This window comes from Lissotriton helveticus, chromosome 7 (assembly GCF_964261635.1).
Source record: "Lissotriton helveticus chromosome 7, aLisHel1.1, whole genome shotgun sequence".
NCBI classification, from domain to species: domain Eukaryota; kingdom Metazoa; phylum Chordata; class Amphibia; order Caudata; family Salamandridae; genus Lissotriton; species Lissotriton helveticus.
Window position 1 is genome coordinate 1,921,847,325 of NC_136068.1, and position 72,089 is coordinate 1,921,919,413.

General features: G+C 46.7%; 1 protein-coding gene across 1 annotated transcript; it reads right to left on the reverse strand.

The window, feature by feature from the left end:
- Nucleotides 1–8,677: 8,677 nt before the first annotated feature.
- Nucleotides 8,678–55,207, reverse strand: LOC144770896 (uncharacterized). Its single transcript, XM_078655688.1, has 4 exons — nt 54,949–55,207; nt 39,775–40,005; nt 10,950–11,059; nt 8,678–8,818 (listed from the first exon to the last, which is right to left on the reverse strand). The coding sequence occupies exons 1-4, from the start codon at nt 55,031–55,033 to the stop codon at nt 8,798–8,800; spliced, it is 447 nt and encodes a 148-aa protein (XP_078511814.1). The 5' UTR covers nt 55,034–55,207; the 3' UTR covers nt 8,678–8,797.
- Between the last annotated feature and the right edge of the window lie 16,882 nt (nt 55,208–72,089).

Here is a 72,089-nt window from a genome sequence, read left to right on the forward strand (position 1 = left end):
CTTGGGATCTTCCTCGGGCGCAAACACAGAACTTACCATCCTAAACAAGTGAGGCGCCCAGCTCTTGTGCACCTGGTGAGCGCTTCATCCCGGATGACGCCTCTCGGCTGATGTGGTTTTCCATTTCTCTTGGTGATTCTTTGTGGGGACAGTGGGCAGCAGTCTTGTCCTTTTTAGCAGCGTGTGACTTCTTGGCACTTGATTGCAACAGACCTCGGTGCCTGGAAACCCCCAGGGTTGATTAGCTGCGCTCTATAAATACTGATTGATTGATTGATTGATTGATTGATTGATTGATTGATGCCCTGCATCCTCAGGGGGACACAGTTCTGCTCACCCTTCAGGACCACGTTGGGATCACTGGACCTCACCCCTGCTCGTCTTCCCCAGATGTGGCAGTCGGAGTCATTGGTGCGTCTACTGCGACTTCTTCGTGTCCATCCACTGTTGGGCGCCATCTTCCATGAACGAGAACTCCTGCAAGGCCCCACCTGAGTGTTTGTAAACGCTCTTCCCCGGAGCAGGGTCTAAGTAGTCCTTCCTCGCAGTCTTGTTGAAACTTTGCAGTTTCTGGTTCTGAACCTGGCAACGGGAGTTGCCTCTGGATACCCCAGCCCTGGAGTAGAAGGAGGCTTATAGTTGCTACTGGCATGGATACCTCTGATTCTGGTGGCGATGTTCCGACACCCTGGCTGGACATTTCCATCCCATCTTCACATTTGAAGTTGCAGACAGTTGTGTATTATAACATCCAGCTCCGACAATGGTTCTAGATCGGTATTCACTTTGGCCTATGTCATGTCTACTCAGTTGGCTTAGTGGACTAATGCATCCACTGTAGGAGCCTGGGTTTGTCCTCATGGTCACAGGTGCTGATCCACTCAGCTTTTCATCTTTCGTAGGTTGATAAAATGAGTACCATTGAGTTGGGTAACAATAAACATCTGTTATTCACCAGCAAGATACCCTGGGGTGAACGTGTGCTCTACAAATACACGTTATGTTAGTCCAAGCAGACTTGTCCTGTCAAGGTCTTAGAAACAAAGTGCAAACAAGAAGGTGTGGCAGTCTCCAGGCAGGAGAAACTCAAAACAAGGGTATAAAATCATGTAGCTACCAGTTAACTTGTGAGGTGTGTAACCCTCTCAGAGAACCATGGTCTAGATTCAGTACGTTTGAGAAATGTTCTGTTAATTTCGATTTATATAGCACCAAATCACCGACAGGTCTCTTAGCGCTTGCTTTGGGAACCCGTCCTGGCTTTCCCTGCAAGATAACCCCTACTGGGCATCCCCAAGGTGAAGACCAGGCATCCCATCGCAGTGGGGCCGTAGTGGAGATTAAGCAAGCTATTGCCCAGAGTTGCAGAGTGTGAACCCACGATTCGAGTAGGCACAGAGACAAGAATTATTGAGTCCGTGGACATTTTGAGCTCAAGACCCTGCCGCGTCGGGAATTGAACCCTGGTCTCGGGTCTGAGCTCTGCATCAGGGTCTGCCTCCTCTAACCAGTGAGCCATACTTCTCCACTATGGTCGTGGTAGTTCCTTACTACTATAAGTTATACACATAAAAACAGACAATTCACCGCACTCGATTCTGATTTGATTCAAAGAGGAGGAAATTTAATTGCCATGAGTGACACATTCATTAAATGCAATTGTGACTCAAAGCATTCATGTTTCTGCATGTATCAGCTTGAATACATTCGTAGTGCATGTCGTATTTACAGTGCTCACCGTGTGATAGGAAGAGAAAGGGGGTATTGGGTAATGGGGGTGAATTGGTGAGTGAGGGACAGGGTAAAGGTATAGTGACATAAGCACAATAACTACTATTATATATAATAAAACCTTTCCAGCCTAATGTAGGTCTACAGTTCCCACATGTACATAACTCATGGGCATATATTCATTAGCTTGTTCTGATTCTATGAGTTTGTTGGTATGCAGTAGATGGTCTACGTTTCGACCCCTGGTGGAAGGCGGGTGAATTGTTCCTCACTGTGAGGTCTTCATCAGGACAGGGTTGTGTAAAGAGCACTTTTTGAAAAGAAAGACGGTCAATGTCGGGCACTCAAAGGCTCCTTGAAATTCAGCTGAAAAGCTTGCACACTGGGTAGTGAATCTCCCGGTGCAGGGTTGAATCAATCATGAACAAGGTCTCTCTTCTGTTCAGTGACTTCTGGAAGTAGATTCAGAGCAGCTCTCCATCTCTCCCCTTGTCCACATAAAAGTCTGATCCACTGAAACTGATTCCTAAAAAGTCCAGTAAGAGACCCCTAATTCACATCTACTGTCTGAGCTCTCATCAAGCCTCCCTCTCTGGTACTACTTGGATGTAGCAAATACCAAATAGATTCCTGTCGCTACGGCCATGTCTGCCACTCACACTCCGTACACGCATCACGTATAGACCATGGGGTTCACACATATCACATCCAGGACCAACAAGGATGTATGTGGAAGACCAATTTACAAAAGTTGGAGAGGCCAGTGAGTGGACCCCCAGGCATAGGAGAGTAAAAAGGCCTGTCTTACCAGTACAAACAGTATGGCTGCGACCCCCCTTCATCCTTCTACAGCCCACCTTTTGAAGATATTCCCGCTCGGTTCAAGGAGAGGGTACATGGTGTGCCCGCCAGACCACAGATGCCTGCTCTTTGTCTCTTGGCAGTCCGGGCTGGGCTGTTCTCATGAGGCACAGGGTCAGAGTGATTTGCATATGGCCATGTCTGAACTGGGGTGGCAGAGTGGGCTAAAGAACGGTGATGGATTAAACCCAGATCTTTTGACTGGGTGTGAGTGTTTGATTGATTCAGATACTCCGTCCATCACCACCCCCTTTTGTACCGCTTTTGGCCGCCATAAGTGTGGCAGGGTATGCTCAGACGTGAGTCCCTTGCTCACTTTGTCACTGGATTCAAGCAAGCCGGGCTGAAGACGGCTGTAATGCCAGAAACCGGTCCTCGGAAGCGTGTTTCCGGTCCAGGGAAGGCATGGCTTGGCAGTTCGGGCTGGACTGTTCCCATGAGGCACAGGGTCAGACTGATTTGCATATAGCCATGTCTGAACTGGGGTGGCAGAGTGGGCTAAAGAACGGTGATGGATTAAACCCAGATCTTTTGACTGGGTGTGAGTGTTTGATTGATTCAGATGCTCAGTCCATCACCACCCCCTTTTGTACCGCTTTTGGCCGCCATAAGTGTGGCAGGGCATGCTCAGACGTGAGTCCCTTGCTCACTTTGCCACTGGATCCAAGCAAGCCGGGCTGAAGACGGCTGGAATGCCAGAAACCGGTCCTCAGAAGCTTGTTTCCGGTCCAGGGAAGACATGGCTTGGCAGTTCGGGCTGGACTGTTCCCATGAGGCACAGGGTCAGACTGATTTGCATATGGCCATGTCTGAACTGGGGTGGCAGAGTGGGCTAAAGAACGGTGATGGATTAAACCCAGATCTTTTGACTGGGTGTGAGTGTTTGATTGATTCAGATGCTCCGTCCATCACCACCTCCTTTTGTACCGCTTTTGGCCGCCATAAGTGTGGCAGGGTATGCTCAGACGTAAGTCCCTTGCTCACTTTGTCACTGGATTCAAGCAAGCCGGGCTGAAGACGGCTGTAATGCCTGAAACCGGTCCTCGGAAGCGTGTTTCCGGTCCAGGGAAGGCATGGCTTGGCAGTTCGGGCTGGACTGTTCCCATGAGGCACAGGGTCAGACTGATTTGCATATGGCCATGTCTGAACTAGGGTGGCAGAGTGGGCTAAAGAACGGTGATGGATTAAACCCAGATCAGTTGACTGGGTGTGAGTGTTTGATTGATTCAGATGCTCCGTCCATCACCACCCCCTTTTGTACTGCTCTTTTTCTCTGTCAGGATCAGAAAAATACCTCCAGTGCTCAGGCACGATCACATCTTGGCCCTGACATCACGTTTCCCTGATGTTAATTGACAGAACTTACTTGAAAAAGCCCACGGCTGTCTAGCCACCGGGCGAAACACGTGTCGGCTGTTTGTTTTCTTTGTCGTTTTCTTTAGCACCAGCAATTTACGGGCACATGTCAATGAAGAGATTATTTATTGTCCCACGAACACATCGTATGAACTTTTACTTCCATGTAAATCTGCGTATGATTAAGAAGGGAACGAACCTCCAACAACTACCTCCAATACTCAAATAGGCGATGAAGTCCCTAACCCTTTTACATCTACAGCACTTTCTATCCTGTTCAGAATATGTTCTGAGACATTTACACACCTAGCGCATAGAAGGGCAAGAATAGCGCTAATGTCACCAAAGCTACCTATTCCATGTGATATGGCAGGAAGCAAGGAGAAGGCTTGAAATAAAGGTCTGCCTGCACTTTGGGGCCCAGAGGAGACTAAAGCCCTCATTGCGAGCTGCCCAATAACTTGTGATATATACAGTAACTTGTGATATGTAATAACTGGGGGGCATATTATCAAAGGGGTTTATCTCCGCTTTTTTGGCTTTAGAAGCCAAGAAAGCGGAGATAAAATTATCTCCCTATTACCTAGCTGTCGCTAACACCAGTTAGCGACAGCTAGTAGGAGATAGCGACCATCTAGGGCCCCACTTTGCATGTCAGTGATATTTATCACTAATGACATGCAAAGTGGGCGTGCCAAGATGTTAGCGACTGGAAACAGTCGCTAACATCGCTATCTCCTATTACCAACTTTTGGAGATATTCGCGCTAAGCGCGAATATCTCCAAAAACTAACACCTGCCCTGAGCAGTTCTTAGCCATGTTATCCAATGGGAGGTGGATAACATGGCTAAGAGCATTAGCTCGCTAATGCATGAATATCGCTGACTTTTCTGCGATATTCATGCATTGCGGCCGTTTTTTATCGCATTTGCGATAAACCTTGATAATAGCAAGGTTTATCTGCGATAATTTCTCACGATGCTTAGCGTTAAAAAATTCGTTGCTAAGCATCGTTAGCGATAAATATCGCTTAACGTTGGTAACATGCCCCTGGGTGCATTAAATATCTTGCCCTTCGCTAAATTTGGGCAGATCAAACCAGTCAGAAGTCAGCAGGAAAAAGTGTACAGTGTTTACCGTACCATGCTGATTTTGGTGCTGAAAGCTTGTTATTCCTCAAAATCTGGTGATAGGTGTTATTTATCAATAAATAACAAATCCCGATGTGTCGTCTATGATGACGTGCGGTAAATAGCACTTCGATTCCCATGAACTAGGAATCAGGACCTGAGAGCGATGAAATCCACATCTCACAGACGAATTTTGACAAGTCAAACCTGCTGTACAGACTGGTGTTGGTTCATATTGTTTTTGATAATTATTCTACATGAAGCCAACCACTCGTAATGCGAGTCGTAGGGGGCATGCTTGTTTCTGGAAGAGGCATTCTGTGGCCAATCAGATGTGATGCAAAGAGGACACAGAGCCATCAGGGTTGAACTGACCTATAGGGCAATCTGGCAGTGTCCAAAGGGCTGGTCTGACAGGTCAGCGTGTGACTGAATTTTAGGTCTTGCACAGACAGTGCATAAGATGTCTCTTCAAGACATGTTGTTTATAGTATAGTGGGCTACAGCATGCCCATAGTTCTTCATCAGCGGGGCTCTCATTTGCTACTTTTTGATTGTCTGGGCATGTGTGTGTCATGTGTCTCTTGACCAATTACTTGTGTCCTCCCACTGCTCCCTTTTTAGTGCTATTTTGTTTCTTTCTGTTCAAGCGCTCCGTATGAGTGATTGTGTTTTCAGGCTGTCTCCCATCTCCCTGTCAATGTTGTTTCTTTTCCCTCACAACCCACTTCCCCCGTCCGTTACTTCACCACCCTCACCCCAACCATGTTTCATTCCCCTGACCTGCACCCATGCCTGTTTTATTTCCCACCACCCATCCTCTTGTCCCCGTTTAGTCTTGCCTCTCACACACCGCACCAAACCCTACTGAAACCACCAATGTACACCCTTTAACTAGCAAATGTACCCAGCAGTTCCTACAGTGTTTTCCCTCACACTCGCAGCACGCTGTAAACCATGCGACACTAACTGAGCACTGAAACTATTAGCAGGTGGTAATGTCTAATCTGGTTGATTTAAACATAAAACATAGCACCGACATAGGAGGAAGACCAGCAGAGCCAGCATTTAACAGGCACGAGCCGTCTTGGAATAGCAATGATCCTTAACAGCGGAATGTAGATATGCAAAATCACAAAACACGCAAATACTTTTGGAGCGCATTAACCAGTGTATTCTAAATTGGCTACCACTTTATCGTAAGAAAGAGATGTTTTCTGCGTCTGAACCCTCTATTTCACAGCGTTGTCTTGAAACTCACATGTATCTAGCCGTTGGGCTGTCGTAGCCAGCAGACACCCAAACCCAGATTTATCCACGTGTTGCGTTGCTCTTGTGTCACGCATGGCGTCGCAAGGGCAACGCAATCCTTAAGTCAGATTCACTAAGCGACACGAGGCCCCCTTTGTGTCCTGCGGTGCTTGGTAAATCTGTAGTCATGCAAGGCAGTGCAGGCTCTGTGTTACTCTGTGTTACTCTGCCCCAGGGATGTTCCATGAGTGGAGGGGGGGAGCTCCCGTGCATGCACCCATGGGTTTTGGAACATTCCTAGATATACCAAGACAAGTAAACGTGGGACTGCGTCAAAATGCTGCACCTTCCCGAAAGAGGCGCAATGAGGAGGAATATCTTTATTTCTCTTCATGGTTTCCTCTTTCTCTGTTCTGCAGCACACTTAGCAGGAGGAAAAAGCCTCAGAGGATTGCTTTTGTGCAGGAAGATGGCCCTTTCTGCATGAAAACAATCCTGCGTACAACGCGGGCACCCTTCCAACATGGCGCATGGAGTCTGCATTGGCGCTTGGGAACCACTAGTGCGCTAGTGCAGGAAGAGAGCAGGAATGCGCTATATGTTGGTGAATATATAGCGCTTTCCTGCCCTCTCCATTCGATGCAATGATGAGCAGCGGGTTTCCTTGCTTCATTGCGATGCGTCAAATAACGATAGATATGCGCCCCAGTGGGGTCAAGGGAGGCCTCCTTAGCGGCTCTCGAACACAAACGTTACGGCCCACTGTGACTGTGTCGAGAAGTGCCTGCTAGCTGTGGTGCTGTTATTACTGAAAGCCTCACACATAGAGGTTCAACATGAACAGCAATTGTATATATAGAGGGAGAATAAAGTCTCAGTTTCTCAGGATCTGTGTTGTCCACGACAGGCGCATTTGCCTCTCTGCATAGTTTTCTTTAACTCTTCGATTTTAATGTCTCTCAAAATGTACCATTTTTACAGTGCCTGCTTCACTTTGTTGTAGGGGCAGGGGGTGTGATGGGGCGGTGAAAGGGTCATGGGAAAAACGTTTGATTTTAAATCCCCTCCAAGGCCATTGAAGTATTCCAGAGGTCTAAATTGTACATTCAAATCATGTCCAAAAAATTGCGTCAAACAATGATTTTGATGAATGCCATATTGATTTTTGATTTTTGAATCATTTAACTATTTTGTTAGGCAATGAGATTAATATCAGAGCACTAGTGTTATTTATTAGAATAATATGGAAACCTCAGCACTTATGTACAGTTTATCAGGATGTTGAACAAATAGTGGAAACCCTTAACTAATCTATCAGGCGGCCAGGACAATGTAAAATATATAGTTTATTTCATTCGACAGAGGAGGGGTATCCATAATGATTTGCCAACTTAAAACAAGCACTGAAAAAGCCAATAGGTCTTACATTTGTGAGGGCTTTTAGTGTTGCCAAAGTCTTTTTAGCCATATTGTAGGCCAGCATGGCTAATAGTTACAACGAAAAAAAGTTATACCCACTTTTTTTCACCTTCCCACATCTTTGCAGCTTATTTAAAATGTTTTATAGTGTTTTTCACTAATTTTTAGACACATTGCTCTAAAACATGGCTAAAAGACATTGGCAAAAGCCAATGCTTCTCTCATAGGCGAGACCTATTGGCTTGACCAATGCTTGATTGACTGTTTGTAGGCTTGTTTTGTGGTCTGCTGGACTGGTTTCTACTGTTGATTTTCCCTGATATTAAAACAGAACCTTGCCTACAGCAAATCCATGCAATCTTTTATACGTTGCAAAAGACTTACTCTGTCCCAATTTGCAAACTTGGGACACTTTTTTAGTTTCCAAATGCACTGATGGGGGTTATTTCTATTTTGTTGTTGTAGCCTTTTTTCTGTCCCAATACAACCGTGGATGCAATAAAGAGGGGTGGAGGAGGATGAAAATTCCAGATCCGAAGACACTGATTCAAAGAACAAAAGCCCACACCATAAAATGGCACTGCTGAAATTCTGCATTTATTTGTTTATTTTTAGCAATAGTGACTAGTACTATTCCATACATTCTTAGACACACCAGGCAGTGCTGTTTCTTGAGTGTTGCTGGGCCCTTGCTTCAGAACTCACGGATGTTGTGCTTCGTACACACCAGAAGGTGGATGTTGTCGGCCCACAGCTTCCGTCTCATATGTAGGGGTGACTTGGGATCACGTCGCTCAGCCTTGGGTCTCTGCATCACATGGTGAACCGTAGACCCTCTTTGGGGCCAGATATCCCATCCACTGAAATATAAATCACATTTTATCCTATGGGATCTATTTTTTGACGGACGGGAGATCCATCCCCCTTGTGACGGAGTAACCCCTCCACCAAGAACTAAATTAGGTCCAGAGTTTGTTTGTTTTCTTCCGGTGGTGATGGTGTTATCAGCTCTTGCTTTGCCTTCCAGTGTCTCTCATAGCGCGTGGTTTTAGTGATGTCCCTCCTTTTCCTGGACAAACAGAAAACAAAGATACAAGCATTGCATGAGATGGCGGCACCGGAAGTTACAATCTCCCTCCTACCCCATCGCACAGTTGTCCACTCGTGTGGTCCTCCACTGTCTTTATGACTCGACCCGCAATCTATCCCGGACACACCACAGAACTAAGACACACTGTATCATATATCACACCGATGCGTGGAAACCTCAGTTGCATTGTAGGGGCGCATCGTGATCATGTGTAGAGCACACCCACATATAATCTTGAAACTCTATTAACTTGAAGTGTTAGAATTGTGAAATGTATTAACATGAATATGTTATGTATTTCAGGCCGCTGACAAGTGATGTGGAGAATTAACCTAGAAAATGAATGTAACTAGCAGAAAACGTTGACATGTTGTGAAACAGACAATTATTCATGCATTAAATGTGTTTATTAGTTATGACATTTCGGCGTAGGTAAATGTTTTAGTTGAAATTGCATTATTGTTTATGTGAATTCATAAAGCTTACATGGTGCTTTCTTATGTTAGCTGAAACTCGTAGGCCTGAAAGTCCCTGAAAACTCTTGCTTTAGAATTAACAGTTTGAATTTAATGTGTGCTGTGGAATCTGTTCTTTCTCACGTTTTTGTATTGCTGGTGAAGAAACGCTCTTTTAGGCAGAATAATGTCTTTATTTTACTAGATATTCTAGGAGGGAAGTAGTTATAATTGTGTTTATTAGGTGGATAAAGGAAGGACGTTGTGATTCACACAGGAGAAGGTTTCGGAACCAAGGACAAATTGTTGCCAGAAAGGTACACGGTCGACGTCTTGTAAAGTACATTCAGGACTGTGCCCCGAGTGGCTGGTATGATGCGAGATGCATGATGGGAACACTACCTGTGGATAATTGTTTGTTGGAACTATGGGAAAGAGCCCCACTTATCTCTTGCCTCCAGAGAGAGAACACCCCAGAACGAGCTCTTTGCTTTGCCATTGATGGTGGAGAGACTTCTAAGGTAGACTCACACACTGACACCTTCTTCCTTCCAATTGTAAATGCTTGTGAAGAGATGTCTTCTTAGCATTAGAGTAGGGATAGATTCAATGCTTTTCACTCACCAACCCTCGATGCAGGGACACTTGGACTCAAGCTTCCTGATTTTCTGTATCTACTTCTTGAATTAATAGTCTTGTTCATGCTGCACCGTCTAAATTGGATGCGTAGATTTGGCTTCATGCTAATTCCTTTGTATTTCTATACCCTCATGTTGAGGTGTCTCTATGTCCAGGTATTTGTGGTTTTGTAATAAACTAACTAACCTTAAGTAGTTGTCTGTCAGTTTTTATGTATCAAAAAGAGTTGTTGGCTAATTAACAGTTTAATAACGACTTTTCTCCCCCTTACACTTTCATGCTGAGAAAAAGAACCATTGGGGTGTGTTTTTAGACCAGGTCTAGAACAAATGGGCCCGGCCATTTCAATACAATACCATAAGCCATACATCAGAGGATACTGCATATCATCTATGTATACCACACCAAGCTCTACCACATCATATCACACCAGGCCATACCACATATCATCCTACAATCTATTGAAAGGCCACTCCCACATCACACACACCAAACCACATACCATACATCTCTGCAGGAAGTGACATCACTACATCTCCCAAGGTCAATATCAACCGAAAGAGGCGTTCATGGTTTCCCACCAAAACCATCTCTAAATGGTGAAGCCACACAACTCGATCCCTTTCCCCAGCATTCATCTTTACAGGAAGTGACATCACTGCATTTTCCACCTCCCATCATTACAGGAAGCACATCACTGGAGTTTCCACCATCCATCTCTACAGAAAGTGCTATCACTGCATTTGCCACCATCGATCTCTACAGGAAGAATATCACTGCATTTTCCACCACCCATGTCTACAGGAAGTGACATCACTGCATTTTCCACCATCCATCTCTACAGGAAGCACATCACTGCATTTTCCACCACCCATCTCTACAGGAAGCACATCACTCCCTTTTCCACCTCTCATGTCTACAGGAAGTGACATCACTTAATTTCCAGGATTCATCCCTACAGGAAGCACATCACGCATGTACGTCAATGGAGACGTACCTGCCTCCTCTCTGCTTACCTTCTTCTTGTCCGGATACCCCTTTTCACTGCTGTCTGAGCTACAAGTCCTCTCCTTGCAGAATTTCTTGGTCTCTCCTGCACAGTCAGCGTCGCTCGTGCAGGCTTTGTCTGGGGAAGAAACACAAAGGTGGTGTCAAGTCCTCTGACTTACTCCCGGAAGGATCACTCCTCGCTGGGCACAGACATGCGCAGTGAGGTTGCTACAGAGGCCCCGTTGAAAGAAAGACGTCTACCCCTGTCCTTGGGTCCACGCTAAAGCGACAGATACTAAAGGGGCAAAGTTAAGGCTGCTGACTGTTTGGCCTTTTTTCTTCTGGGTCCACCATTGGGTTCGCTTCTTTGCAGTGCCCGCGGCACTCGTTACACAGCTGAGGTAAGACGAACTTAGGGGTTTATTAATGAGAGCCCTGCGTCACTTGTGCACCACGTAAGGTGGTACATGCATGACACAGGGATCTCATTTAGATTTATGAAGTCACGCGAAGCCACGCTGCGTAGCTTTGAGGGGCCCCACAATTCATCAGTAAGGTGTCGTGCGGCGCACATCGCTGCTTCGCCTTACTCGTGCCCGGGCGGCGTTCCATGGGCGTTGTGGTGGGTTTTCCCACACAACACCCACGGAATTTGACACTGCCCCAGATTTACAAAGTGGTGTAAACCTGGGGACGCGCCAAATCCGTTTGCTTCCTGGGGTGAGGCGTAATGAGGGGAAATATGTTTATTTCTCCTCCCTGTTTCCTCTTTCCATGTGCGCTGAGTTCTGCAGCACACATAGAAAGAGGAAAACACCTCTTAGGTTTGTTTTTGTGCAGGAAGGTGTCCCTTCCTGCACAAACACAATCCTGCATGCAACAGAGGCACAATTGCAGCATGGTGCAAGGTTGCCTCCGTTGGCGCTAGGCTGCCGAAACGGCGCTAGAGCAGGGAGGAAGGACAGGAATGCTCCGTATTGCTTAACTACGGTGCATTCCTACCCTCTCACTTTGGCGTAGGGAGACACAGCAAGGTGCCTTGACAAAATCCCATAAATGAGCCCTGTGGATTGTTGTGTTTAGCATTATTAATTTTCACTGGTAAATATCCTTATAGTACTCGTGATCCGACGTTTGTGCACATTCCTGTACAAGTTGTGAAGTAAATTCAGAGGGCTTCATTACAAGGCAGCGCCAAAACGTCTTCTCGCTGCGCTGCCCTGAGCCAATGTGAGAGCGCAGGAACACCTTCCTGCACAAAAACAATCCAGAGAGGCGTTATCATCGATCTCTGTGTGCTGCAGAATGCAGTGAAGATGGAAACAGGAAAAACGAGGAGAAATTAAATAATGTGTTCCTTGTTATGCCTGCTCTGGGAAGGCACTGCCCCAGGGATACGTGATTTTGTAAATCTTGGGCATCGTCATGATTCATGGGTGTTGCGTGGGAACGCCCACGGCAACGCCCACGGAATGCCTCCGTGACCCAGAGTGAGGCAACACTGCACGTCGCACTGCCTTGCCTTACTCCATATCTATGAGGCCATGCAGGGTGGCTTTGCGTTGCCTAATCATTCTGATTGAGAGGCCTGAGCCACCGGAGTGTCAAAAAAAGTGATGCTCCAGCAGTGCAGGCCACTTGTAAAAAAGCCACAACGTGCGATATAGCCGAAGTGAAATACAGAATATTAAATAAATATAGCACTACTTGTCAAATAGATGAATCAAACTGAAAACTTTTCAATAACCAATTAAATGATGACAATGACACTTCTTATATTATTTGAGAAGTTTGAATAATATCTGTAGGACAAACTATTATAAAAGTTACTCTGAATACAAAGGAGAAAAGCATTGGCGAATACCAATAAGTCTGTTTTTGCATATCTGAAAGTGCATCTTTGTTCATTGGCTAGTTTGTGTGTGAGGTTGTATGAATGCAAATGGGACAGATGAGTGAATGGATGGATGAATCACTGACTGACACTCAGAGTGTGTGGATGGGTGAATGGGTGATTGTGCATAAAAATAAGTGAGTGCATGGAAGGGAGGGAGTACTTGGTCACTGAATACTTATACGACTGAGGGCTGACTATGAAAGAATATTTAATGCAGTGATGTGTCTGTCTGAAATGTGGGGTGGCAGCAGATAGAGAAGAGAGCTGCCTCCTTTCACTATCACAACCATGGCAGTCTAACCTCATTGATATATGAACTTGCTTATCCTAGCTATTCATTCATACATGCACTCACGACGCACTCCCATTCATCCATACCTGCACACACTCACACATTCCTCCACCGAAGCACTCATCCCTGTATTCACTCACCCATCTCTTCAACTGTGCACTCAGGTAACCATGCATGCACTCACATGACCAATTATTCATTCATACATATGGTCATCCATGCACTCGATCACTCACACATTCTTACATGTACTTCCTCATTTGCCAAATTCATTCATTTATGCATTCACTCACCCATCCATTCAATCATACAGTCACACAACAATCCACTTACTCACTTGTCGAAGGGTTGTTCATTCACACATATAGTCATCCATGCGCCTAATCACTATCCTATTAATTTATTCATTAGCTCAGACACTTACCCATTCATACATGCACTTACTCATTTAGCTATTCCTTCATTCATGCGCTCACCAATCCAGTTAACCATGCAATTATGCATCAACACATGGGCTCACTTGTTGATGGAATCATTCACACATAAAGTCCTTCATGCACCTAATCACAAACCCTTCTATTGATTCATTAAGTTAGTCACTCACCCATTCATTATCGCACTTAATCCTTTACCCATTCATGCACTCATCCATCCATCCATCAGTGTATTCACCATTCACTAATCTGGACATAAAATTGCAGATTAAAGCACTTTCATTTAATTGCCAATGCTTGTTAATATAGGGCCCGATTCACACAAAGGTGAAATAAGACGAAAGTCTAACTTTACGACTTTTGGTATTTGCAAAGGGCATTAACTACTCGTAAAAGCCCTTTATGAATACCGAAAGTTGTCAAGTTCAACTTTTGGGATTCACAAAGGGCATTTATGAGTAGTAAATCCCCTTTGCAAATACCAAAAGTCGTAAAGTTAGACTTTTGTCTCAGTTTACTTTTGTGAATCGGCCCAGAGTTCTTAATAGCATAGTTCAGCCATTTCTAAACTGCGACAAATAACAGGTGTAAGTATTAGACAGATCAATGGTACTTAGTTACTAACCTACGAGGATTTAAGGCTGATGTGTTCATGCAGAGATTCAAACCCATGACAAGAGAATTATACCAGGGGGTATATTTACAATGAAATGGCACAGCGCGGCACCACAAGCAATGTTGCCCATTCACGCTGCATCATTTAAAAAACCCAGGGATGATCCATATTTACAAGAATACGGTGCATCCCTGTGCACTCCCTTGCGCCGGTGCAAAAAGAACAGCTGCGCTCCAACGCAGGACCCCTTGCACCATGGTGAAATAGGGGCATATTTACAAGACTGTGTAAATCCACTCAAAGTGCCTTTGCCTGGCCCTGTAAATATGGGGCAACAGCGTCACCGGGGCATCAAAAAAAGATGCTATACGGGCACCTTTGGTATTCATGAGATAAAGATGCAGGAAGTGTAGAGTGGCGAAAGAGAGAGGTATGAGATGGAATCACCATTAGGCTGCCTTGGCATTTATGAGATAAAGAGGCAAGAATGGTAAGTGGAAGCAAGAGGCATGAGGTGAACTCAAGACTAGGCTTCCCTGGTCTTGACAAATAATGTACGTTTATAACATTCAATTTTCCTTTTGCACCTTTAAACAGTGCTTGACTCACAAAAAGTATGGGAACTGTCTAATTTTTACCAGGAGTGAGTATGTTTATTAAACTAGCAATGCTTTGCGTAGCTCAGGGTGAGTGGCTTACCCGCAGGAGTGTTTTCTACATTTACACCCTGATGTAGATTTTTTCCCGCAAAGTGGCAATATTTCTTCCCAGTGCTAGTTGGTGCTAAAATAGGATTTGCAGTTTCACCTCAAGTACATTTTTCACAACTTTGAAACTTGATGGATTTGTACCAATATTTTCTTCTCCTAACATCATGCAGAAATTCTTGACCATAGTGTTAAAACGCATCTGAAGAAAATATTGTGAGCTATGGGTTGTAAAGGTACTACTCGCAAGAACTACGCGAAGCAAAGGAGAAAGTGTGCAAAATACCACATGCTTAATTTTTAGTACAAGGTGACAATTATCGGATTGAACACAGAGTGGTGCCTAGTAATAGCTCAATATTTTGCATAGCGCTACTTATCACTTGTGAGGGTATCTAGGCGTTGGGGAGTGGGGGCTGTGCTGCTGATGAGGGACATTAATCGAATAACCATGTTTTTAAGCCCTTCCTGAAATTCTGCACGGTGGCAGTCTGTGTGTTCTCCTTTGTACTGCCAGTCACCGGTGTATTTTACTGTGTAGCCTTGGACCATGTCATTTATGTGCATGTAACTTGCATGATCGAGGTAACTATTAGCAGCGATACTACGTGTCTCTCGGTCCTTTTTCCCCAGCCCCCTCCCTCCTCCCCAGGGGTGGCAATCTGAGGGATAGCCCTGGGCGCCACAATCTCTAGCTACGCCCCTGCTAGGCATCCTTCGTATTCATGAGATAAAGAGACAGGAAGTGGAGGCTGGTGGAAGAAAGAGCCATGAGGTGAACTCAAGACTAGGCATCCTTCGTATTCATGAGATACAGAGACAGGAAGTGGAGGGTGGTGGATGAAAGAGGCATGAGGTGAGCTCAAGACTAGGTATCCTTCGTATTCATGAGATAAAGAGACTGGAAGTGGAAGGTGATGGAAGAAAGAGCCATGAGATGAACTCAAGACTAGGCATCCTTGGTATTCATGAGATACAGAGACAGGAAGTGGAGGGTGGTGGAAGAAAGAGGCATGAGGTGAGCTCAAGACTAGGCCTCCTTGGTATTCATGAGATAAAGAGACAGGAAGTGGAGGGTGATGGAAGAAAGAGCCATGAGGTGAACTCAAGACTAGGCATCCTTCGTATTCATGAGATAAAAAGACAAGAATGGGAAGTGGAAGAAAGAGGCATGAGGTGAACTCATGACTAGGCATCCTTCGTATTCATGAGATAAAGAGACAGGAAGTGGAGGGTGATGGAAGAAAGAGCCATGAGGTGAACTCAAGACTAGGCATCCTTCGTATTCATGAGATAAAGAGACAAGAATGGGAAGTGGAAGAAAGAGGCATGAGGTGAACTCAAGACTAGGCATCCTTCGTATTCAGGAGATAAAGAGACAGGAAGTGGAGGGTGATGGAAGAAAGAGCCATGAGGTGAACTCAAGACGAGGCATCCTTCGTATTCATGAGATAAAGAGGCAAGAATGGGAAGTGGAAAAAAGAGGCATGAGGTGAACTCAAGACTAGGCATCCTTCGCATTCATGAGATAAAGAGGCAAGAATGGGAAGTGGAAGAAAGAGGCATGAGGTGAACTCAAGACTAGGTATCCTTCGTATTCATGAGATAAAGAGGCAAGAATGGGAAGTGGAAGAAAAGAGGCATGAGGTGAACTCAAGACTAGGCATCCTTCGTATTCATGAGATAAAGAGACAGAAAGTGGAGGGTGGTAAAAGAAATAGGCATGAGGTGAACTCAAGACTAGGCATCCTTCGTATTCATGAGATACAGAGACAGGAAGTGTAGGGTGGTGGAAGAAAGAGGCATGAGGTGAGTTCAAGACCAGGTATCCTTCGTATTCATGAGATAAAGAGACTGGAAGTGGAAGGTGATGGAAGAAAGAGCCATGAGGTGAACTCAAGACTAGGCATCCTTCGTATTCATGAGATACAGAGACAGGAAGTGGAGGGTGGTGGAAGAAAGAGGCATGAGGTGAGCTCAAGACTAGGCATCCTTGGTATTCATGAGATAAAGAGACAGGAAGTGGAGGGTGATGGAAGAAAGAGCCATGAGGTGAACTCAAGACTAGGCATCCTTCGTATTCATGAGATAAAGAGGCAAGAATGGGAAGTGGAAGAAAGAGGCATGAGGTGAACTCAAGACTAGGCATCCTTCGTATTCATGAGATAAAGAGGCAAGAATGGGAAGTGGAAGAAAGAGGCATGAGGTGAACTCAAGACTAGGCATCCTTTGTATTCATGAGATAAAGAGACAGGAAGTGTAGGGTGGTGAGAGAAAGAGGCAAGAGGTGAGCTCAAGACTAGGCATTCTTCGTATTCATGAGATAAAGAGACAGGAAGTGGAGGGTGATGGAAGAAAGAGCCATGAGGTGAACTCAAGACTAGGCATCTTTCGTATTCATGAGATAAAGATGCAAGAATGGGAAGTGGAAGAAAGAGGCATGAGGTGAACTCAAGACTAGGCATCCTTCGCATTCATGAGATAAAGAGGCAAGAATGGGAAGTGGAAGAAAGTGGCCTGAGGTGAACTCAAGACTAGGCATCCTTCGTATTCATGAGATAAAGAGGCAAGAATGGGAAGTGGAAGAAAGAGGCATGAGGTGAACTCAATACTAGGCATCCTTCGTATCCATGAGATAAAGAGACAGGAACTGGAGGGTGATGAAAGAAAGAGCCATGAGGTGAACTCAAGACTAGGCATCCTTCGTATTCATGAGATAAAGAGGCAAGAATGGGAAGTGGAAGAAAGAGGCATGACGTGAACTCAAGACTAGGCATTCTTTGTATTCATGAGATAAAGAGGCAAGAATGGGAAGCGGAAGAAAGAGGCATGACGTGAACTCAAGACTAGGCATCCTTCGTATTCATGAGATAAAGAGGCAAGAATGGGAAGTGGAAAAATGAGGCATGAGGTGAACTCAAGACTAGGCATCCTTCGCATTCATGAGATAAAGAGGCAAGAATGGGAAGTGGAAGAAAGAGGCATTAGGTGAACTCAAGACTAGGCATCCTTCGTATTCATGAGATAAAGAGGCAAGAATGGGAAGTGGAAGAAAGAGGCATGAGGTGAATTCAAGACCAGGCATCCTTCGTATTCATGAGAAAAAGAGACAGGAAGTGGAGGGTGGTGGAAGAAAGAGGGATGAGGTGAGCTCAAGACTAGGCATCCTTCGTATTCATGAGATAAAGAGACAGAAAGTGGAGGGTGGTGGAAGAAAGAGGCATGAGGTGAGCTCAAGACTAGGCATCCTTCGTATTCATGAGATAAAGAGACAGGAAGTGTAGGGTGGTGGAAGAAAGAGGCATGAGGTGAGCTTAAGACTAGGCATCCTTGGTATTCATGAGATAAAGAGACAGGAAGTGGAGGGAGAAGGAAGAAAGAGCCATGAGGTGAACTCAAGACTAGGCATCCTTCATATTCATGAGATACAGAGACAGGAAGTGGAGGTTGGTGGAAGAAAGAGGGATGAGGTGAGCTCAAGACTAGGCCTCCTTCGTATTCATGAGATAAAGAGACAGGAAGTGGAGGGTGGTGGAAGAAAGAGGCATGAGGTGAGCTCAAGACTAGGCATCCTTGGTATTCATGAGATAAAGAGACAGGAAGTGGAGGGTAATGGAAGAAAGAGCCATGAGGTGAACTCAAGACTAGGCATCCTTCGTATTCATGAGATAAAGAGGCAAGAATGGGAAATGGTAGAAAGAGGCATGAGGTGAACTCAAGACTAGGCATCCTTCGTATTCATGAGATACAGAGACAGGAAGTGGAGGGTGGTGGAAGAAAGAGGCATGAGGTGAGCTCAAGACTAGACATCCTTGGTATTAATGAGATACAGAGACAGGAAGTGGAGGGTGATGGAAGAAAGAGCCATGAGGTGAACTCAAGACTAGGCATCCTTCGTATTCATGAGATAAAGAGGCAAGAATGGGAAGTGGAAGAAAGAGGCATGAGGTGAACTCAAGACTAGGCATCCTTCGTATTCATGAGATAAAGAGACAGGAAGTGTAGGGTGGTGAGAGAAAGAGGCAAGAGGTGAGCTCAAGACTAAGCATCCTTCGTATTCATGAGATAAAGAGACAGGAAGTGGAGGGTGATGGAAGAAAGAGCCATGAGATGAACTCAAGACTAGGCATCTTTCGTATTCATGAGATAAAGAGGCAAGAATGGGAAGTGGAAGAAAGAGGCATGAGGTGAACTCAAGACTAGGCATCCTTCGCATTCATGAGATACAGAGACAGGAAGTGGAGGGTGGTGGAAGAAAGAGGGATGAGGTGAGCTCAAGACTAGGCCTCCTTCGTATTCATGAGATAAAGAGACAGGAAGTGGAGGGTGGTGGAAGAAAGAGGCATGAGGTGAGCTCAAGACTAGACATCCTTGGTATTAATGAGATACAGAGACAGGAAGTGGAGGGTGATGGAAGAAAGAGCCATGAGGTGAACTCAAGACTAGGCATCCTTCGTATTCATGAGATAAAGAGGCAAGAATGGGAAGTGGAAGAAAGAGGCATGAGGTGAACTCAAGACTAGGCATCCTTCGTATTCATGAGATAAAGAGACAGGAAGTGTAGGGTGATGGAAGAAAGAGCCATGAGATGAACTCAAGACTAGGCATCTTTCGTATTCATGAGATAAAGAGGCAAGAATGGGAAGTGGAAGAAAGAGGCATGAGGTGAACTCAAGACTAGGCATCCTTCGCATTCATGAGATAAAGAGGCAAGAATGGGAAGTGGAAGAAAGAGGCATGAGGTGAACTCAAGACTAGGCATCCTTCGTATTCATGAGATAAAGAGGCAAGAATGGGAAGTGGAAGAAAGAGACATGAGGTGAACTCAAGACTAGGCATCCTTCGTATTCATGAGATAAAGAGACAGGAAGTGGAGGGTGATGGAAGAAAAAGCCATGAGGTGAACTCAAGACTAGGCATCCTTCGTATTCATGAGATAAAGAGGCAAGAATGGGAAGTGGAAGAAAGAGGCATGACGTGAACTCAAGACTAGGCATTCTTTGTATTCATGAGATAAAGAGGCAAGAATGGGAAGTGGAAGAAAGAGGCATGAGGTGAACTCAAGACTAGGCATCCTTCGCATTCATGAGATAAAGAGGCAAGAATGGGAAGTGGAAGAAAGAGGCATGAGGTGAACTCAAGACTAGGCATCCTTTGTATTCATGAGATAAAGAGGCAAGAATGGGAAGTGGAAGAAAGAGGCATGAGGTGAATTCAAGACCAGGCATCCTTCGTATTCATGAGATAAAGAGACAGGAAGTGGAGGGTGAAGGAAGAAAGAGCCATGCGCTGAACTCAAGACTAGGCATCCTTCATATTCATGAGATAAAGAGACAGGAAGTGGAGGGTGGTGAGAGAAAGAGGCAAGAGGTGAGTTCAAGACTAGGCATCCTTCGTATTCATGAGATAAAGAGGCAAGAATGGGAAGTGGAAGAAAGAGGCATGAGGTGAACTCAAGACTAGGCATCCTTCGCTTTCTTGAGATAAAGAGGCAAGAATGGGAAGTGGAAGAAAGAGGCATTAGGTGAACTCAAGACTAGGCATCCTTCGTATTCATGAGACAAAGAGGCAAGAATGGGAAGTGGAAGAAAGAGGCATGAGGTGAATTCAAGACCAGGCATCCTTCGTATTCATGAGATAAAGAGACAGGAAGTGGAGGGTGAAGGAAGAAAGAGCCATGAGGTGAACTCAAGACTAGGCATCCTTCATATTCATGAGATACAGAGACAGGAAGTGGAGGGTGGTGGAAGAAAGAGGGATGAGGTGAGCTCAAGACTAGGCATCCTTCGTATTCATGAGATAAAGAGGCAGGAAGTGGAGGGTGGTGGAAGAAAGAGGCATGAGGTGAGCTCAAGACTAGGCATCCTTCGTATTCATGAGATAAAGTGGCAAGAATGGGAAATGGAAGAAAGAGGCATGAGGTGAACTCAAGACTAGGCATCCTTGGTATTCATGAGATAAAGAGACAGGAAGTGGAGGGTGATGGAAGAAAGAGCCATGAGGTGAACTCAAGACTAGGCATCCTTCGTATTCATGAGATAAAGAGGCAAGAATGGGAAGTGGAAGAAAGAGGCATGAGGTGAACTCAAGACTAGGCATCCTTTGTATTCATGAGATAAAGAGGCAAGAATGGGAAGCGGAAGAAAGAGGCATGAGGTGAACTCAAGACTAGGCATCCTTCGTATTCATGAGATAAAGAGACAGGAAGTGGAGGGTGATGGAAGAAAGAGCCATGAGGTGAACTCAAGACTAGGCATCCTTCGTATTCATGAGATAAAGAGGCAAGAATGGGAAGTGGAAGAAAGAGGCATGATGTGAACTCAAGACTAGGCATTCTTTGTATTCATGAGATAAAGAGGCAAGAATGGGAAGTGGAAGAAAGAGGCATGAGGTGAATTCAAGACCAGGGATCCTTCGTATTCATGAGATAAAGAGACACGAAGTGGAGGGTGAATTAAGAAAGAGCCATGAGATGAACTCAAGACTAGGCATCCTTCATATTCATGAGATAAAGAGACAGGAAGTGGAGGGTGGTGAGAGAAAGAGGCAAGAGGTGAGCTCAAGACTAGGCATCCTTCGTATTGATGAGATAAAGAGACAGGAAGTGGAGGGTGGTGAGAGAAAGAGGCAAGATGTAAGCTCAAGACTAGGCATCCTTCGTATTCATGAGATAAAGAGGCAGGAAGTGGAGGGTGGTGGAAGAAAGAGGCATGAGGTGAGCTCAAGACTAGGCATCCTTCGTATTCATGAGATAAAGAGACAGGAAGTGTCGGGTGGTAGAAGAAAGAGGCATGAGGTGAGCTCAAGACTAGGCATCCTTCGTATTCATGAGATAAAGAGGCAAGAATGGGAAATGGAAGAAAGAGGCATGAGGTGAACTCAAGACTAGGCATCCTTGGTATTCATGAGATAAAGAGACAGGAAGTGGAGGGTGATGGAAGAAAGAGCCATGAGGTGAACTCAAGACTAGGCATCCTTCGTATTCATGAGATAAAGAGGCAAGAATTGGAAGTGGAAGAAAGAGGCATGAGGTGAACTCAACACTAGGCATCCTTTGTATTCATGAGATAAAGAGGCAAGAATGGGAAGTGGAAGAAAGAGGCATGAGGTGAACTCAAGACTAGGCATCCTTCGTATTCATGAGATAAAGAGACAGGAAGTGTAGGGTGGTGAGAGAAAGAGGCAAGAGGTGAGCTCAAGACTAGGCATCCTTCGTATTCATGAGATAAAGAGACAGGAAGTGGAGGGTGTTGGAAGAAAGAGCCATGAGGTGAACTCAAGACTAGGCATCTTTCGTATTCAGGAGATAAAGAGGCAAGAATGGGAAGTGAAAGAAAGAGGCATGAGGTGAACTCAAGACTAGGCATCCTTCGCATTCATGAGATAAAGAGGCAAGAATGGGAAGTGGAAGAAAGAGGCATGAGGTGAACTCAAGACTAGGCATCCTTCGTATTCATGAGATAAAGAGGCAAGAATGGGAAGTGGAAGAAAGAGGCATGAGGTGAGCTCAAGACTAGGCATCCTTCGTATTCATGAGATAAAGTGGCAAGAATGGGAAATGGAAGAAAGAGGCATGAGGTGAACTCAAAACTAGGCATCCTTGGTATTCATGAGATAAAGAGACAGGAAGTGGAGGGTGATGGAAGAAAGAGCCATGAGGTGAACTCAAGACTAGGCATCCTTCGTATTCATGAGATAAAGAGGCAAGAATGGGAAGTGGAAGAAAGAGGCATGAGGTGAACTCAAGACTAGGCATCCTTTGTATTCATGAGATAAAGAGGCAAGAATGGGAAGTGGAAGAAAGAGGCATGAGGTGAACTCAAGACTAGGCATCCTTCGTATTCATGAGATAAAGAGACAGGAAGTGTAGGGTGGTGAGAGAAAGAGGCAAGAGGTGAGCTCAAGACTAGGCATCATTCGTATTCATGAGATAAAGAGACAGGAAGTGGAGGGTGATGGAAGAAAGAGCCATGAGGTGAACTCAAGACTAGGCATCCTTCGTATTCATGAGATAAAGAGGCAAGAATGGGAAGTGGAAGAAAGAGGCATGACGTGAACTCAAGACTAGGCATCCTTCGTATTCATGAGATAAAGAGGCAAGAATGGGAAGTGGAAGAAAGAGACATGAGGTGAACTCAAGACTACGCATCCTTCGTATTCATGAGATAAAGAGACAGGAAGTGGAGGGTGATGGAAGAAAAAGCCATGAGGTGAACTCAAGACTAGGCATCCTTCGTATTCATGAGATAAAGAGGCAAGAATGGGAAGTGGAAGAAAGAGGCATGACGTGAACTCAAGACTAGGCATTCTTTGTATTCATGAGATAAAGAGGCAAGAATGGGAAGTGGAAGAAAGAGGCATGAGGTGAATTCAAGACCAGGCATCCTTCGTATTCATGAGATAAAGAGACACGAAGGGGAGGGTGAATTAAGAAAGATCCATGAGATGAACTCAAGACTAGGCATCCTTCATATTCATGAGATAAAGAGACAGGAAGTGGAGGGTGGTGAGAGAAAGAGGCAAGAGGTGAGCTCAAGACTAGGCATCCTTCGTATTGATGAGATAAAGAGACAGGAAGTGGAGGGTGGTGAGAGAAAGAGGCAAGATGTAAGCTCAAGACTAGGCATCCTTCGTATTCATGAGATAAAGAGGCAGGAAGTGGAGGGTGGTGGAAGAAAGAGGCATGAGGTGAGCTCAAGACTAGGCATCCTTCGTATTCATGAGATAAAGAGACAGGAAGTGTAGGGTGGTAGAAGAAAGAGGCATGAGGTGAGCTCAAGACTAGGCATCCTTCGTATTCATGAGATAAAGAGGCAAGAATGGGAAATGGAAGAAAGAGGCATGAGGTGAACTCAAGACTAGGCATCCTTGGTATTCATGAGATAAAGAGACAGGAAGTGGAGGGCGATGGAAGAAAGAGCCATGAGGTGAACTCAAGACTAGGCATCCTTCGTATTCATGAGATAAAGAGGCAAGAATTGGAAGTGGAAGAAAGAGGCATGAGGTGAACTCAACACTAGGCATCCTTTGTATTCATGAGATAAAGAGGCAAGAATGGGAAGTGGAAGAAAGAGGCATGAGGTGAACTCAAGACTAGGCATCCTTCGTATTCATGAGATAAAGAGACAGGAAGTGTAGGGTGGTGAGAGAAAGAGGCAAGAGGTGAGCTATAGACTAGGCATCCTTCGTATTCATGAGATAAAGAGACAGGAAGTGGAGGGTGTTGGAAGAAAGAGCCATGAGGTGAACTCAAGACTAGGCATCTTTCGTATTCATGAGATAAAGAGGCAAGAATGGGAAGTGAAAGAAAGAGGCATGAGGTGAACTCAAGACTAGGCATCCTTCGCATTCATGAGATAAAGAGGCAAGAATGGGAAGTGGAAGAAAGAGGCATGAGGTGAACTCAAGACTAGGCATCCTTCGTATTCATGAGATAAAGAGGCAAGAATGGGAAGTGGAAGAAAGAGACATGAGGTGAACTCAAGACTAGGTATACTTCGTATTCATGAGATAAAGAGACAGGAAGTGGAGGGTGATGGAAGAAAGAGCCATGAGGTGAACTCAAGACTAGGCATCCTTCGTATTCATGAGATAAAGAGGCAAGAATGGGAAGTGGAAGAAAGAGGCATGACGTGAACTCAAGACTAGGCATTCTTTGTATTCATGAGATAAAGAGGCAAGAATGGGAAGTGGAAGAAACAGGCATGAGGTGAACTCAAGACTAGGCATCCTTCACATTCATGAGATAAAGAGGCAAGAATGGGAAGTGGAAGAAAGAGGCATGAGGTGAACTCAAGACGAGGCATCCTTCGTATTCATGAGATAAAGAGGCAAGAATGGGAAGTGGAATAAAGAGGCATGAGGTGAATTCAAGACCAGGCATCCTTCGTATTCATGAGATAAAGAGATAGGAAGTGGAGGGTGAAGGAAGAAAGAGCCATTAGATGAACTCAAGACTAGGCATCCTTCATATTCATGAGATAAAGAGACAGGAAGTGGAGGGTGGTGAGAGAAAGAGGCAAGAGGTGAGCTCAAGACTAGGCATCCTTTGTATTGATGAGATAAAGAGACAGGAAGTGGAGGGTGGTGAGAGAAAGAGGCAAGAGGTAAGCTCAAGACTAGGCATCCTTTGTATTCATGAGATAAAGAGGCAGGAAGTGGAGGGTGGTGGAAGAAAGAGGCATGAGGTGAGCTCAAGACTAGGCATCCTTCGTATTCATGAGATAAAGAGACAGGAAGTGTAGGGTGGTGGAAGAAAGAGGCATGAGGTGAGTTCAAGACCAGGTATCCTTCGTATTCATGAGATAAAGAGACTGGAAGTGGAAGGTGATGGAAGAAAGAGCCATGAGGTGAACTCAAGACTAGGCATCCTTCGTATTCATGCGATACAGAGACAGGAAGTGGAGGGTGGTGGAAGAAAGAGGCACGAGGTGAGCTCAAGACTAGGCATCCTTGGTATTCATGAGATAAAGAGACAGGAAGTGGAGGGTGATGGAAGAAAGAGCCATGAGGTGAACTCAAGACTATGCATCTTTCGTATTCATGAGATAAAGAGGCAAGAATGGGAAGTGGAAGAAAGAGGCATGAGGTGAACTCAAGACTAGGCATCCTTCGCTTTCTTGAGATAAAGAGGCAAGAATGGGAACTGGAAGAAAGAGGCATTAGGTGAACTCAAGACTAGGCATCCTTCGTATTCATGAGACAAAGAGGCAAGAATGGGAAGTGGAAGAAAGAGGCATGAGGTGAATTCAAGACCAGGCATCCTTCGTATTCATGAGATAAAGAGACAGGAAGTGGAGGGTGAAGGAAGAAAGAGCCATGAGGTGAACTCAAGACTAGGCATCCTTCATATTCATGAGATACAGAGACAGGAAGTGGAGGGTGGTGGAAGAAAGAGGGATGAGGTGAGCTCAAGACTAGGCATCCTTCGTATTCATGAGATAAAGAGACAGGAAGTGGAGGGTGGTGGAAGAAAGAGGCATGAGGTGAGCTCAAGACTAGGCATCCTTCGTATTCATGAGATAAAGTGGCAAGAATGGGAAATGGAAGAAAGAGGCATGAGGTGAACTCAAGACTAGGCATCCTTGGTATTCATGAGATAAAGAGACAGGAAGTGGAGGGTGATGGAAGAAAGAGCCATGAGGTGAACTCAAGACTAGGCATCCTTCGTATTCATGAGATAAAGAGGCAAGAATGGGAAGTGGAAGAAAGAGGCATGAGGTGAACTCAAGACTAGGCATCCTTTGTATTCATGAGATAAAGAGGCAAGAATGGGAAGTGGAAGAAAGAGGCATGAGGTGAACTCAAGACTAGGCATCCTTCGTATTCATGAGATAAAGAGACAGGAAGTGTAGGGTGGTGAGAGAAAGAGGCAAGAGGTGAGCTCAAGACTAGGCATCATTCGTATTCATGAGATAAAGAGACAGAAAGTGGAGGGTGATGGAAGAAAGAGCCATGAGGTGAACTCAAGACTAGGCATCCTTCGTATTCATGAGATAAAGAGGCAAGAATGGGAAGTGGAAGAAAGAGGCATGATGTGAACTCAAGACTAGGCATCCTTCGTATTCATGAGATAAAGAGGCAAGAATGGGAAGTGGAAGAAAGAGACATGAGGTGAACTCAAGACTACGCATCCTTCGTATTCATGAGATAAAGAGACAGGAAGTGGAGGGTGATGGAAGAAAGAGCCATGAGGTGAACTCAAGACTAGGCATCCTTCGTATTCATGAGATAAAGAGGCAAGAATGGGAAGTGGAAGAAAGAGGCATGACGTGAACTCAAGACTAGGCATTCTTTGTATTCATGAGATAAAGAGGCAAGAATGGGAAGTGGAAGAAAGAGGCATGAGGTGAATTCAAGACCAGGCATCCTTCGTATTCATGAGATAAAGAGACACGAAGTGGAGGGTGAATTAAGAAAGAGCCATGAGATGAACTCAAGACTAGGCATCCTTCATATTCATGAGATAAAGAGACAGGAAGTGGAGGGTGGTGAGAGAAAGAGGCAAGAGGTGAGCTCAAGACTAGGCATCCTTCGTATTGATGAGATAAAGAGACAGGAAGTGGAGGGTGGTGAGAGAAAGAGGCAAGATGTAAGCTCAAGACTAGGCATCCTTCGTATTCATGAGATAAAGAGGCAGGAAGTGGAGGGTGGTGGAAGAAAGAGGCATGAGGTGAACTCAAGACTAGGCATCCTTGGTATTCATGAGATAAAGAGACAGGAAGTGGAGGGTGATGGAAGAAAGAGCCATGAGGTGAACTCAAGACTAGGCATCCTTCGTATTCATGAGATAAAGAGGCAAGAATTGGAAGTGGAAGAAAGAGGCATGAGGTGAACTCAACACTAGGCATCCTTTGTATTCATGAGATAAAGAGGCAAGAATGGGAAGTGGAAGAAAGAGGCATGAGGTGAACTCAAGACTAGGCATCCTTCGTATTCATGAGATAAAGAGACAGGAAGTGTAGGGTGGTGAGAGAAAGAGGCAAGAGGTGAGCTCAAGACTAGGCATCCTTCATATTCATGAGATAAAGAGACAGGAAGTGGAGGGTGTTGGAAGAAAGAGCCATGAGGTGAACTCAAGACTAGGCATCTTTCGTATTCATGAGATAAAGAGGCAAGAATGGGAAGTGAAAGAAAGAGGCATGAGGTGAACTCAAGACTAGGCATCCTTCGCATTCATGAGATAAAGAGGCAAGAATGGGAAGTGGAAGAAAGAGGCATGAGGTGAACTCAAGACTAGGCATCCTTCGTATTCATGAGATAAAGAGGCAAGAATGGGAAGTGGAAGAAAGAGACATGAGGTGAACTCAAGACTAGGTATCCTTCGTATTCATGAGATAAAGAGACAGGAAGTGGAGGGTGATGGAAGAAAGAGCCATGAGGTGAACTCAAGACTAGGCATCTTTCGTATTCATGAGATAAAGAGGCAAGAATGGGAAGTGAAAGAAAGAGGCATGAGGTGAACTCAAGACTAGGCATCCTTCGCATTCATGAGATAAAGAGGCAAGAATGGGAAGTGGAAGAAAGAGGCATGAGGTGAACTCAAGACTAGGCATCCTTCGTATTCATGAGATAAAGAGGCAAGAATGGGAAGTGGAAGAAAGAGACATGAGGTGAACTCAAGACTAGGTATCCTTCGTATTCATGAGATAAAGAGACAGGAAGTGGAGGGTGATGGAAGAAAGAGCCATGAGGTGAACTCAAGACTAGGCATCCTTCGTATTCATGAGATAAAGAGGCAAGAATGGGAAGTGGAAGAAAGAGGCATGACGTGAACTCAAGACTAGGCATTCTTTGTATTCATGAGATAAAGAGGCAAGAATGGGAAGTGGAAGAAACAGGCATGAGGTGAACTCAAGACTAGGCATCCTTCGCATTCATGAGATAAAGAGGCAAGAATGGGAAGTGGAAGAAAGAGGCATGAGGTGAACTCAAGACGAGGCATCCTTCGTATTCATGAGATAAAGAGGCAAGAATGGGAAGTGGAATAAAGAGGCATGAGGTGAATTCAAGACCAGGCATCCTTCGTATTCATGAGATAAAGAGATAGGAAGTGGAGGGTGAAGGAAGAAAGAGCCATTAGATGAACTCAAGACTAGGCATCCTTCATATTCATGAGATAAAGAGACAGGAAGTGGAGGGTGGTGAGAGAAAGAGGCAAGAGGTGAGCTCAAGACTAGGCATCCTTTGTATTGATGAGATAAAGAGACAGGAAGTGGAGGGTGGTGAGAGAAAGAGGCAAGAGGTAAGCTCAAGACTAGGCATCCTTTGTATTCATGAGATAAAGAGGCAGGAAGTGGAGGGTGGTGGAAGAAAGAGGCATGAGGTGAGCTCAAGACTAGGCATCCTTCTTATTCATGAGATAAAGAGACAGGAAGTGTAGGGTGGTGGAAGAAAGAGGCATGAGGTGAGTTCAAGACCAGGTATCCTTCGTATTCATGAGATAAAGAGACTGGAAGTGGAAGGTGATGGAAGAAAGAGCCATGAGGTGAACTCAAGACTAGGCATCCTTCGTATTCATGCGATACAGAGACAGGAAGTGGAGGGTGGTGGAAGAAAGAGGCACGAGGTGAGCTCAAGACTAGGCATCCTTGGTATTCATGAGATAAAGAGACAGGAAGTGGAGGGTGATGGAAGAAAGAGCCATGAGGTGAACTCAAGACTATGCATCTTTCGTATTCATGAGATAAAGAGGCAAGAATGGGAAGTGGAAGAAAGAGGCATGAGGTGAACTCAAGACTAGGCATCCTTCGCTTTCTTGAGATAAAGAGGCAAGAATGGGAAGTGGAAGAAAGAGGCATTAGGTGAACTCAAGGCTAGGCATCCTTCGTATTCATGAGACAAAGAGGCAAGAATGGGAAGTGGAAGAAAGAGGCATGAGGTGAATTCAAGACCAGGCATCCTTCGTATTCATGAGATAAAGAGACAGGAAGTGGAGGGTGAAGGAAGAAAGAGCCATGAGGTGAACTCAAGACTAGGCATCCTTCATATTCATGAGATACAGAGACAGGAAGTGGAGGGTGGTGGAAGAAAGAGGGATGAGGTGAGCTCAAGACTAGGCATCCTTCGTATTCATGAGATAAAGAGACAGGAAGTGGAGGGTGGTGGAAGAAAGAGGCATGAGGTGAGCTCAAGACTAGGCATCCTTCGTATTCATGAGATAAAGTGGCAAGAATGGGAAATGGAAGAAAGAGGCATGAGGTGAACTCAAGACTAGGCATCCTTGGTATTCATGAGATAAAGAGACAGGAAGTGGAGGGTGATGGAAGAAAGAGCCATGAGGTGAACTCAAGACTAGGCATCCTTCGTATTCATGAGATAAAGAGGCAAGAATGGGAAGTGGAAGAAAGAGGCATGAGGTGAACTCAAGACTAGGCATCCTTTGTATTCATGAGATAAAGAGGCAAGAATGGGAAGTGGAAGAAAGAGGCATGAGGTGAACTCAAGACTAGGCATCCTTCGTATTCATGAGATAAAGAGACAGGAAGTGTAGGGTGGTGAGAGAAAGAGGCAAGAGGTGAGCTCAAGACTAGGCATCATTCGTATTCATGAGATAAAGAGACAGGAAGTGGAGGGTGATGGAAGAAAGAGCCATGAGGTGAACTCAAGACTAGGCATCCTTCGTATTCATGAGATAAAGAGGCAAGAATGGGAAGTGGAAGAAAGAGGCATGACGTGAACTCAAGACTAGGCATCCTTCGTATTCATGAGATAAAGAGGCAAGAATGGGAAGTGGAAGAAAGAGACATGAGGTGAACTCAAGACTACGCATCCTTCGTATTCATGAGATAAAGAGACAGGAAGTGGAGGGTGATGGAAGAAAGAGCCATGAGGTGAACTCAAGACTAGGCATCCTTCGTATTCATGAGATAAAGAGGCAAGAATGGGAAGTGGAAGAAAGAGGCATGACGTGAACTCAAGACTAGGCATTCTTTGTATTCATGAGATAAAGAGGCAAGAATGGGAAGTGGAAGAAAGAGGCATGAGGTGAATTCAAGACCAGGCATCCTTCGTATTCATGAGATAAAGAGACACGAAGTGGAGGGTGAATTAAGAAAGAGCCATGCGATGAACTCAAGACTAGGCATCCTTCATATTCATGAGATAAAGAGACAGGAAGTGGAGGGTGGTGAGAGAAAGAGGCAAGAGGTGAGCTCAAGACTAGGCATCCTTCGTATTGATGAGATAAAGAGACAGGAAGTGGAGGGTGGTGAGAGAAAGAGGCAAGATGTAAGCTCAAGACTAGGCATCCTTCGTATTCATGAGATAAAGAGGCAGGAAGTGGAGGGTGGTGGAAGAAAGAGGCATGAGGTGAGCTCAAGACTAGGCATCCTTCGTATTCATGAGATAAAGAGACAGGAAGTGTAGGGTATTAGAAGAAAGAGGCATGAGGTGAGCTCAAGACTAGGCATCCTTCGTATTCATGAGATAAAGAGGCAAGAATGGGAAATGGAAGAAAGAGGCATGAGGTGAACTCCAGACTAGGCATCCTTGGTATTCATGAGATAAAGAGACAGGAAGTGGAGGGTGATGGAAGAAAGAGCCATGAGGTGAACTCAAGACTAGGCATCCTTCGTATTCATGAGATAAAGAGGCAAGAATTGGAAGTGGAAGAAAGAGGCATGAGGTGAACTCAACACTAGGCATCCTTTGTATTCATGAGATAAAGAGGCAAGAATGGGAAGTGGAAGAAAGAGGCATGAGGTGAACTCAAGACTAGGCATCCTTCGTATTCATGAGATAAAGAGACAGGAAGTGTAGGGTGGTGAGAGAAAGAGGCAAGAGGTGAGCTCAAGACTAGGCATCCTTCGTATTCATGAGATAAAGAGACAGGAAGTGGAGGGTGTTGGAAGAAAGAGCCATGAGGTGAACTCAAGACTAGGCATCTTTCGTATTCATGAGATAAAGAGGCAAGAATGGGAAGTGAAAGAAAGAGGCATGAGGTGAACTCAAGACTAGGCATCCTTCGCATTCATGAGATAAAGAGGCAAGAATGGGAAGTGGAAGAAAGAGGCATGAGGTGAACTCAAGACTAGGCATCCTTCGTATTCATGAGATAAAGAGGCAAGAATGGGAAGTGGAAGAAAGAGACATGAGGTGAACTCAAGACTAGGTATCCTTCGTATTCATGAGATAAAGAGACAGGAAGTGGAGGGTGATGGAAGAAAGAGCCATGAGGTGAACTCAAGACAAGGCATCCTTCGTATTCATGAGATAAAGAGGCAAGAATGGGAAGTGGAAGAAAGAGGCATGACGTGAACTCAAGACTAGGCATTCTTTGTATTCATGAGATAAAGAGGCAAGAATGGGAAGTGGAAGAAACAGGCATGAGGTGAACTCAAGACTAGGCATCCTTCGCATTCATGAGATAAAGAGGCAAGAATGGGAAGTGGAAGAAAGAGGCATGAGGTGAACTCAAGACGAGGCATCCTTCGTATTCATGAGATATAGAGGCAAGAATGGGAAGTGGAATAAAGAGGCATGAGGTGAATTCAAGACCAGGCATCCTTCGTATTCATGAAATAAAGAGACAGGAAGTGGAGGGTGAAGGAAGAAAGAGCCATGAGATGAACTCAAGACTAGGCATCCTTCATATTCATGAGATAAAGAGACAGGAAGTGGAGGGTGGTGAGAGAAAGAGGCAAGAGGTGAGCTCAAGACTAGGCATCCTTTGTATTGATGAGATAAAGAGACAGGAAGTGGAAGGTGGTGAGAGAAAGAGGCAAGAGGTAAGCTCAAGACTAGGCATCCTTTGTATTCATGAGATAAAGAGGCAGGAAGTGGAGGGTGGTGGAAGAAAGAGGCATGAGGTGAGCTCAAGATTAGGCATCCTTCGTATTCATGAGATAAAGAGACAGGAAGTGTAGGGTGGTGGAAGAAAGAGGCATGAGGTGAGTTCAAGACCAGGTATCCTTCGTATTCATGAGATAAAGAGACTGGAAGTGGAAGGTGATGGAAGAAAGAGCCATGAGGTGAACTCAAGACTAGGCATCCTTCGTATTCATGCGATACAGAGACAGGAAGTGGAGGGTGGTGGAAGAAAGAGGCACGAGGTGAGCTCAAGACTAGGCATCCTTGGTATTCATGAGATAAAGAGACAGGAAGTGGAGGGTGATGGAAGAAAGAGCCATGAGGTGAACTCAAGACTATGCATCTTTCGTATTCATGAGATAAAGAGGCAAGAATGGGAAGTGGAAGAAAGAGGCATAAGGTGAACTCAAGACTAGGCATCCTTCGCATTCATGAGATAAAGAGGCAAGAATGGGAAGTGGAAGAAAGAGGTATGAGGTGAACTCAAGACTAGGCATCCTTCGTATTCATGAGATAAAGAGGCAAGAATGGGAAGTGGAAGAAAGTGGCATGAGGTGAACTCAAGACTAGGCATCCTTCGTATTCATGAGATAAAGAGGCAGGAAGTGGAGGGTGGTGGAAGAAAGAGGCATGAGGTGAGCTCAAGACTAGGCATCCTTCTTATTCATGAGATAAAGAGACAGGAAGTGTAGGGTGGTGGAAGAAAGAGGCATGAGGTGAGTTCAAGACCAGGTATCCTTCGTATTCATGAGATAAAGAGACTGGAAGTGGAAGGTGATGGAAGAAAGAGCCATGAGGTGAACTCAAGACTAGGCATCCTTCGTATTCATGCGATACAGAGACAGGAAGTGGAGGGTGGTGGAAGAAAGAGGCACGAGGTGAGCTCAAGACTAGGCATCCTTGGTATTCATGAGATAAAGAGACAGGAAGTGGAGGGTGATGGAAGAAAGAGCCATGAGGTGAACTCAAGACTATGCATCTTTCGTATTCATGAGATAAAGAGGCAAGAATGGGAAGTGGAAGAAAGAGGCATGAGGTGAACTCAAGACTAGGCATCCTTCGCTTTCTTGAGATAAAGAGGCAAGAATGGGAAGTGGAAGAAAGAGGCATTAGGTGAACTCAAGGCTAGGCATCCTTCGTATTCATGAGACAAAGAGGCAAGAATGGGAAGTGGAAGAAAGAGGCATGAGGTGAACTCAAGACTAGGCATCCTTCGTATTCATGAGATAAAGAGACAGGAAGTGTAGGGTGGTGAGAGAAAGAGGCAAGAGGTGAGCTCAAGACTAGGCATCCTTCATATTCATGAGATAAAGAGACAGGAAGTGGAGGGTGTTGGAAGAAAGAGCCATGAGGTGAACTCAAGACTAGGCATCTTTCGTATTCATGAGATAAAGAGGCAAGAATGGGAAGTGAAAGAAAGAGGCATGAGGTGAACTCAAGACTAGGCATCCTTCGCATTCATGAGATAAAGAGGCAAGAATGGGAAGTGGAAGAAAGAGGCATGAGGTGAACTCAAGACTAGGCATCCTTCGTATTCATGAGATAAAGAGGCAAGAATGGGAAGTGGAAGAAAGAGACATGAGGTGAACTCAAGACTAGGTATCCTTCGTATTCATGAGATAAAGAGACAGGAAGTGGAGGGTGATGGAAGAAAGAGCCATGAGGTGAACTCAAGACTAGGCATCCTTCGTATTCATGAGATAAAGAGGCAAGAATGGGAAGTGGAAGAAAGAGGCATGACGTGAACTCAAGACTAGGCATTCTTTGTATTCATGAGATAAAGAGGCAAGAATGGGAAGTGGAAGAAACAGGCATGAGGTGAACTCAAGACTAGGCATCCTTCGCATTCATGAGATAAAGAGGCAAGAATGGGAAGTGGAAGAAAGAGGCATGAGGTGAACTCAAGACGAGGCATCCTTCGTATTCATGAGATAAAGAGGCAAGAATGGGAAGTGGAATAAAGAGGCATGAGGTGAATTCAAGACCAGGCATCCTTCGTATTCATGAGATAAAGAGATAGGAAGTGGAGGGTGAAGGAAGAAAGAGCCATTAGATGAACTCAAGACTAGGCATCCTTCATATTCATGAGATAAAGAGACAGGAAGTGGAGGGTGGTGAGAGAAAGAGGCAAGAGGTGAGCTCAAGACTAGGCATCCTTTGTATTGATGAGATAAAGAGACAGGAAGTGGAGGGTGGTGAGAGAAAGAGGCAAGAGGTAAGCTCAAGACTAGGCATCCTTTGTATTCATGAGATAAAGAGGCAGGAAGTGGAGGGTGGTGGAAGAAAGAGGCATGAGGTGAGCTCAAGACTAGGCATCCTTCTTATTCATGAGATAAAGAGACAGGAAGTGTAGGGTGGTGGAAGAAAGAGGCATGAGGTGAGTTCAAGACCAGGTATCCTTCGTATTCATGAGATAAAGAGACTGGAAGTGGAAGGTGATGGAAGAAAGAGCCATGAGGTGAACTCAAGACTAGGCATCCTTCGTATTCATGCGATACAGAGACAGGAAGTGGAGGGTGGTGGAAGAAAGAGGCACGAGGTGAGCTCAAGACTAGGCATCCTTGGTATTCATGAGATAAAGAGACAGGAAGTGGAGGGTGATGGAAGAAAGAGCCATGAGGTGAACTCAAGACTATGCATCTTTCGTATTCATGAGATAAAGAGGCAAGAATGGGAAGTGGAAGAAAGAGGCATGAGGTGAACTCAAGACTAGGCATCCTTCGCTTTCTTGAGATAAAGAGGCAAGAATGGGAAGTGGAAGAAAGAGGCATTAGGTGAACTCAAGGCTAGGCATCCTTCGTATTCATGAGACAAAGAGGCAAGAATGGGAAGTGGAAGAAAGAGGCATGAGGTGAATTCAAGACCAGGCATCCTTCGTATTCATGAGATAAAGAGACAGGAAGTGGAGGGTGAAGGAAGAAAGAGCCATGAGGTGAACTCAAGACTAGGCATCCTTCATATTCATGAGATACAGAGACAGGAAGTGGAGGGTGGTGGAAGAAAGAGGGATGAGGTGAGCTCAAGACTAGGCATCCTTCGTATTCATGAGATAAAGAGACAGGAAGTGGAGGGTGGTGGAAGAAAGAGGCATGAGGTGAGCTCAAGACTAGGCATCCTTCGTATTCATGAGATAAAGTGGCAAGAATGGGAAATGGAAGAAAGAGGCATGAGGTGAACTCAAGACTAGGCATCCTTGGTATTCATGAGATAAAGAGACAGGAAGTGGAGGGTGATGGAAGAAAGAGCCATGAGGTGAACTCAAGACTAGGCATCCTTCGTATTCATGAGATAAAGAGGCAAGAATGGGAAGTGGAAGAAAGAGGCATGAGGTGAACTCAAGACTAGGCATCCTTTGTATTCATGAGATAAAGAGGCAAGAATGGGAAGTGGAAGAAAGAGGCATGAGGTGAACTCAAGACTAGGCATCCTTCGTATTCATGAGATAAAGAGACAGGAAGTGTAGGGTGGTGAGAGAAAGAGGCAAGAGGTGAGCTCAAGACTAGGCATCATTCGTATTCATGAGATAAAGAGACAGGAAGTGGAGGGTGATGGAAGAAAGAGCCATGAGGTGAACTCAAGACTAGGCATCCTTCGTATTCATGAGATAAAGAGGCAAGAATGGGAAGTGGAAGAAAGAGGCATGACGTGAACTCAAGACTAGGCATCCTTCGTATTCATGAGATAAAGAGGCAAGAATGGGAAGTGGAAGAAAGAGACATGAGGTGAACTCAAGACTACGCATCCTTCGTATTCATGAGATAAAGAGACAGGAAGTGGAGGGTGATGGAAGAAAGAGCCATGAGGTGAACTCAAGACTAGGCATCCTTCGTATTCATGAGATAAAGAGGCAAGAATGGGAAGTGGAAGAAAGAGGCATGACGTGAACTCAAGACTAGGCATTCTTTGTATTCATGAGATAAAGAGGCAAGAATGGGAAGTGGAAGAAAGAGGCATGAGGTGAATTCAAGACCAGGCATCCTTCGTATTCATGAGATAAAGAGACACGAAGTGGAGGGTGAATTAAGAAAGAGCCATGCGATGAACTCAAGACTAGGCATCCTTCATATTCATGAGATAAAGAGACAGGAAGTGGAGGGTGGTGAGAGAAAGAGGCAAGAGGTGAGCTCAAGACTAGGCATCCTTCGTATTGATGAGATAAAGAGACAGGAAGTGGAGGGTGGTGAGAGAAAGAGGCAAGATGTAAGCTCAAGACTAGGCATCCTTCGTATTCATGAGATAAAGAGGCAGGAAGTGGAGGGTGGTGGAAGAAAGAGGCATGAGGTGAGCTCAAGACTAGGCATCCTTCGTATTCATGAGATAAAGAGACAGGAAGTGTAGGGTATTAGAAGAAAGAGGCATGAGGTGAGCTCAAGACTAGGCATCCTTCGTATTCATGAGATAAAGAGGCAAGAATGGGAAATGGAAGAAAGAGGCATGAGGTGAACTCCAGACTAGGCATCCTTGGTATTCATGAGATAAAGAGACAGGAAGTGGAGGGTGATGGAAGAAAGAGCCATGAGGTGAACTCAAGACTAGGCATCCTTCGTATTCATGAGATAAAGAGGCAAGAATTGGAAGTGGAAGAAAGAGGCATGAGGTGAACTCAACACTAGGCATCCTTTGTATTCATGAGATAAAGAGGCAAGAATGGGAAGTGGAAGAAAGAGGCATGAGGTGAACTCAAGACTAGGCATCCTTCGTATTCATGAGATAAAGAGACAGGAAGTGTAGGGTGGTGAGAGAAAGAGGCAAGAGGTGAGCTCAAGACTAGGCATCCTTCGTATTCATGAGATAAAGAGACAGGAAGTGGAGGGTGTTGGAAGAAAGAGCCATGAGGTGAACTCAAGACTAGGCATCTTTCGTATTCATGAGATAAAGAGGCAAGAATGGGAAGTGAAAGAAAGAGGCATGAGGTGAACTCAAGACTAGGCATCCTTCGCATTCATGAGATAAAGAGGCAAGAATGGGAAGTGGAAGAAAGAGGCATGAGGTGAACTCAAGACTAGGCATCCTTCGTATTCATGAGATAAAGAGGCAAGAATGGGAAGTGGAAGAAAGAGACATGAGGTGAACTCAAGACTAGGTATCCTTCGTATTCATGAGATAAAGAGACAGGAAGTGGAGGGTGATGGAAGAAAGAGCCATGAGGTGAACTCAAGACTAGGCATCCTTCGTATTCATGAGATAAAGAGGCAAGAATGGGAAGTGGAAGAAAGAGGCATGACGTGAACTCAAGACTAGGCATTCTTTGTATTCATGAGATAAAGAGGCAAGAATGGGAAGTGGAAGAAACAGGCATGAGGTGAACTCAAGACTAGGCATCCTTCGCATTCATGAGATAAAGAGGCAAGAATGGGAAGTGGAAGAAAGAGGCATGAGGTGAACTCAAGACGAGGCATCCTTCGTATTCATGAGATATAGAGGCAAGAATGGGAAGTGGAATAAAGAGGCATGAGGTGAATTCAAGACCAGGCATCCTTCGTATTCATGAAATAAAGAGACAGGAAGTGGAGGGTGAAGGAAGAAAGAGCCATGAGATGAACTCAAGACTAGGCATCCTTCATATTCATGAGATAAAGAGACAGGAAGTGGAGGGTGGTGAGAGAAAGAGGCAAGAGGTGAGCTCAAGACTAGGCATCCTTTGTATTGATGAGATAAAGAGACAGGAAGTGGAAGGTGGTGAGAGAAAGAGGCAAGAGGTAAGCTCAAGACTAGGCATCCTTTGTATTCATGAGATAAAGAGGCAGGAAGTGGAGGGTGGTGGAAGAAAGAGGCATGAGGTGAGCTCAAGATTAGGCATCCTTCGTATTCATGAGATAAAGAGACAGGAAGTGTAGGGTGGTGGAAGAAAGAGGCATGAGGTGAGTTCAAGACCAGGTATCCTTCGTATTCATGAGATAAAGAGACTGGAAGTGGAAGGTGATGGAAGAAAGAGCCATGAGGTGAACTCAAGACTAGGCATCCTTCGTATTCATGCGATACAGAGACAGGAAGTGGAGGGTGGTGGAAGAAAGAGGCACGAGGTGAGCTCAAGACTAGGCATCCTTGGTATTCATGAGATAAAGAGACAGGAAGTGGAGGGTGATGGAAGAAAGAGCCATGAGGTGAACTCAAGACTATGCATCTTTCGTATTCATGAGATAAAGAGGCAAGAATGGGAAGTGGAAGAAAGAGGCATAAGGTGAACTCAAGACTAGGCATCCTTCGCATTCATGAGATAAAGAGGCAAGAATGGGAAGTGGAAGAAAGAGGTATGAGGTGAACTCAAGACTAGGCATCCTTCGTATTCATGAGATAAAGAGGCAAGAATGGGAAGTGGAAGAAAGTGGCATGAGGTGAACTCAAGACTAGGCATCCTTCGTATTCATGAGATAAAGAGACAGGAAGTGTAGGGTGATGAGAGAAAGAGGCAAGAGGTGAGCTCAAGACCAGGCATCCTTCGTATTCATGAGATAAAGAGACAGGAAGTGGAGGGTGATGGAAGAAAGAGCCATGAGGTGAACTCAAGACTATGCATCTTTCGTATTCATGAGATAAAGAGGCAAGAATGGGAAGTGGAAGAAAGAGGCATAAGGTGAACTCAAGACTAGGCATCCTTCGCATTCATGAGATAAAGAGGCAAGAATGGGAAGTGGAAGAAAGAGGCATGAGGTGAACTCAAGACTAGGCATCCTTCGTATTCATGAGATAAAGAGGCAAGAATGGGAAGTGGAAGAAACAGGCATGACGTGAACTCAAGACTAGGCATCCTTCGTATTCATGAGATAAAGAGGCAAGAATGGGAAGTGGAAGAAAGAATCATGAGGTGAACTCAACACTAGGCATCCTTCGCATTCATGAGATAAAGAGGCAAGAATGGGAATTGGAAGAAAGAGGCATTAGGTGAACTCAAGACTAGGCATACTTCGTATTCACGAGATAAAGAGGCAAGAATGGAAAGTGGAAGAAAGAGGCATGAGGTGAATTCAAGACTAGGCATCCTTCGTATTCATGAGATAAAGAGACAGGAAGTGGAGGGTGAAGGAAGAAAGAGCCATGAGGTGAACTCAAGACTAGGCATCCTTCATATTCATGAGATAAAGAGACAGGAAGTGGAGCGTGGTGAGAGAAAGAGGCAAGAGGTGAGCTCAAGACTAGGCATCCTTCGTATTCATGAGATAAAGAGACAGGAAGTGGAGGGTGGTGAGAGAAAGAGGCAAGAGGTGAGCTTAAGACTAGGCACCCTTCGGTTCAATGGATACAGAGACAGGAAGTGGAGCTTGGTGGAAGAAAGAGGCATGAGGTCAACTCAAGACTAGGCATCCTTCGTATTCATGAGATACAGAGACAGGAAGTGTAGCGTGGCGGAAGAAAGAGGCATGAAGTCAACTCAAGACTAGGCATCCTTCGTATTCATGAGATACAGAGACAGGAAGTGGAGGGTGGTGGAAGAAAGAGACATGAGGTGAACTCAAGACTAGGCATTCTTCATATTCATGAGATACGGAGGCAGGAAGTGGAGGGTGGTGGAAGAAAGAGGCACGAGATGTACTCAAGACTAGGCTTCCCTGGCGTTAAGCAGATCTTCTCACGAGGATGGGTGGAACATTACTCACAGGGGATGAGTTCCAGGCACCGCGTGCCGCAGCTGGTCTGGCAGCATTTCTGAGGGGTCGTACATTCTGAGTGGACGCTGCAGGTCTTGGCTGTGACATTGGTGCAGTCTGGGGTTGAGGTGGGCAGGGCCCCCGGGGCGGTGCAGTTCACAGCTGTTCCTTTCGTTCCATTCACACAATGATGAGTAATGACATCCGGGCAATACCCAGCGCTCTCTTCGATTGAGTTATCTGCACAAAACATACACAGCATGTAATACAGGCCACGCCCATCAAAGAAAGACACACGGGCACTACTTGGGTAATGGGCGGAGTCTGACATCAGATGATGTTGCAGGAAATGAGGCACAGAAAATGATGCAATTACCATATAAACGTTCCTTTAAGTCTATTTGCAGTTCATTATAAACATTAAAAGATTTTCACATTATGAAACAAGGAAAAAAATCTAAACATTTCTGTACAATCAAACACACATTTGGGAATGCATAGAATACTTTAACCCTTTGGGTTAAAGCCGCTACGGGTGGATTGTTCGTAATTTCACACGCGCCCAAAGGGTTAAGAAGTTAAGCTCTCTTAGTATGTGAGCATCAGGGTTTCATTAGCTTTGTTCTATGAATGGCGTGTGTAACAGCAGTGTAGCGTAGAGCTGCAGAGGATGAATGGCGTATTTAATAGTAGTGTAGCGTTGAGCTGCACTGGATGAATAGTGTATTTAATAGTAGTGTAGCGTTCAGCTGCACTGGATGAATGGCGTATTTAATAGTAGTGTAGCATAGAGCTGCCCTGGATTAATGGCATGTGTAACAGTAGTGTAGTGTAGAGATGCCACAGATGATGGCGTGTGTAACAGTAGTGTAGTGTAGAGCTGCCGCAGATGAATGGCGTGTGTAAAAGTAGTGTAGCATAGTGCCTGAACAACCCTTTTTAGACAGAAGTCTGTGTTACTCAATAGCACTCAATGATATGCATTTCATGGTCTTTAGAGGGATGAAGGTCTGAGTCAGTGTGCTAAGATTTGTGCACTTGGCCGTCTGATACAGATAGCACTCTACTGTAGTCCTGCAGTAGTGTGGGTAAGAAGCTGACAAGCAGACCCTGTGCCCATTGATGTGCCAGGCATAAGGTAACACGTGATGGCAACGTGCTGGGGTCAGAGTTAAAAGTCCTTTGCACAAACAGAATGTTCTCCCAGGAAAAGGTCTGGGTTTGTGTCAGGCCTCAGCACTGTGGCTATGTGCAGCACTAACCCTGGGATTGCACAGTGCCTGGTGTGTGAGCATTCACCGAGCCTAAGATTGCACAGTGCCTGGTGTGTGAGCATTCACCGAGCCTAAGATTGCACAGTGCCTGGTGTGTGTGCATTCACCGATCTTGGGATTGCACGGTGCCTGCTGTGTGTGAGCATTCACCGAGCCTGGGATTGCACGGTGCCTGGTGTGTGTGCATTCACCGATCTTGGGATTACACCGTGCCTGCTGTGTGTGAGCATTCACTGAGCCTAAGATTGCACAGTGCCTGGTGTGTGTGTGCATTCACCGATCTTGGGATTGCACGGTGCCTGCTGTGTGTGAGCATTCACCGAGCCTGGGATTGCACGGTGCCTGGTGTGTGAGCATTCACCGAGCCTAAGATTGCACAGTGCCTGGTGTGTGTGCATTCACCGATCTTGGGATTGCACGGTGCCTGCTGTGTGTGAGCATTCACCGAGCCTGGGATTGCACAGTGCCTGCTGTGTAATCACTCACCAAGCCTGGGATTGCACGATGCCTGGTGTGTGAGCATTCACCGAGCCTAGGATTGCACAGTGCCTGCTGTGTAATCACTCACCAAGCCTGGGATTGCACGGTGCCTGCTTCACCGAGCCTGGGATTGCATGGTGCCTGGTGTGTGAGCATTCACCGAGCCTGGAATTGCACAGTGCCTGGTGTATGTGCATTCACAGAGCCTGGGATTGCATGGTGCCTGGTGTGTGAGCCTTCACCGAGCCTGGGATTGCATGGTGCCTGGAGTGGGTGCATTCACCGAGTCTGGGATTGCACGGTGCCTGGTGTGTGAGCATTCACTGAGCCTGGGATTGCATGGTGCCTGGTGTGTGAGCATTCACCAAGCCTGGGATTGCACGGTGCCTGGTGTGTGAGCATTCACCGAGGCTGGGATTGCACAGTGGCTGGTGAGTGTGCATTCACCGAGCTGGGATTGCACAGTGCCTGGTGTGTGAGCATTCACCAAGCCTGGGATTGCACAGTGCCTGGTGTGTGTGCATTCACCGAGCTGGGATTGCACAGTGCCTGGTGTTTGAACATTCACCAAGCCTGGGATTGCACGGTGCCTGTTGTTTGAGCATTCACCAAGCCTGGGATTGCACGGTGCCTGGTGTGTGAGCATTCACCGAGCCTGGGATTGCACGGTACCTGCTGTGTGAGCATTCACCAAGCCTGGGATTGCACAGTGCCTGCTGTGTGAGCATTCACCAAGCCTGGGATTGCACGGTGCCTGTTGTTTGAGCATTCACCAAGCCTGGGGTTGCACGGTGCCTGGTGTGTGAGCATTCACCGACTGTGGGATTGAACCGTGCCTGGTGTGTGAACATTCACCAAGCCTGGGATTGCACAGTGCCTGCTGTGTAATCACTCACGAGCCTGGGATTGTACAGTGCCTGGTGTGTGAGCATTCACTGAGCCTGGGATTGCACACTGCCTGGTGTGTGTGCATTCAATGAGCCTGGGATTGCACAGTGCCTGGTGTGTGTGTATTCACCGAGCCTGGGATTGCACGGTGCCTGGTGTGTAAGCATTCACAGAGCCTGGGATTGCACAGTGCCTGGTGTGTGAGCATTCGCCGAGCCTGGGATTGCACGGTGCCTGGTGTGTGAGCATTCACCGAGCCTGGGATTGCACAGTGCCTGGTGTGTGTGCATTCACCGAGCCTGGGATTGCACGGTGCCTGGGCTTCATCCTTGACTCCTCCCTCTCCATGACCAGACAAGTCAACGCCGTCTCCGCATCCTGTTTCAACATCCTGCGCATGCTACGGAAGATCTTCCGGTGGATCCCCACCGAGACCAGGAAGACGGTCACCCAGGCCCTCGTCACCAGCCGACTAGACTACGGCAACGCCCTCTACGCCGGAACCACCGCCAAGCTCCAGAAGAGACTCCAACGGATCCAGAACGCCTCAGCCAGACTCATCCTCGACATCCCCCGACGCAGCCACATCTCCGGACATCTGAGAGACCTGCACTGGCTCCCCGTCAACAAGAGAATCACCTTCCGTCTCCTCACCCACGCACACAAAGCCCTACACGACCAAGGCCCGAGCTACCTCAACAACCGCCTCAACTTCTACGCTCCCAAACGCCACCTCCGATCGACCAACCACGCCATCGCCGCCGTCCCCCGCATCCGAAGAGCGACAACAGGAGGAAGGTCCTTCTCCTACCTGGCCGCCAAGACCTGGAACACCCTCCCTACCGACCTCCGCCTGACCCAAGACCACCTCTCCTTCAGGAAGAAGCTCAAGACTTGGCTGTTCGAGCAGTAGCGGCACCCCCTCCCCCCCCCCCAGCGCCTTGAGACCCTCTGGGTGAGTAGTGCGCTCTATAAATGCCTTGATTGATTGATTGATTCACCGAGCCTGGGATTGCACGGTGCCTGGTGTGTGTGCATTCACCGAGCTGGTATTGACAGTGCCTGGTGTGTTTGCATTCACCGAGCCTGGGATTGCACGGTGCCTGGTGTGTGAGAATTCACCAAGCCTGGGATTGCACGGTGCCTGGTGTGTGTGCATTCACCGAGCCTGGGATTGCACAGTGCCTGGTGTGTGTGCATTCACCGAGCCTGGGATTGCACGGTGCCTGGTGTGTGTGCATTCACCAAGCCTGGGATTGCACAGTGCCTGATATGTGCGCGTTCAAACCCTTTTCTAAGTGATTGGCACCTGTGTGCCTGCCTAGAGCAGAGTTACCTGAGCTGCGGCTGGGCTGCTTCACATCACAACGGCCTGCCAGGTTACGTCTACTCCTCAGTATGCAAGAAGCCAGAGAGTCAACACAAACCACAGGTCTGAGAGTGGCAGCAGCAGGACTTTCAGGAGGCTGACGTGAAATATCTCCTGCCTACGAATGAAGTCAGGGCTTGAATATCATCCACTTGTACATTCCACTCAGTGACTCAGGCAACCGCACCAGAGATCTGTCTGTAACCTACATGTCACTTATGCCTTAACTGTGCATATTCAATGAGTGATGGAAGCTTGGACTCGTCTGCCCTGTGCATCTGTTGTGCAGTGAATGGAAGACTGCCCTTCCTGCCTTCTATAAGAGAGGGAAGCTTGGACTCGTCTGCCCTGTGCATCTGTTGTGCAGTGAATGGAAGACTGCCCTTACTGCCTCTATAAGAGAGGGAAGCTTGGACTCGTCTGCCCTGTGCATCTGTTGTGCAGTGAATGGAAGACTGCCCTTCCACCCTGTTCTAAGAAGAAGGGGCCTTTCCAATGCTGCTGTCCCATCACAAAACAAATGATATATTGACTTTACTTAATAACATGGCCAGTGAACAAGGGGCTGTTTCACAATATTTGATGTGAGACACTGTCACCAATAATCCTGAAGAAGGCGCCTGACCCCAAAGAAGCAAAATTATAGGGCCAAAACACGTTTGTTTTCTTATGGCAGGGAAACACCAGCAAGAAACGTGTTTAGCTCCTACGCACACAATTGTAATATAGGTGTGACAATTTAACAAAGGGAGAACATAGATAGAGGCATAAGGGGCATAACCAGACCCTAAACAGGGAAACCCATAAACGGGGAACGTATACCCAATGAACAATATCCTCTCGGATGCTTCCCAGCGGTAGGTGTGAAACGCACTATTGTAGCTTGCAGCACTAACACAGTGAGAGTTCATCAACTCATATGAGTCCATCAGTATGTATTAATACCATTAGAGTTTTGGATGTTTCTTCTAGGAAATGTGTAGTTATTGTTTGTTTATTCCTTTTAAGAGAGTGTAGAATAGCCCTTTCCCTTGTCACTCCTTTACTGTGTTAGTTACGTGTGTTGTACCGGTTCTGTATGTATGAGAGGACCCTGTAATGTCTCTCCAGCTTCTGGGACCTATTTGTGCTTATTCTTTGTGTTAGGAAGGTTGTGCTGTCGCGACCCATGTTGTACCTTCGTTGAGATCTGAAGCTCATTATCGAAATTTCTACTACACAAAGGACAAAATAATTCCCACTAGCAATGCTTGTTTTAATTCAAGATTAGAATGAAAGAGTGAAACCTCACAAAATATTTGAGCAGAGTTTAGTTTTGGTTTTACTTGTGAAAAATGCAACTTTTTGAAAAGACTAGGGGCCACATGTACAACACTTTTTTGCATCTGCAAACGGGTTTGCGACGCGTTTGCGCATGCAAAAAACAAATGGGCCATGTGCTAACCTTATTTAGCGAGTCGCAAATGTCTTGCGACTCGCTAAATAGGATTAGCGACTCGCTATTAGGATGGGGCGTTACAAGGGCGTTCTTTCCTAATAGCGAGTCTGACCACTATGTAAGACTTTTTTGCAACCGCAATAGCGGTCGCAAACCAGTCACTCTTTACCACCCACTTCAAGAGGGTGGTAAGGCACTCGCCAACAGACCCCTTCTCCTTTGGGAATGCATTCAAAATCATTTTTTGTGGGCAGGCAGTGGTCCCGATGGACCACTGCCTGCCCTTAAAAAATTGAAACTTCAAAGTTCCATGGTTTTATTAAATGCATCCCGTTTTCCGTTAAGAAAAACAGGCTGAATTTTTTAAAAAACTGCTTTATTTAAAAGCAGTCCAAGATATGGTGGTCTGTTGAGCCCAGCAGGCCACCATCCCTAGGAGGGGCAGCCATTCCCAATGGGTTTGCAAATTGCGACGGCCTCATTAATATTCATCAGGCATGCAAGTTGCGACCCCATTGGGAATCGCAAACAGTGTCTGAGACACTGTTGTACATTATGATTTGCGACTCGCAAGTTGCGACCCACAATTTGTCGCAATTTGCGACTCGCAAATCACAATGGTCGTACATCTGGCCCTAGATGAATTTAAAAAATGTAAAACATAGCTGACAAATCACTCCTTATCACGTATAACACATTCAGCTAATGTGTGTGTTTTAGCCAATAGCGCTTTACATGCTGGGGGTTTTATCCCATAATGACCGGGCAAAAACAAAAAAGCGCTAAAAGCCCCGCAATGAACATGCCTTATGCGAGAAGAGGTAGAGAAGAAGGAAGAAGATGGTGCTTGCTCCCTCGCTACGAGCACACACTTAGCCTGGAGCAGGGGTCCTAAAACTGGGGGGCGGACCCTCCTAGGGGGGTCTCTAGTGATCCATGGGGGCACCAGGCTCTGGCCAAAAAAACCATTATGCTTTTAGCAGTGCTTTGCTTTCAGCAGAAAAGAGTGTCAGTAAGCCACTCTGTAATGGCCATCACTTACATCTTTTGTCAATTATACCATGGCTGGTAAAATGTGTCTAAAGAGGAGGGATTCCAAATACCCTTCAAAACCCCAACCCCCCCTTTCTAATAATAACACTGTGGATACATTTACACAGTAGTAAGGTCTGCCAGAACAGAATAGTATGTTTGGCAATCAAATATTTGATTGCAATTGTAAAACAATGTCAATTTAATAGAATAATTGTGAGAAATTTTGAGGGGGGCCTCAGCGATTTTTCTTTTTCACTGCGGGGGTGTGCGGCATTAAAAAGTTTAAAGATCATTGGCCCAGAGGAGGGTGTGGTTAAGGCGAGCGCCTGCATCACTCACCTCCTTGATTCGCCTGCATTTCACTGCTGCAAAACGTTCTACGAGGGCGCCAAAATTATTGCAATCCTCAATTTCACAGGAATATTGATATTGTTATTGCCCGCTAAGAATCAAAATAGTCTTTAACATCTGTGACGGCCCGTGGCACTGCCCCCTTAAACACTGTAAGCTGGCACGGTTCGACCTCAGGGCTTGGTGAGGGACAGTCACCCCTGTCTTATGCCAGAGAGGGATAGTCACCTCTATCTCATGGCAGAGAAGGATAGTCACCTCTATCTCATGCCAGAGAGGGAGAGTCACCTCTATCTCATGCCAGAGAGAGATAGTCACCTCTGTCTCATGCCAGAGAGAGATAGTCACCTCTGTCTCATGCCAGAGAGGGAGAGTCACCTCTATCTCATGCCAGAGAGGGATAGTCACCTCTATCTCATGCCAGAGAGAGATAGTCACCTCTATCTCATGCCAGAGAGGGAGAGTCACCTCTATCTCATGCCAGAGAGGGATAGTCACCTCTATCTCATGCCAGAGAGAGATAGTCACCTCTGTCTCATGCCAGAGAGGGAGAGTCACCTCTATCTCATGCCAGAGAGGGATAGTCACCTCTATCTCATGCCAGAGAGAGATAGTCACCTCTGTCTCATGCCAGAGAGGGAGAGTCACCTCTATCTCATGCCAGAGAGGGAGAGTCACCTCTATCTCATGCCAGAGAGGGATAGTCACCTCTATCTCATGCCAGAGAGAGATAGTCACCTCTGTCTCATGCCAGAGAGGGAGAGTCACCTCTATCTCATGCCAGAGAGGGATAGTCACCACTATCTCATGCCAGAGAGAGATAGTCACCTCTATCTCATGCCAGAGAGGGAGAGTCACCTCTATCTCATGCCAGAGAGGGATAGTCACCTCTATCTCATGCCAGAGAGAGATAGTCACCTCTGTCTCATGCCAGAGAGGGAGAGTCACCTCTATCTCATGCCAGAGAGGGAGAGTCACCTCTATCTCATGCCAGAGAGGGATAGTCACCTCTATCTCATGCCAGAGAGAGATAGTCACCTCTGTCCCATGCCAGAGACGGATAGTCACCTCTGTCTCATGCCAGAGAGGGATAGTCACCACTATCTCATGCCAGAGAGGGATAGTCACCTCTGTCTCATGCCAGAGAGAGATAGTCACCTCTGTCTCATGCCAGAGAGGGAGAGTCACCTCTATCTCATGCCAGAGAGGGATAGTCACCTCTATCTCATGCCAGAGAGAGATAGTCACCTCTATCTCATGCCAGAGAGGGAGAGTCACCTCTATCTCATGCCAGAGAGGGATAGTCACCTCTATCTCATGCCAGAGAGAGATAGTCACCTCTGTCTCATGCCAGAGAGGGAGAGTCACCTCTATCTCATGCCAGAGAGGGATAGTCACCTCTATCTCATGCCAGAGAGAGATAGTCACCTCTGTCTCATGCCAGAGAGGGAGAGTCACCTCTATCTCATGCCAGAGAGGGAGAGTCACCTCTATCTCATGCCAGAGAGGGATAGTCACCTCTATCTCATGCCAGAGAGAGATAGTCACCTCTGTCTCATGCCAGAGAGGGAGAGTCACCTCTATCTCATGCCAGAGAGGGATAGTCACCTCTATCTCATGCCAGAGAGGGATAGTCACCTCTGTCTCATGCCAGAGAGGGATAGTCGCCTCTGTCTCATGCCAGAGAGGGATAGTCACCTCTATCTCATGCCAGAGAGGGATAGTCACCTCTGTCTCATGCCAGAGAGGGATAGTCGCCTCTGTCTCATGCCAGAGAGGGAGAGTCACCTCTATCTCATGCAAGAGAGGGATAGTCACCTCTAACTCATGCCAGAGAGGGATAGTCACCTATGTCTCATGCCAGAGAGGGATAGTCACCTCTATCTCATGCCAGAGAGTGACAGTCACCTCTATCTCATGCCAGAGAGGGATAGTCACCTCTATCTCATGCCAGAGAGGGAGAGTCACCTCTATCTCATGCCAGAGAGAGATAGTCACCTCTGTCTCATGCCAGAGAGAGATAGTCACCTCTGTCTCATGCCAGAGAGGGAGAGTCACCTCTATCTCATGCCAGAGAGGGATAGTCACCTCTATCTCATGCCAGAGAGAGATAGTCACATCTGTCTCATGCCAGAGAGGGAGAGTCACCTCTATCTCATGCCAGAGAGGGATAGTCACCTCTATCTCATGCCAGAGAGAGATAGTCACCTCTGTCTCATGCCAGAGAGGGAGAGTCACCTCTATCTCATGCCAGAGAGGGAGAGTCACCTCTATCTCATGCCAGAGAGGGATAGTCACCTCTATCTCATGCCAGAGAGAGATAGTCACCTCTGTCTCATGCCAGAGAGGGAGAGTCACCTCTATCTCATGCCAGAGAGGGATAGTCACCTCTATCTCATGCCAGAGAGGGATAGTCACCTCTGTCTCATGCCAGAGAGGGATAGTCGCCTCTGTCTCATGCCAGAGAGGGATAGTCACCTCTATCTCATGCCAGAGAGGGATAGTCACCTCTGTCTCATGCCAGAGAGGGATAGTCGCCTCTGTCTCATGCCAGAGAGGGAGAGTCACCTCTATCTCATGCAAGAGAGGGATAGTCACCTCTAACTCATGCTAGAGAGGGATAGTCACCTATGTCTCATGCCAGAGAGGGATAGTCACCTCTATCTCATGCCAGAGAGTGACAGTCACCTCTATCGCATGACAGAGAGGGATAGTCACCTCTATCTCATGCCAGAGAGGGATAGTCACCTCTATCTCATGCTAGAGAGGGATAGTCACCTCTATCTCATGCCAGAGAGGGATAGTCACCTCTGTCTCATGCCAGAGAGGGATAGTCGCCTCTATCTCATGCCAGAGAGGGAGAGTCACCTCTATCTCATGCCAGAGAGGGATAGTCACCTCTATCTCATGCCAGAGAGGGATAGTCACCTCTATCTCATGCTAGAGAGGGATAGTCACCTCTAACTCATGCCAGAGAGGGATAGTCACCTCTGTCTCATGCCAGAGAGGGATAGTCACCTCTATCTCATGCCAGAGAGGGAGAGTCACCTCTATCTCATGCCAGAGAGGGATAGTCACCTCTATCTCATGCCAGAGAGGGATAGTCACCTCTGTCTCATGCCAGAGAGGGACAGTCGCCTCTGTCTCATGCCAGAGAGGGATAGTCACCTCTATCTCATGCCAGTGAGGGATAGTCACCTCTGTCTCATGCCAGAGAGGGATAGTCGCCTCTGTCTCATGCCAGAGAGGGAGAGTCACCTCTATCTCATGCAAGAGAGGGATAGTCACCTCTAACTCATGCTAGAGAGGGATAGTCACCTATGTCTCATGCCAGAGAGGGATAGTCACCTCTATCTCATGCCAGAGAGTGACAGTCACCTCTATCGCATGACAGAGAGGGATAGTCACCTCTATCTCATGCCAGAGAGGGATAGTCACCTCTATCTCATGCTAGAGAGGGATAGTCACCTCTATCTCATGCCAGAGAGGGATAGTCACCTCTGTCTCATGCCAGAGAGGGATAGTCACCTCTGTCTCATGCCAGAGAGGGATAGTCACCTCTATCTCATACCAGAGAGGGATAGTCACCTCTATCTCATGCCAGAGAGGGATAGTCACCTATGCCTCATGCCAGAGAGGGATAGTCACCTCTGTCTCATGCCAGAGAGGGATAGTCACCTCTATCTCATGCCAGAGAGGGATAGTCACCTCTATCTCATGCCAGAGAGGGATAGTCACCTCTATCTCATGCCAGAGAGGGATAGTCACCTCTATCTCATGCTAGAGAGGGAGAGTCACCTCTATCTCATGCCAGAGAGGGATAGTCACCTCTGTCTCATGCCAGAGAGGGATAGTCACCTCTATCTCATACCAGAGAGGGATAGTCACCTCTATCTCATGCCAGAGAGGGATAGTCACCTCTATCTGATGCCAGAGAGGGATAGTCACCTCTATCTCATGCTAGAGAGGGAGAGTCACCTCTATCTCATGCCATAGAGGGATAGTCACCTCTATCTCATGCCAGAGAGGGATAGTCGCATCTGTCTCATGCCAAAGAGGGATAGTCACCTCTATCTGATGCCAGAGAGGGATAGTCACCTCTATCTCATGCCAGAGAGGGATAGTCACCTCTATCTCATGCCAGAGAGGGATAGTCACCTCTATCTCATGCCAGAGAGGGATAGTCACCTCTATCTCATACCAGAGAGGTATAGTCACCTCTGTCGCATGCCAGAGAGGGATAGTCACCTCGGTCTCATGCCAGAGAGGGATAGTCACCTCTGTCCCATGCCAGAGAGGGATAGTCACCTCTATCTCATGCCAGAGAGGGATAGTCACCTCTATCTCATGCCAGAGAAGGATAGTCACCTCTATCTCATGCCAGAGAGGGATAGTCACCTCTATCTCATGCCAGAGAGGGATAGTCACCTCTATCTCATTCCAGAGAGGGATAGTCACCTCTATCTCATGCCAGAGAGGGATAGTCACCTCTATCTCATGCCAGAGAGGGATAGTCACCTCTATCTCATGCCAGAGAGGGATAGTCACCTCTATTTCATGCCAGAGAGGGATAGTCACCTCTATCTCATGCCAGAGAGGGATAGTCACCTCTATCTCATTCCAGAGAGGGATAGTCACCTCTATCTCATGCCAGAGAGGGATAATCACCTCTATCTAATGCCAGAGAGGGATGGGCACCTCTATCTCATGCCAGAGATGGATAGTCACCTCTGTCTCACGCCAGAGAGGGATAGTCACCTCTATCTCATGCCAGAGAGGGATAGTCACCTCTATCTCATGCCGGGGAGGGATAGTCACCTCTGTCTCATGCCAGAGAGGGATAGTCACCTCTGTCTCATGCCAGAGAGGGATAGTCACCTCTATCTCATGCCAGAGACGGATAGTCACCTCTGTCTCATGCCAGAGAGGGAGAGTCACCTCTATCTCATGCCTGAGAGGGATAGTCACCTCTATCTCATGCCAGAGAGGGATAGTCACCTCTGTCTCATGCCAGAGAGGGATAGTCACCTCTATCTCATGCCAGAGAGGGATAGTCACCTCTATCTAATGCTAGAGAGGGATAGTCATATCTATCTCATGCCAGAGAGGGAGAGTCACCGCTGTCTCATGCCAGAGAGGGATAGTCACCTCTATCTCATGCCAGAGAGGGAGAGTCACCTCTATCTCATGCCGGGGAGGGATAGTCACCTCTGTCTCATGCCAGAGAGGGATAGTCACCCCTGTCCCATGCCAGAGAGGGATAGTCACCTCTATCTCATGCCAGAGAGGGATAGTCGCATCTGTCTCATGCCAAAGAGGGATAGTCACCTCTGTCTCATGCCAGAGAGGGATAGTCACCTCTGTCTCATGCTAGAGAGGGATAGTCACCTCTATCTCATGTCACAGAGGGATAGTCGCCTCTGTCTCACGCCAAAGAGGGATAGTCAACTCTGTCTCATGCTAGAGAGGGATAGTCACCTCTATCTCATGCCAGAGAGGGATAGTCACCTCTGTCTCATGCCAGAGAGGGATAGTCACCTCTGTCTCATGCCAGAGAGGGATAGTCACCCCTGTCCCATGCCAGAGAGGGATAGTCACCTCTATCTCATGCCAGAGAGGGATAGTCGCATCTGTCTCATGCCAAAGAGGGATAGTCACCTCTGTCTCATGCCAGAGAGGGACAGTCACCTCTGTCTCATGCTAGAGAGGGATAGTCACCTCTATCTCATGTCACAGAGGGATAGTCGCCTCTGTCTCACGCCAAAGAGGGATAGTCACCTCTGTCTCATGCTAGAGAGGGATAGTCACCTCTATCTCATGCCAGAGAGGGATAGTCACCTCTGTCTCATGCCAGAGAGGGAGAGTCACCTCTGTCTCATGCCAGAGAGGGATAGTCACCCCTGTCTCATGCCAGAGAGGGATAGTCACCTCTGTCTCATGCCAGAGAGGGATAGTCGCATCTGTCTCATGCCAAAGAGGGATAGTCACCTCTGTCACATGCCAGAGAGGGATAGTCACCTCTGTCTCATGCTAGAGAGGGATAGTCACCTCTATCTCATGCCAGAGAGGGATAGTCACCTCTATCTCATGCCAGAGAGGGATAGTCGCCTCTGTCTCATGCCAAAGAGGGATAGTCACCTCTGTCTCATGCCAGAGAGGAGAGTCACCTCTGTCTCATGCCAGAGAGGGATAGTCACCCCTGTCTCATGCCAGAGAGGGATAGTCACCTCTATCTCATGTCACAGAGGGATAGTCGCCTCTGTCTCACGCCAAAGAGGGATAGTCACCTCTGTCTCATGCTAGAGAGGGATAGTCACCTCTATCTCATGCCAGAGAGGGATAGTCACCTCAGTCTCATGCCAGAGAGGGACAGTCACCTCAGTCTCATGCCAGAGAGGGATAGTCACCTCTATCTCATGCCAGAGAGGGGTAGTCACCTCTATCTCATGCCAGAGAGGGATAGTCGCCTCTGTCTCATGCCAAAGAGGGATAGTCACCTCTGTCTCATGCCAGAGAGGGATAGTCACCTCTATCTCATGCCAGAGAGGGATAGTCGCCTCTGTCTCATGCCAAAGAGGGATAGTCACCTCTGTTTCATGCCAGAGAGGGATAGTCGCCTCTGTCTCATGCCACAGAGGGATAGTCACCTCTATCTCATGCCAGAGAGGGACAGTCACCTCTATCTCATGCCAGAGAGGGACAGTCCCCTCTGTCTCATGCCAGAGAGGGATAGCCACCTCTGTCTTATGCCAGAGAGGGATAGTCACCTCTATCTCATGCTAGAGAGGGATTGTCACCTCTGCCTCATGCCAGAGAGGGATAGTCACCTCTATCTCATGCTAGAGAGGGAGAGTCACCTCTATCTCATGGCAGAGAGGGATAGTCACCTCTGTCTCATGCCAGAGAGGGATAGTCCCCTTTGTCTCATGCCAGAGAGGGATAGTCACCTCTATCTCATGCCAGAGAGGGTTAGTCACCTCTGTCTCATGTCAGAGAGGGATAGTCACCTCTGTCTCATGCCAGAGAGGGATAGTCACCTCTATCTCATGCCAGAGAGGGATAGTCGCCTCTGTCTCATGCCAAAGAGGGATAGTCACCTCTGTCTCATGCCAGAGAGGAGAGTCACCTCTGTCTCATGCCAGAGAGGGATAGTCACCCCTGTCTCATGCCAGAGAGGGATAGTCACCTCTATCTCATGTCACAGAGGGATAGTCGCCTCTGTCTCACGCCAAAGAGGGATAGTCACCTCTGTCTCATGCTAGAGAGGGATAGTCACCTCTATCTCATGCCAGAGAGGGATAGTCACCTCAGTCTCATGCCAGAGAGGGACAGTCACCTCAGTCTCATGCCAGAGAGGGATAGTCACCTCTATCTCATGCCAGAGAGGGGTAGTCACCTCTATCTCATGCCAGAGAGGGATAGTCGCCTCTGTCTCATGCCAAAGAGGGATAGTCACCTCTGTCTCATGCCAGAGAGGGATAGTCACCTCTATCTCATGCCAGAGAGGGATAGTCGCCTCTGTCTCATGCCAAAGAGGGATAGTCACCTCTGTTTCATGCCAGAGAGGGATAGTCGCCTCTGTCTCATGCCACAGAGGGATAGTCACCTCTATCTCATGCCAGAGAGGGACAGTCACCTCTATCTCATGCCAGAGAGGGACAGTCCCCTCTGTCTCATGCCAGAGAGGGATAGCCACCTCTGTCTTATGCCAGAGAGGGATAGTCACCTCTATCTCATGCTAGAGAGGGATTGTCACCTCTGCCTCATGCCAGAGAGGGATAGTCACCTCTATCTCATGCTAGAGAGGGAGAGTCACCTCTATCTCATGGCAGAGAGGGATAGTCACCTCTGTCTCATGCCAGAGAGGGATAGTCCCCTTTGTCTCATGCCAGAGAGGGATAGTCACCTCTATCTCATGCCAGAGAGGGTTAGTCACCTCTGTCTCATGTCAGAGAGGGATAGTCACCTCTGTCTCATGCTAGAGAGGGAGAGTCACCTCTGTCTTATGCGAGAGAGGGATAGTCAACTCTGTCTCATGCTAGAGTGAACCATCAGCACATCTGCCATGTTCCTGGTGAAATCCATTGACCCCTCTGTGATTGAAGGAAGGCGGGCACTGGTGTGGGTGAGGCGTGCATTGTCATGACCTAGTCTAGTGGAATCACTCAGTAGCCACACCCCTCATCTTGTCCACTGGCGTGTGCTATTGCATGTTCACCACGGGTCCCTCAAAAGCAAGCAGTTCAAGGACCCCATAAGGGCCTTTGTCATGCCGTGCACCACAAGCTCACCGTTGGCATGTCTAGAAAACTGAATTGTCCAACTCATTCAGTCACTCAATGACTCACCTTCACTGGATCCATGGTTGGGAGCCTTCGCTGGGCCACCAAGAGCCAGGACAACCAACATTGAGAAAATCAGAGCCTTCAGCATGGCGGCGTTGTCTCAGCTCTTCAGATCCAAGGCGGGAGAGAGGAAAGATGCACTGCTTGTCCACAGAGAAGGAACACACCCCCTTTTATAGCCCAGAGCCCTTGTCACCCCCCACCACCTGACAGGTTTATCACGTCATGAATTCCCATGAAAGGGATGGTCGGGTTACGCATCTTGTCCTCTCAACGCCAGGGCCACCAGCGGGCGGCTCCTTCATTTCAAGGCCACGGTCTCCAGGCCATTGATGACGTGCCTTTGAGACCAGAGTCCCACAGTAACAAAGGCCTTCTGGGGAGTGAATGTAAAGGACTCGCCCAAGGGGACGAATGTGACACCCATAGTGCGTATCACTCTAACGCACAACAGCGCGTGACAGATTCCAGGAAGTGGGCCTAGCCAATGCCATCAGGCGCTGACCGAAACTTCACTATCTCACCACACTTACGAGTCAGCACAGAAACTCAAACTCACAAGGGACACAAAGGCTTCCTGTCCCATTGTGGGGTTTTTCCTTTCAGTCTCAGAAACAATATGGCATTGAATGTCTAAAAATATCTTTGGGGCGGGGCTTGTTTTGTTGACGGTGAATGGAGTTCAGCATTGATGCTAAATTTAGAACAGAGTCGGCAAGCCTGGGGCAGATGGGAAACTTTCCTCCACCCCCTGATGTAGCAGCTGCTACTGCGATGTAAAGGAAGGGGTGGGACATGGGATATTACACCTGGATATGACGTCCTTCAGTCCAGTGGCTTGAATGTACCTTTAGTGAATCGGCTAACAGTAACTGAAACATAAGCCTGGGACACAGGGTGGGAGCAGGAGGACACAGTTTGTCTGAACTTAGAGTTTGCTGGGATTTTAAAACATACCCTGGACTTGTTGTATTTTTAACTAATGATATTATTGAACTGCAAAGAAATTGTGGAAATTAGTAGCAAGTGGAGCATTTCAAAGCACAGTGGGCAGATACATTGATTCATTTATTTGTGTGTTGATCAATATATTGGCTCAATCTACAAAGCACATGGACACAGTGAGAGGTCCTGGCCCTGAGAGCAGAGGGGCAGAGGGTGAAGTGGTCAGAGAGTGAAGAGCAGGTTTTAGGGCCTTTCATAAATGAAGATGGGAACTCATTCTGTGAATATGAACAGAAAGAAAGCTCCAGGTCTTACACGGTTGGTGGGCGAGGACCCGTCAACCATGAGGACCTTTTCTAATCTTTGGAGATGAACAGGTACAAGTAGCAGCAGATCGATGCACATGGGAGGGTCGATAGAACTTAAAAACATCAATGGTCTGGCACCGGAAGCACATGGTTATTTGTGACGTATACCAAGGGATTTCAATGCAGCTGGACAGATCAGCTTTGATGGGCCAAGTTTAGAGGTCTTGAATCATAGTTTGTGCTAGCAGAAGATGGTGAAAGGTGCTGTGGTACCCCAGATATAATCAGATGCAGTGATCGAATTTCAAACCTACAATAGCTCTTATCACAGAGAAATAAGCCTTCTTAGGTAGAAAAAGAAAATCTTTCTGGAGTATTTGTAGAAATAGAAAACAGTGGGCAATGAATTTTTAGAAATGTGATCTGCAGAGGAGGGCGGGCGTCAAAAAAATAACCCCAAGATTTAAAAGCAGATCGGACAGGCAGAGGCCACTGTCCCAGAAGGTTTGGCTGCCAGGTCTTTGAGCATTAGAGAGAATTGGGTCCAAATGTTCGGCTCTGTCTTAGATTAGAATTTTAACAACAAAACAAGGGCGGGGGAGAGAGAGAAGAAAGGGAACTTGGCCACCTTCCCTGGTTATAATCAAACACAACAAGTAAGAAGGTGTTCGCTACCTACTGTATTTATGGTTATTGGAAGTCAATAAATAATGGTCCCAAGAAAAACAGTGCTGGGGGAACCCTAGGGATTATTTTAAGAACTTTCACTCACGAACCTAGTTGCTGACATGCTTGATTAGTCGGTTCCCACCCTGGTTGCCGAATGCTTCCAGGGAGTGATTTTAAAATTGACTCACGGTCTTGGCCCTTTGAAGGGCATTTTAATAATTGAGGCCCTGGCCACATTCTAAAAGCAGTGGTGGATTTTCAGAAGATTCTCTTGATCTCAAATATTCCTTAATGTTTGTTCAACATTGTAAGAAATGGGGTTACCCAAATCTCCAAGGGGGTAGCACGGACCAAGCGGGCAGGCCAAACTTCGAGGACATGTGAAGCACTCACGCAGTACCCACAGACGACACACACGGCACACCACAAAAGAGGCAGGACACCAGTTTGAGTTGGAAAATCAAGAAGTTTAGTATCTCCAACCTGCAAAGCAAAAATGCATAACAGTGGTATCATCACATGGCGCCAACTGGCACCAGAGCCAAGTGTATCAAGGGGGGATTATTTACATGGGAAGTAAGGGCTGAGTCTGTAAGTCCATATCCGAAAATAAAGAAGACTGTTTACATTGCTGTTAAACCTGGGGTCACAATGGCGGGGCCAACTCAGGCTCTCATCCTTAGCAGGAGACTATACCTACAAGGTACAATATTAGCATCAGGACACCCCATGCAGTATAGCTCCAACAGGACCCCTGTAAAGGAAAAACATCATGGCATTACAGCTTATAATACCAGACAGGAGCTCCTGTAATAAATCAGCGAGGCTTCCTCCACCATAAACCTGTGGGTATCAAACATCAGTCTAAAACGCATTTAACATGGCTACACACCTCAGCAGGATAATCCGCCTACAAGGAACACTAGGCGCAGAAGTGCATCGCACCTGGACAGGTAACCAATACGCAGTGAATTATATGGAGAAATAAAATTTCGGTCAATGTAAAGCAGTTCACCAGATGTAGGACATTACCCACTTTACATGACGGCAGGCATAGGTCTAAATCATGGGGCAGGACACCTGCAATAAAAGACACATCAAGGTTTCCTCTTTGGCAGGGGGTATAACCAATGGCATGGAACCTTCTCCAAGCGTCAGGCAGAACATCAGCATCACTATAAGCATAAACCATCAGGGTGTACACATCAGCCCCCCCTCCACATGAACATTAGGCATTCACATTATAGAGCAATGTTAGGCATTAAACCATGAGCATGAGGCTAATCCTCCACACTGGTGCGTCATCCAATGCAGGCTTCCTAGGCCTCTGTTCCCTGCCGGCCCACTCAAGCCAACCTCTATGGGGGCGTGCCCTTAGGCCCACTTGCTCAGGCGAGCCCGATGACCAAGCTCTGAGATCTATCTCTGCGACAGGGGAGGAGGCTCTCCACCTTAAAAAGGAATTCAGTAAGGGCAACCCACTTGCTCCCAAGTTATCTGGTGGGGCAGTCAAGTGTCGGAACGTCAGAGCAGTTCAATACCTTTGGGATCCAAGCTGCAGGTACCCTCTGCCAGACGGGGCACCTGATGGGATAACCCAGTCCTGGGGGCGGTCTGGCGATCTCTCTGGGCACCTCGAGATCCCGAATGCCCCCAACCGTTATGCAGCTGAGCCCCCACTCACCGTCACCGAGGGAGGGGCTCTGCTCCGGCTCCTTCGGGGTCTCCTTGGCAGTAGGGGCCAGGCACCGACAATGTGCCTCGAGGCCCCTGCTGCTCCACGCTTCACTCGCGCCCCTCCCAGCGGTTTCTTCCTGCTTCTCCCGGGCCCCTCTGCCTTACGGGGACCCGGGGCTTCAATGCGGTGGGGGCAGGCACCGGCAATGTGGCTCGAGGCCCCGCCACGCAGCACTCTCCACACGGAGCTCTCCTCACAACCGAGGGCTCCCTCCAGATGGCCAGCCGCGCTTCTCTTGGGGCACAGACCGGCGGGGTCGGCTCCCGCTCCGGTCGTTCTCTCGGTGGGGCTCACCCTCGACCACGGGGGCCCCGCACTGGTGCTTCACCCGGGTCCCCCCCTTCCTCACAGGGGCCGGGGCTTAGGGTTGGCTTGTCCTTCGCTGGCTGCCCGGACGGCAGCCAATCCCTGCATGGCTGCGCGGGCCAATCAGTGCGCGGCGTTGGCGGGGGCGGGCCGATGACGCGGCCGGTCGCCCCCCGTCACGTGATGCGGGCCCTGATGGCCTCAGGGCCTAGCGCGGCCCTCTCTTCACCTCGGCGGCCCTCTCCTGGCACCAGGGGCCGCCGCAACGAGGCTCACCACAGCGGGGGTCCCTCCCTTACAGCGCCGGGCCGCGGCGGTAATTTTCGTCGATATCCCACCGGCGCAAGGCAGCGCCAACACTCCTCGGGCTCCGGCGGTGAGGACGGCCACAATACGGGGTAGGCTCCCTTTTATTAATTATTAATAATGCAGCAAGCGCACCACAACGAGGGTAGGCTCCTCCAGCGCTCTTTCCCCTCACAGTTCCTTCAGGCCACACAGCCCCAGCGCTTAGTAGGCAGTCCAGGGGCAATTTTTCTGAGGCAGGTCAGCAAGACACCCTCGGGGGCACAATTCTCCCCGGACAGCTCCTCCCAGTCCAGCGCTTCCACAGGGGGCCACAACTTCCCAAGGGGGGCGGACAGTCCCAGTACAGATCCTCAGGGGCCCCTTCCTCACCTCCTGGGTGCTCCTTTTGCGCTGTGCTGGCGTAATTCACGGTCCCTTAATAGTGACAGGGACCTGGGTGGGCCCTCATAATTCAGGGGCCCAAGGGACAGCAGAGTAGGGGGTTTTAGGGGTACAGGGCCCAGCTCACAGGCCCACGTGGCGGTAGCACCTCGCAGCAGGTCCCCTCTCTTTCTTGTCCCAGCTCTGACTGACTCTCTGGTGGCACATCCCCCTTACTTATACCCTCCTCAAAGGCAGTGCCAGAACCTTCTAGAATGTTGGCAAAACTGGCCTAAACTGGCTCAAGGGGAGGGGGTGAGCACCCTGGGTGCCAGGCTTTCCCTCCAAAAGCTAGGGGTAGCTGGGTAATATTATCTAGACCGCTGACCTATGGCAGTTCAGTGGCAAAACCCATGGCCTTGGCATCCATTTTAAACACAGTACATTCTAGTCAGGTGCATTTTACAATGGGGGTAAATTTACAAGTGCTCACACCATTACATGACATTACATTTTTAACAAGGTGTCTCACACCACTCATGGCCTATACAGGTTTAATCCCATGGGGGAGACATTCCAAATTGGAGGGGTGAAAAGCGAAAAATTTCGGGGGGAAAGGCCAAGTCCAACAAACATGTTTCAGCCATGTACTTGTGTGCCCTAACGGGTCAATATGGCTTTCATCAGGAATTTGTTATCTCTGATCTACAGTAAAGCCTGATCTGGCCCCACAGTAACAGGACGCTTCACAGAGCAGAGACTGCTAGACTCGGCCATAGTCAGTTCTTGTTAAGTTCAGCAGGGCTTGCCTGGAGGGTCTCTCAATACCAAACTTACGAACCTGGAGACAAAGTAGGCAAGTTATCATCTTGACTTGTAATAAACAGCTGTAAGCAAGAGTGATCCCTGCATTCCAGACCCCGAGAAGAGATTAGTTACTGTAGTAAAATCCAAGGACAAAAAACACCAAGGGAACTCAGGGTATGCTTAATTGCTCAAGCAAGTGGCAGACAAAGCCAGTAACTGCCCCCAGCTATTAAAAACAGTACAAACCCCACGGAAGTTGGGACGAGCAAACAAAGTTCTAGTTCCTCATTCTACATGCGTACACTACATGAGTTTTCTCTTTACAGAAACATAGAAATAAATACAATAAACAAAATTACATTTCATAAACCATAATAATGTAAACTAAACTTACATTATATCCGACTATTAAAACACAATGGAAACATGACACTTTAAAAATCAAAAGAAAACACAACCTAACCAAGTCATTCTCTAAAACGCAAATGTACTTTCCATACTCTGCTGCTTCGTCTCACTTCTCCTCCAGAACTCTCTCCTTTGTCTACCTCAGAAACTCCATCCACACCATCCAAGTCTCCTACACACTTCACCCTGACCACACGACTGAGATTCCACCGCAGACCATCCTGACCCCGTACACTATTGCGTTTTACATCCACAACTGTGACCGGAGGACCAAACTTGAAGTCATCACATGAAAAGGTTTCTTCACACACATAGTATCACCAAACATACATTTTTTAACCTTATCCTTATTTCTCTCATCAAAAAACCTCTTCTGTGTGTCTTGTGCTACCTCCACTCATGTTCTCACACTTTCATCTGCCCACCTACCATATTTAACCCATTTGTTCATCCATCTTGGATAGAAACACGTGTTAGCCCTTCGCCCACGCAGCAGTTCAAATGGTGAAACACCTGTGGTTGCATGAGGATTCATGTGATAAAACCACAACATGGTTTGACTGCATTCACCACATCTATCTTGTTAGAAACAGCCCGCTAAATACACTCACCCAGTGCCCTGTTCATTCTCCCGGGCAGGCCATTGGTTTGAGGGTGGTACAAGGGGCTCTTGAGATGGTTAACACCACTAGTCTTTAAGAAACGCACCTCCTCCCCAGACACAAATTGGGTTCCATTATCCTACACCAAGGCAGCGGGGACACCTTCCTTCAAGAACAATTGTTTAAAAAAATTGACCACCACTCCCGATGTTACCTCTGTAACAAATGTGACCTCCGGCCACTGGGTGTAATAATCCATCATGACAAGGGCAGCCCTAGATGACCTGTCCACAGAGTTAAAAGGCCCAACAATTTCAATCCCCACTGTCTGCCATGAAGCAGACAGTAAATTAAATGACACAAAGGAGCTGTACGCACTTGCTTTATCACAGCTCGAACATACAACACACTTTCACAACTTGATCTGTTTCCCTGTCCATGGAAAGCCACCAAAAAGTTAACATAACAGTTTTTTTAGTCAATGTAGCACCTAAATGGCCATCATGGGCTCTAATTATAATAGGAGCATTCCTCAAGGCAATAAGCGGCACCAACTTGTCAGCTCTCACTAACAAACCATCTTCCACTGGCAGTTCCTCCACAAACTTTACATATGTTTTAAAATCAAAATCGAGATTCTTCTCCCTTGGCCAACCTGACTCTACATACTGCATTCCCTACAGCCTTGCACCATTCCTGCTCTGAACACATTTACGGTAAATCCACAGCTGCAACTATACAATCTTCCTTGTCCTCATTACTCACACCATCATTGTCCACCTCAATACACTCAGAAAACACCGACAAGTGGTCTGCACAACCATTCTTACTACCAGGAATGTATTCATGTACAAAATCGAATTGCAAATGTTTTGAAGATAATCGAGCAATGCGTAGCGTAAGGCCTCTAACATTGTCCCTGCTCACAGGGGGAAACAGTTAGAACACTGCGGTGTTAACCACACGTGCTCCGTGTCTGCAAGCTAAACAACACTTGCCTTAACCACGCATATGCGTGGTTAAGGCAATGCGTGGGCTACCTGTTGTCTGCTGGGGACGGAGGCAGGAAGACCTCGCAGGAAGAGATCTGCGGTGAAGTAAGTGGGACTGGCTGTAGTTTTCTACATTGGGGGTAGTTTTCTGGGCTTGGGGTAGTTTTCTGGCCTGGGGAATCGGGGTCGTTTTCTGGGCTGGGGGTTGTGTCGGGGGGTAGTGCTCTGAGCGATACCAAAGGGGATGATGGACGGAGAGTTTGAGCAAATCAAACACTCACCCCCAGTCAACTGATTTGGGTTCAATCCATCATCATTCTTTAGCTCACTCCGCCACCCCAGTTCAGACATGGCCATATGCAAATCAGTCTGACCATGTGCCTCATGGGAACAGTCCAACCCGAACTACCAAGCCATATCTTCCGTGGACCGGGATCAAGCATCCTAGGACTGTTTTCTGGATATCAGCCGTCTTCAGCCAGGATAGCTTGACTCCAGTGGCGCAGTGAGCACGGGACCCACGTCTGGGCATACCCTTCCCACATAGGGTGAACAGCAAAACACACAAGGTGATGGACGGAATGTTGCACATTGGCAAAACATTCACCCCCAGTCACAGATCTGGGTTTAATCCATCGTTATTTTGCTCACCACGCCACCTCAGTTCAGACATGGCCATATGCAAATCAGTCTTGACCCTGTGCCTCATGGGAACAGTCCAGCCCGAACTGCCAAGCCATGTCTTCCCTGGACCAGAAACAGCATCCTGGGACTGGTTTCTGGCTATTCAGCCATCGTCAGCCAGGCTAGCTTGAATCCAGTGGCAAAGTGAGCAAGGGACCCACGTCTGGGCATACCCTGGGTGTAGTGTTCTGGGCTGGGGGTGGGTACGGGGTAGTTTTCTAGGCTGGGGGTGAGTCGGGTAGTTTTCTGGTCTGGGGTAGTTTTCTGGGCTGGCGGGGCTCAGTGGTAGTTTTGTGGACTGGGGGTGGGCCAGGGGTAGTTTTGTGGGCTGGGGTGAGTCGGGTAGTTTTCTGGGTTTGGGGGTCGGGGTAGTTTTCTGGGCTGGGGTGGGTCAGGGTAGTTTTGTGGCTGAGGGTCAGGGGATGTTTTGTGGGCTGGAGGGTGTGTTGGGGTTGTTTTCAGGGCTGGGAGAGTCGGGGTAGTTTTCAAGGCTGGGGGAGTCAGGGTAGTTTTCTGGGCTGGGGTGGTTGGTGGTAGTTTACAGGGCTGGGGGTGGTTTGGGCTAGTTTTCAGGGCTGGGGGGGCGCGTAGTTTTCAGGACTGGGCGGTCAGGGGTAGTTTTCAGGGCTGGGGGTGGGTCAGGGTAGTTTTGTGGGCTGGGGGTGGGTCAGGGTAGTTTTGTGGCTGAGGGTCACGGTATGTTTTGTGGGCTGGAGGGTGTGTTTGGGTTGTTTTCAGGGCTGGGGGAGTGAGGGTAGTTTTCTGTGCTGGGGTGGTTGGTGGCAGTTTACAGGGCTGGGGGTGTTCTGGGCTACTTTTCAGGGCTGGGGGGCGGGTAGTTTTCAGGGCTGGGGTGGTCAGGGGTAGTTTTCAGGGCTGGGGGATCGGAGTAGTTTTTAGGGCTGGGGAAGGGTTGGGTAGGATTTTAATTAGAGGTAAGGGTATTAGGCCTCAGGGCAAGGCATAGTTTTTAGGGCTTAGGGGAGAGCGGGGTAGTTTTATGGCTGTGGGCGGGGTCGTTTTGTAAAATAGGGGTTTGCCTAAGGGCAGCGCAAAGGGGTGGGAGGGGGGGTCAAGGTAGTGTTTAAGGGTTAGGAACAGTGTGGGGGCAGGGGTATTTATACCTCAGGACCGGGAGGAGGGTGGGGAGGGGGACTTTGACGATTAGGGCGGGGGTCACAACCTTGGCCACACATACCCCTTTACCACGAAATTATGTGGTAAAGGAATGCATTGTTAAGACGCATTCGTGGTTTACGCTGCGCGGTAGAGGCCCACGTGGTTTATCCAATCGTGCCTCTATCATACAACCTATAACAGGGGCTTTTGGTCAGTCTGATTTCAAACAGGTTTCATTCTCCACACAAAATTCCTAAACTTTATAAACGCCCACCAACAGGCAAGTAGTTCCTTTTCAATGAACGACTACTGCTTTTCTGCATCCGTCAACAAACATAAAGAATAGCCAATGGTCCTTACATCGTCTATCTCGTTCCCCTCTTCTGTTGGTACATAAGGTACATTTTTCAATATCGCCCTGCCTTCAAAACCTAACGAATGAAGAAGTAAATATTTCCTCCTTTCTGGCCTTAACCGAAGTACCCAATTGCATCTGAATATGTTTTGAAGGCGTAAAGCCATTGATTCCATCTTATTGGTGGATCGCCCAGCGTTTCTAGGAAAGGTGGAGGTGGGGTTACGTTGCCTAGAAGTTATTTATAAATAATTATAGTAATAAATGGGACAGCACCAGTACAAAAATAGACCTAACCGGTAAGCAACGCACACCATTTACATAATGGTGTACAGTCTTTGCATATTTATAGAAGGCTGGAAACACCTCTCATCAACATAAGCTGTTCAGAAGGGAATTGAGAGCAATAAATGTACTATGAACCTTGTGAGCCAACTTCTGTAGCCAATACAGTGAACCTTATATTTCCCAAAGCTGTGCGGACGGGTGCTATTTGTGTGTCACCGAACAGTTTATTGAAGAAAGAGTTTCAATTCTCAATGCGCATGTCACTGGACAAAGTACATCCTCTCCGGGGAGAGGATTTAGCCTTATGGCTAGAGCGGTTGACCTCGAAGCTGGGGAACCGGGTTTCAACGACGCTCAGCATCCTGTGATTCTGGGCAAAACACTTAAGGCCCGATGTAGGAGCCCTAATACCGGTCACAAATGGCCGAATTCGGCCGTTTCCGACCGGTATTACGGTTTTCTTATGTAGGGGGCTACATAAGTACAGAATCGGTAATTTTACCAATTCTGTACATTTACCGATTCGGTAAATGTACAGAATCGGCAAATAGAGATATAGGTGGCACTCTGAATAGTGCCACAGGACTTCAAGAGTCGGTATTTTACCACCCAATCCAATTGGGTGGTAAAATACCAAATCCAGGTGTGCATGCACATCTGTGCATGCACACCTGTGCCATGTGACACACAGACATGCCCTTAGGGCATGTATGTGTGCAACATGGCACACAAGCCTGTAATTGGGGTGCTAGAGGGTGTCAAAGTGACACCCCCTGCACCCTTGCAAGAATAGGAAATTACCGAATCGGTAAATACCGATTCGGTATTCCACATTGATTCCTATGGGCTTCAAGGCCCATAGGAATCCATGGGGGATACCGATTCGGTATTTACAGAATCGGTAAATACTGAATCTTACAGATTCGGTATTTACCGAATCAGAATTACCTACATTTCCCCCCCTCTAATTTACCACTTCTTAAATACCAAATCAGTATGATTCGGTATTTTAGAAGTGGTAAATTCGATTTACCTACATCGGGCCCTTAATCTCCCCATGCCTAACAAAAATGAATGTGTCCTTGTGTAACAAAACTGGTGCTCATGTAAAGTGCTCTGATACCCAATATCTTCAGGTCTAGTTCATGCTATATACAACTTTACAAAAAATAATTCCCTGACACACATTAGTCTCCTAGTGTGCCTGTCTTATTGTGACCAGAAACATGCTGAAATCATGGTGTGCTTGTCACCGTTTTAAAGAAAAATATATTTGCCCAAACCTCAGGGAAGTGCCTGTCACATTGGTGTTAAAAGGAACAATTTTGCCACGATTTGAAGTCAAGTGACATACTGTCATTTGCTGTGCGGGTCAGCATGTGAACAAATAGACAAAACCATGCCTACATGTTGTGTGGATCCGCGTCAGAGGAAAAGCAGTATAAAGCAGGATGCTGGTGTGTACCCCAAATACCGTTAATAATCTCAGTACCACTAAGATGGCCGCCAAGTTTTTTTAAGTCTAGTGCGTAAGTTAGTTAAGTTGTGCACTGTCAGCAGAGGGTGCGTTCTAGCGTTTGCCAGGCATCCTCAAAATGGCCACGTCAGTACGTGGAAGCACGTAGCGTGGGGTCGCCTCACTGCCTTTGGTACGCAGCATTGGAGACATGATCCATTCCTGGAGGTGACCATCATACGTCACCGCAGTGGGCCCCAAAATAATACACAGGTGCAAGCCTTGTGCTGACTCACTGGATGTCGGTATAAATGTCCTTAGCAATATCCACACACCTGTTCCTGCGTGTGTGAAGGCTTGCGTGCCAACCAGTACTGAACTGTGTCAGGGCACCAATCAACTGCCTCATCCAGAAGATACGGTGAAACTGGCCCGTGTTGGCAGCTCCCAAGCTCATCGGCACGAAAAATATAGTAAAATCCAAAGAGGAAGACACCTAGGGAACTGCGGTGGCACACAAAGCCAGTAACTGCCGCCATCTATTCAAAATACTACAACCCCCGAGGAAGTTCGAACACTGCAACTCCGATTGATTTTGATGCTGGCCCCTATTTACAAGGGCAGAGTAGATAGGAGGCAGCACCAAAATTAAGACCAGGGAAAACCTGGTCTTAAACAGGTGAAACAAGGAGAAATGCTTTATTTCTCCTAATTTTTGCTGCGATTCTATAGGAAAGTGGATGAAAATGGTATTAGAGTGGCAAAATATTGAAAGAGCGAAAGTAAAAGAAAAGGCAGTACTTACAGGTCCATTGTGTTTGTTGGGTTGGGGAGATGATGTAAAGGAGATGCAAGGACGTGCATGCAGAAGAAGAGAGTGGAAAGAGGCTGTTGAAGAGGATGGGGAGGGGGAGAGATCTGCAGATGGAGGATGTCAGAAAGATGTGGGAAGAAAAAGGGCACGAGCGGCTAACAGAAGGAGAGAATGCCTAGGAAGGTGGTGTGAAGGGGAGAACCAGAGTGATTGAGATGCCCTAAAGAACCCACCAGTCCCACAGACTGGCAGAGGAGGGGATATGGGCAGCTCAGTTGATTACAACTTTGAAGTGATCAGTGATGGGTTAACGACGCCTGCCCGGAATGCATTTCCACCGTCAAGATGGGACAGGATAAGTGATTATGCAAGTGAGGAAAGGAAATCTTTAAAAATCCTAAGACAAAACAGGTGGAAATTGACAGTTTTGGAAACTTTTTTCACATGCAGGATGAACAACAGAATGGTCATGGGTGAAACCCAATAATGTTACTGTCAAAGTCAATGAAGGTATGAATCCATCCCCTTTGAACTCATTGATCATGCTTCAAATTTGTTGATATGCTTTTGGGAAAAGAGCATGAATTCCATTCTGTCAGTAGCAATCTGTAGACAATTGTCGGACACACAATGTTTGAGGATTGAGAAGGTGTGACAAGGTTTGGCAGGGTTTACTGATATCCTTGGAGGTACAACATCATCGAAACATTGCCTTTTCGCTCTGTGAAGCAAATAAACAGTACAGCAAATTAAGAAATAGCTCCAAGGAATAACTACAGTTATGATATTATTTTATTTATCCGTTTTAAAAATTCTTTACACTGTATTTTTGGCAAATTTTGAAATATTGATTTGTTCACTATCAATGTATATTTCACACCTCAAGTCATTGAATAGGATGTTGGCTTCCCAACTTTCCTGGTTAAAAGCACTTTCCAGGTGGTAGATACTACTTGCCATTAAAAAAGCATAAATCCAGACACAAAGCAGCCCTTGGCGGAAACGCCTAGTATTTCAGTGAATCAAAGTTTTTGAGGATTTGATTAGGGAAATGACCGGGTTGGCCTCAATCTTGAATTGAGGTGTAGGAACATTGCCTAGCTGTTTGGAGCCCCTCGCTGCTAGGTGCCCGAGTTGTCAAGAGGAATGTTGTCTCAATTTGGTGGCCCCACCTACGCATACCGGGCGCTATTCACAAAAGTAATCTGAGACAAAATCCTAACTTTACAACTTTCAGTATTCACAAAAGGCATTTAGGGGTAGTTAAGTAGATTCCTAACTTTACTACTCCTAAATGCCATGTAAGTAAAGTAAAGTCCACATTTGTAAAGCACACAATCACCCGTAAGGGCCGTCGGGAAGATTAAGCGAGCTATTGCCCAGAGTCACATGGTGCTGGGCTAACCTGCCGGCGGAGCCGGGGATCGAACCGTGGTCCCCAGATTCCAGCGTCAGTCGCCCTGGCCGCGGCGCCACACCTCTCCCATGTCTGTCTCCCCTGCTCTTGCCTGCCCCTAGTGGGCAGATGATGGTACTGCAACTAGGACAATAAGTGCACAACATAATGACTTAGGGGCACCCCAAAAACAAATTCTATAATATATGGATAATACAATTGCTTTTAAGGCTTAATTTCAGCAATTTGTTTATGCCATGAATCGTTTATTATATACAATAAATCTGTCAGCAAAATTATGAGATTGTAGAAAAAAGAACGTCATCACCTCACTATAATATTCGTAGTACGATCCTCTAACACTATTATAAACAATCCTCATACATAACTTCAATGTAAGAACAAACTGAGATTTTAGAACTTACTTCATTTCATTTTAGGCTTACGGTTTGAGGGGCCTATTACAAGTCCCTCGCACCGCCGGTGCGTCACTTTTATTATGGGAAAAAGTGACGTACTGGCGGCGCACGGGACTTGTAAATAGGCCCCTTAATTGTTTTTCTTTAATTTCAATTTGCGAACAAAACGCAAATTATCAGCCTTGGTTTTAAATTTATCAATGTGTTTGCCGGGCCTGAGGTCAAGATTCAAGATCTCATTGACATACAATTAGTTGGGAGCATAGCTGAAGGTTAAAATCAAGATATTGAGGTTCTTTTATTAGATTTGGATGTTCAAAGTACAGTTCCTTTTGAGTTTAATCTCAGAATAAAATCGAGGTTTACTCCGGTATTAAAACTGGATAACTTTGTTGATGTGTTTCAAGAAGCTGTTTCATGTGATGTTCCCAAACTGAAACTGTCTTAAGTGAAAAAGAACTTAAGTAAATGTGTATTGAATGAATTATGGGATTTTAGAAATGATAAGAGTATCATTGGTTAGAAAAGGTGGGATCATTGTCAGTATGGGCTTTATTGACTGTAAACATGAAGCTCTTACAGACTCTGAACCAGTCAATAAAGTCACTATCCTCCAATGTGTCATTTCACTTTTTGAGAAACTAAAAAAGTACCATGCTTTGGATTTACTAGATGAAGATGAATTTAACTTTCTGTCTGTGACGAATCCAGGTGCTCTCGTTATTGGTTCCTCGCCAAAGGTTCATAAGAAGGGTAGATTTCCTACTTGTAGGCTCATTATTCCAGGGATTGGATCATGCGCAGAGGAGGTCTCAGAATATATTGATATTCACTTATCTCCATTTGTTGCAGCCTGTACCATCTTTTAACAAGGATACAAAGGATCCGCTGAAAAAAGTGTATAACATCCTGGGGGGGTCCAAATTATATATTGTTAACAGTGGATGTTCAAAATGTATATGCGGTCATTGGTCACAAACAGGGAATAAAGGCATTGGAGAGGTTTCTCAACACTACAGCTGCCATCTTTTGGTGACTAAGGGCCAGATGTAGGTAATTCCGATTTACCTACTCTTAAATACCGAATCATACCGATTCGGTATTTAAGAGTAGGTAAATTGGAAGTAGGCAGATGTAGGTCATTTTTATTTTACAATTACCGATTCTGTTAGATTCGGTATTTACCGATTCGGTAAATACCGAATCGGTATTTCCCATTGATGGGCCTTGAAGACCATAGGAATCAATGGGAAATACCGAATCGGTATTTACCGAATCGGTAAATACCGAATCCTGGCAGGGGGAACGGGGTGTCACTTTGACACCCTGTAGCACCCCAATTGCAGGCTTGTTTGCCATGTGGCACACAGACATGCCCTAAGGGCATGTCTGTGTATTTTACCACCCAATAGGATTGGGTGGTAAAATACCGAATTCTGAAGGCCTGTAGCACTGCAAACTGTGCCACCTACATATGGATTTACAGAATCGGTATATTTACCGATTCGGAAAAATACCGAAGTGGTAAATATACCGATTCTGTACATTCCGAGCCACCTACATGTCAAAAGCCAAATACCGGTCGGTAACGGCCGAAATCGGCCGTTATCGACCAGTATTTGCCTTCCTATATCTGACCCTTAGAGTGATGCTAGTGGAGCTAACACATTTTGAACTTTACAATTGTTTTCACCTTCAAGAGCAGTCATACCATCAAAAATGGGGGACCGTGATGGGTTCTCAAATCGCCCCATTGTATGTCAATTTATGTATGGGCGATTTTGAGAACATGCATGCTTTGAATGAAGATGATTATGAGACTGGTGATAAGATTGTCTTGTGGGTTTGATTCTGTGATTGTATTTTCTTAATATGGAAGGGTCCCATTCATGATCTGTTAGAATAATATTGATTTCTTAATCAGAAGGAGTTTAATATCAGATTGTCACTAGACCATTATGCCACCAATACAGTACTTTTGGTTTTAGAGATTTAAGTGGAAAACAATAGACTGCAGAGTGGGATCTTTAGGAAGTCAATGGCATACAATAGCTTGCTGCTTGCCACATCTTGTCACTCTCTCCACCATATAATAAACATCCTATATGGGCAACTTTTGAGAACAAAGAGAAATTGCATCATTAAAGAAATCTATGATTTGGAAAGTATTAAAACACTCACTGAATTTAGAGATAGAGGGTATTTGGAAAGAGTGCTAATGAATACCAAATCAAAAGCTTATCTTGTTGAAAGATTGTCACTATTGATGAATAAACCCTCCTCTCCATTCTGTTCTCTCTCTCTCTTTGTTCCCGTTTCTACTTTCCTCTCTCACTCTCTCACTCTTGGGCCTCTCTATGCTAGTTTTTCCATTTTCCACTCTCTCTCTCTCTGGCCTCTTTGTGCACGCTTTTTCACTTTCCACTCTCTCTCCCAGGCCTCATTGTCCCCTGCTTTTTTCTTCTTTGTGCCTCTTTTGTGCTTTGCATTTTCCTTCTTTGTGCTTTCTTTTTTGCCCCACTTTTCCTTTGCACCTGCCTCCCCCATTCTGCGATTTCCCGCCTCCTCCTTCCCACGCTCTGTCACCTCTCGCCTTCCCCACTCCTTACCCGGGTGCCTTTTCCCACCTCCTGCACTGCCCCCTTCCCAGGACCTACTTAAATGGCGGTGCAACCACAATGAGCAGGTGCCCAGGCCCAGCTCCCACTTACCTAAACTGGTTCTCCGACCAGTGTAAGGCCCTTTCGGACCCGACCTCGCTGCCTCAAGGGCCCACCTCATTTTTGCGCTCCTTCTTCTCACTTCCCTCTTGCCCTCCTCTACCCATTTTCACTTTCCTCTCTCTCTCTCTCACTCTCTCTCTCTCTCTCTTGGGCCTCAATATGCCCACTTTTTCCACTCTTCACTCTCTCTCTCGGGTCTCTTTGTGCCTGTTTTCTACTCAGCTCTCTCTTCCAGGACTCTTTGTGCCATACTTTTTCCAGCTTTGTGCCTCTTTTGTCCCCCGGTTTTTCCTTCTTTATGCCTTTTTTGTGCCCTGCTTTTTCCTTCTCTGTGCCACTTTTGTGCCCCACTTCTTCCTTCTTTGTGCCTCTTTTGTGCCCTGTTTTTTCCTTCTTTGTTTCTCTTTCATGCCCAACTTTTCCTTTGCACCCTCCTCCCCTCTCCT

Excerpts from the sequence above, each read along its gene's own strand:
- LOC144770896 (XM_078655688.1), bottom strand. The coding sequence starts at position 55,033 with ATGCTGAAGGCTCTGATTTTCTCAATGTTGGTTGTCCTGGCTCTTGGT. Across the intron at positions 11,060-39,774 it reads GTGCCTGGAACTCATCCCCT|ACAAAGCCTGCACGAGCGAC; the intron begins GTGAGTAATGTT and ends TTTCTTCCCCAG. Across the intron at positions 8,819-10,949 it reads GGTATCCGGACAAGAAGAAG|GAAAAGGAGGGACATCACTA; the intron begins GTAAGCAGAGAG and ends CTGTTTGTCCAG.